This window comes from Vipera berus (genome assembly GCF_964194415.1).
Source record: "Vipera berus genome assembly, chromosome: 1".
In the NCBI taxonomy this organism is placed as follows: Eukaryota; Metazoa; Chordata; class Lepidosauria; order Squamata; family Viperidae; genus Vipera; species Vipera berus.
The window spans coordinates 185,675,720-185,747,808 of NC_138202.1; positions in this window are offsets into that span (position 1 = coordinate 185,675,720).

The window sequence follows — 72,089 nt, forward strand, 5'->3', positions numbered from 1 at the left end:
GAAGTTTCCTTGCGGAGATAGCCCATGCTATATCTTGCATTTGTTAGGAAAAACTGCTTATAGCATGAAAAGTGCCCATTACAGATAGAGCTCAAATTCACAAAACAAACACATATTCCTGTTCCCCTGCCTCCCCGAAGACGAAAAAACCATGACTTTTGCAGATCTGAAGTTTCCTTGCGGAGATAGCCCATGCTATATCTTGCATTTGTTTGGAAAAACTGCTTATAGTATGAAAAGTGCCCATTGCAGAAAGAGCTCAAATTCGAAAAACAAACACATATTCCTCTTCCCCTGCCTCCCCGAAGACCAAAAAACCATGACTTTTGCAGATGTGAAGTTTCCTTGCGGAGATAGCCCATGCTATATCTTGCATTTGTTAGGAAAAACTGCTTAGAGCATGAAAAGTGCCCATTGCAGAAAGAGCTCAAATTCAAAAAACAAACACATATTCCTGTTCCCCTGCCTCCCCGAAGATCAAAAAACCATGACTTTTGCAGATGTGAAGTTTCCTTGCGGAGATAGCCCATGCTATATCTTGCATTTGTTAGGAAAAACTGCTTATAGCATGAAAAGTGCCCATTACAGATAGAGCTCAAATTCACAAAACAAACACATATTCCTGTTCCCCTGCCTCCCCGAAGACCAAAAAACCATGACTTTTGCAGATCTGAAGTTTCCTTGCGGAGATAGCCCATGCTATATCTTGCATTTGTTTGGAAAAACTGCTTATAGTATGAAAAGTGCCCATTGCAGAAAGAGCTCAAATTCAAAAAACAAACACATATTCCTGTTCCCCTGCCTCCCCGAAGATCAAAAAACCATGACTTTTGCAGATGTGAAGTTTCCTTGCGGAGATAGCCCATGCTATATCTTGCATTTGTTAGGAAAAACTGCTTAGAGCATGAAAAGTGCCCATTGCAGAAAGAGCTCAAATTCGAAAAACAAACACGTATTCATGTTCCCCCGGCTCACTGAACACCAAAAAACCATGAGTTTTGCAGATCTGAAGTTTCCTTGCGGAGATAGCCCATGCTATATCTTGCATTTGTTAGGAAAAACTGCTTAGAGCATGAAAAGTGCCCATTGCAGAAAGAGCTCAAATTCGCAAAACAAACACATATTCATGTTCCCCCGGCTCACTGAACACCAAAAAACCATGAATTTTGCAGATCTGAAGTTTCCTTGCGGAGATAGCCCATGCTATATCTTGCATTTGTTAGGAAAAACTTCTTATAGTATGAAAAGTGCCCATTGCAGAAAGAGCTCAAATTCGAAAAACAAACACATATTCCTGTTCCCCTGCCTCCCCGAAGACCAAAAAACCATGACTTTTGCAGATGTGAAGTTTCCTTGCGGAGATAGCCCATGCTATATCTTGCATTTGTTAGGAAAAACTTAGAGCATGAAAAGTGCCCATTGCAGAAAGAGCTCAAATTCGCAAAACAAACACATATTCCTCTTCCCCTGCCTCCCCGAAGATCAAAAAACCATGACTTTTGCAGATGTGAAGTTTCCTTGCGGAGATAGCCCATGCTATATCTTGCATTTGTTAGGAAAAACTGCTTAGAGCATGAAAAGTGCCCATTGCAGAAAGAGCTCAAATTTGAAAAACAAACACGTATTCATGTTCCCCCGGCTCACTGAACACCAAAAAACCATGAGCTTTGCAGATCTGAAGTTTCCTTGCGGAGATAGCCCATGCTATATCTTGCATTTGTTAGGAAAAACTGCTAATAGCATGAAAAGTGCCCATTACAGATAGAGCTCAAATTCGCAAAACAAACACATATTCCTGTTCCCCTGCCTCCCCGAAGACGAAAAAACCATGACTTTTGCAGATCTGAAGTTTCCTTGCGGAGATAGCCCATGCTATTTCTTGCATTTGTTAGGAAAAACTGCTTATAGTATGAAAAGTGCCCATTACAGATAGAGCTCAAATTTGCAAAACAAACACATATTCCTGTTCCCCTGCCTCCCCGAAGACGAAAAAACCATGACTTTTGCAGATCTGAAGTTTCCTTGCGGAGATAGCCCATGCTATATCTTGCATTTGTTAGGAAAAACTGCTTATAGTATGAAAAGTGCCCATTGCAGAAAGAGCTCAAATTCGAAAAACAAACACATATTCCTGTTCCCCTGCCTCCCCGAAGACCAAAAAACCATGACTTTTGCAGATGTGAAGTTTCCTTGCGGAGATAGCCCATGCTATATCTTGCATTTGTTAGGAAAAACTGCTTAGAGCTTGAAAAGTGCCCATTGCAGAAAGAGCTCAAATTTGAAAAACAAACACGTATTCATGTTCCCCCGGCTCACTGAACACCAAAAAACCATGAGCTTTGCAGATCTGAAGTTTCCTTGCGGAGATAGCCCATGCTATATCTTGCATTTGTTAGGAAAAACTGCTAATAGCATGAAAAGTGCCCATTACAGATAGAGCTCAAATTCGCAAAACAAACACATATTCCTGTTCCCCTGCCTCCCCGAAGACGAAAAAACCATGACTTTTGCAGATCTGAAGTTTCCTTGCGGAGATAGCCCATGCTATTTCTTGCATTTGTTAGGAAAAACTGCTTATAGTATGAAAAGTGCCCATTGCAGATAGAGCTCAAATTCGCAAAACAAACACATATTCCTCTTCCCCTGCCTCCCCGAAGACCAAAAAACCATGACTTTTGCAGATCTGAAGTTTCCTTGCGGAGATAGCCCATGTTATATCAGGCATTTTTTAGGAAATACTGCTGAGCATGAAAAGTGCCCATTGCAGAAAGAGCTCAAATTCGAAAAACAAACACGTATTCATGTTCCCCCGGCTCACTGAACACGAAAAAACCATGGGTTTTGCAGATCTGAAGTTTCCTTGCGGAGATAGCCCATGCTATATCTTGCATTTGTCAGGAAAAACTTCTTATAGTATGAAAAGTGCCCATTGCAGAAAGAGCTCAAATTCAAAAAACAAACACATATTCCTGTTCCCCTGCCTCCCCGAAGATCAAAAAACCATGACTTTTGCAGATGTGAAGTTTCCTTGCGGAGATAGCCCATGCTATATCTTGCATTTGTTAGGAAAAACTGCTTAGAGCATGAAAAGTGCCCATTGCAGAAAGAGCTCAAATTTGAAAAACAAACACGTATTCATGTTCCCCCGGCTCACTGAACACCAAAAAACCATGAGTTTTGCAGATCTGAAGTTTCCTTGCGGAGATAGCCCATTTTATATCTTGCATTTGTTAGGAAAAACTGCTTATAGCATGAAAAGTGCCCATTACAGATAGAGCTCAAATTCGCAAAACAAACACATATTCATGTTCCCCTGCCTCCCCGAAGACCAAAAAACCATGACTTTTGCAGATCTGAAGTTTCCTTGCGGAGATAGCCCATGCTATATCTTGCATTTGTTAGGAAAAACTGCTTATAGTATGAAAAGTGCCCATTGCAGAAAGAGCTCAAATTCAAAAAACAAACACATATTCCTGTTCCCCTGCCTCCCCGAAGACGAAAAAACCATGACTTTTGCAGATCTGAAGTTTCCTTGCGGAGATAGCCCATGCTATTTCTTGCATTTGTTAGGAAAAACTGCTTATAGTATGAAAAGTGCCCATTACAGATAGAGCTCAAATTTGCAAAACAAACACATATTCCTGTTCCCCTGCCTCCCCGAAGACGAAAAAACCATGACTTTTGCAGATCTGAAGTTTCCTTGCGGAGATAGCCCATGCTATATCTTGCATTTGTTAGGAAAAACTGCTTATAGTATGAAAAGTGCCCATTGCAGAAAGAGCTCAAATTCGAAAAACAAACACATATTCCTGTTCCCCTGCCTCCCCGAAGACCAAAAAACCATGACTTTTGCAGATGTGAAGTTTCCTTGCGGAGATAGCCCATGCTATATCTTGCATTTGTTAGGAAAAACTTAGAGCATGAAAAGTGCCCATTGCAGAAAGAGCTCAAATTCGCAAAACAAACACATATTCCTCTTCCCCTGCCTCCCCGAAGATCAAAAAACCATGACTTTTGCAGATGTGAAGTTTCCTTGCGGAGATAGCCCATGTTATATCAGGCATTTTTTAGGAAAAACTGCTTAGAGCTTGAAAAGTGCCCATTGCAGAAAGAGCTCAAATTTGAAAAACAAACACGTATTCATGTTCCCCCGGCTCACTGAACACCAAAAAACCATGAGCTTTGCAGATCTGAAGTTTCCTTGCGGAGATAGCCCATGCTATATCTTGCATTTGTTAGGAAAAACTGCTAATAGCATGAAAAGTGCCCATTACAGATAGAGCTCAAATTCGCAAAACAAACACATATTCCTGTTCCCCTGCCTCCCCGAAGACGAAAAAACCATGACTTTTGCAGATCTGAAGTTTCCTTGCGGAGATAGCCCATGCTATTTCTTGCATTTGTTAGGAAAAACTGCTTATAGTATGAAAAGTGCCCATTGCAGATAGAGCTCAAATTCGCAAAACAAACACATATTCCTCTTCCCCTGCCTCCCCGAAGACCAAAAAACCATGACTTTTGCAGATCTGAAGTTTCCTTGCGGAGATAGCCCATGTTATATCAGGCATTTTTTAGGAAATACTGCTGAGCATGAAAAGTGCCCATTGCAGAAAGAGCTCAAATTCGAAAAACAAACACGTATTCATGTTCCCCCGGCTCACTGAACACGAAAAAACCATGGGTTTTGCAGATCTGAAGTTTCCTTCCGGAGATAGCCCATGCTATATCTTGCATTTGTTAGGAAAAACTGCTTATAGCATGAAAAGTGCCCATTACAGATAGAGCTCAAATTCGCAAAACAAACACATATTCATGTTCCCCTGCCTCCCCGAAGACCAAAAAACCATGACTTTTGCAGATCTGAAGTTTCCTTGCGGAGATAGCCCATGCTATATCTTGCATTTGTTAGGAAAAACTGCTTATAGTATGAAAAGTGCCCATTGCAGAAAGAGCTCAAATTCAAAAAACAAACACATATTCCTGTTCCCCTGCCTCCCCGAAGACGAAAAAACCATGACTTTTGCAGATCTGAAGTTTCCTTGCGGAGATAGCCCACGCTATATCTTGCATTTGTTAGGAAAAACTGCTTATAGCATGAAAAGTGCCCATTGCAGATAGAGCTCAAATTCGAAAAACAAACACATATTCATGTTCCCCTGCCTCCCCGAAGACCAAAAAACCATGACTTTTGCAGATGTGAAGTTTCCTTGCGGAGATAGCCCATGCTATATCTTGCATTTGTTAGGAAAAACTGCTTAGAGCATGAAAAGTGCCCATTGCAGAAAGAGCTCAAATTCGAAAAACAAACACGTATTCATGTTCCCCCGGCTCACTGAACACTAAAAAACCATGAGTTTTGCAGATCTGAAGTTTCCTTGCGGAGATAGCCCATGCTATATCTTGCATTTGTTAGGAAAAACTGCTTAGAGCATGAAAAGTGCCCATTGCAGAAAGAGCTCAAATTCGCAAAACAAACACATATTCATGTTCCCCTGCCTCCCCGAAGACGAAAAAACCATGACTTTTGCAGATCTGAAGTTTCCTTGCGGAGATAGCCCATGCTATTTCTTGCATTTGTTAGGAAAAACTGCTTATAGTATGAAAAGTGCCCATTACAGATAGAGCTCAAATTTGCAAAACAAACACATATTCCTGTTCCCCTGCCTCCCCGAAGACGAAAAAACCATGACTTTTGCAGATCTGAAGTTTCCTTGCGGAGATAGCCCATGCTATATCTTGCATTTGTTAGGAAAAACTTCTTATAGTATGAAAAGTGCCCATTGCAGAAAGAGCTCAAATTCGAAAAACAAACACATATTCCTGTTCCCCTGCCTCCCCGAAGACCAAAAAACCATGACTTTTGCAGATGTGAAGTTTCCTTGCGGAGATAGCCCATGCAATATCTTGCATTTGTTAGGAAAAACTTAGAGCATGAAAAGTGCCCATTGCAGAAAGAGCTCAAATTCGCAAAACAAACACATATTCCTCTTCCCCTGCCTCCCCGAAGATCAAAAAACCATGACTTTTGCAGATGTGAAGTTTCCTTGCGGAGATAGCCCATGCTATATCTTGCATTTGTTAGGAAAAACTGCTTAGAGCATGAAAAGTGCCCATTGCAGAAAGAGCTCAAATTTGAAAAACAAACACGTATTCATGTTCCCCCGGCTCACTGAACACCAAAAAACCATGAGCTTTGCAGATCTGAAGTTTCCTTGCGGAGATAGCCCATGCTATATCTTGCATTTGTTAGGAAAAACTGCTAATAGCATGAAAAGTGCCCATTACAGATAGAGCTCAAATTCGCAAAACAAACACATATTCCTGTTCCCCTGCCTCCCCGAAGACGAAAAAACCATGACTTTTGCAGATCTGAAGTTTCCTTGCGGAGATAGCCCATGCTATTTCTTGCATTTGTTAGGAAAAACTGCTTATAGTATGAAAAGTGCCCATTACAGATAGAGCTCAAATTTGCAAAACAAACACATATTCCTGTTCCCCTGCCTCCCCGAAGACGAAAAAACCATGACTTTTGCAGATCTGAAGTTTCCTTGCGGAGATAGCCCATGCTATATCTTGCATTTGTTAGGAAAAACTTCTTATAGTATGAAAAGTGCCCATTGCAGAAAGAGCTCAAATTCGAAAAACAAACACATATTCCTGTTCCCCTGCCTCCCCGAAGACCAAAAAACCATGACTTTTGCAGATGTGAAGTTTCCTTGCGGAGATAGCCCATGCAATATCTTGCATTTGTTAGGAAAAACTTAGAGCATGAAAAGTGCCCATTGCAGAAAGAGCTCAAATTCGCAAAACAAACACATATTCCTCTTCCCCTGCCTCCCCGAAGATCAAAAAACCATGACTTTTGCAGATGTGAAGTTTCCTTGCGGAGATAGCCCATGTTATATCAGGCATTTTTTAGGAAAAACTGCTTAGAGCTTGAAAAGTGCCCATTGCAGAAAGAGCTCAAATTTGAAAAACAAACACGTATTCATGTTCCCCCGGCTCACTGAACACCAAAAAACCATGAGCTTTGCAGATCTGAAGTTTCCTTGCGGAGATAGCCCATGCTATATCTTGCATTTGTTAGGAAAAACTGCTAATAGCATGAAAAGTGCCCATTACAGATAGAGCTCAAATTCGCAAAACAAACACATATTCCTGTTCCCCTGCCTCCCCGAAGACGAAAAAACCATGACTTTTGCAGATCTGAAGTTTCCTTGCGGAGATAGCCCATGCTATTTCTTGCATTTGTTAGGAAAAACTGCTTATAGTATGAAAAGTGCCCATTGCAGATAGAGCTCAAATTCGCAAAACAAACACATATTCCTCTTCCCCTGCCTCCCCGAAGACCAAAAAACCATGACTTTTGCAGATCTGAAGTTTCCTTGCGGAGATAGCCCATGTTATATCAGGCATTTTTTAGGAAATACTGCTGAGCATGAAAAGTGCCCATTGCAGAAAGAGCTCAAATTCGAAAAACAAACACGTATTCATGTTCCCCCGGCTCACTGAACACGAAAAAACCATGGGTTTTGCAGATCTGAAGTTTCCTTGCGGAGATAGCCCATGCTATATCTTGCATTTGTTAGGAAAAACTTCTTATAGTATGAAAAGTGCCCATTGCAGAAAGAGCTCATATTCAAAAAACAAACACATATTCCTGTTCCCCTGCCTCCCCGAAGATCAAAAAACCATGACTTTTGCAGATGTGAAGTTTCCTTGCGGAGATAGCCCATGCTATATCTTGCATTTGTTAGGAAAAACTGCTTAGAGCATGAAAAGTGCCCATTGCAGAAAGAGCTCAAATTTGAAAAACAAACACGTATTCATGTTCCCCCGGCTCACTGAACACCAAAAAACCATGAGTTTTGCAGATCTGAAGTTTCCTTGCGGAGATAGCCCATTTTATATCTTGCATTTGTTAGGAAAAACTGCTTATAGTATGAAAAGTGCCCATTGCAGAAAGAGCTCAAATTCAAAAAACAAACACATATTCCTCTTCCCCTGCCTCCCCGAAGATCAAAAAACCATGACTTTTGCAGATGTGAAGTTTCCTTGCGGAGATAGCCCATGTTATATCAGGCATTTTTTAGGAAAAACTGCTTAGAGCATGAAAAGTGCCCATTGCAGAAAGAGCTCAAATTTGAAAAACAAACACGTATTCATGTTCCCCCGGCTCACTGAACACCAAAAAACCATGAGCTTTGCAGATCTGAAGTTTCCTTGCGGAGATAGCCCATGCTATATCTTGCATTTGTTAGGAAAAACTGCTTATAGCATGAAAAGTGCCCATTACAGATAGAGCTCAAATTCGCAAAACAAACACATATTCCTGTTCCCCTGCCTCCCCGAAGACGAAAAAACCATGACTTTTGCAGATCTGAAGTTTCCTTGCGGAGATAGCCCATGCTATATCTTGCATTTGTTAGGAAAAACTGCTTATAGTATGAAAAGTGCCCATTGCAGAAAGAGCTCAAATTCGCAAAACAAACACATATTCATGTTCCCCCGGCTCACTGAACACCAAAAAACCATGAATTTTGCAGATCTGAAGTTTCCTTGCGGAGATAGCCCATGCTATATCTTGCATTTGTTAGGAAAAACTGCTTATAGTATGAAAAGTGCCCATTGCAGAAAGAGCTCAAATTCGAAAAACAAACACATATTCCTGTTCCCCTGCCTCCCCGAAGACCAAAAAACCATGACTTTTGCAGATGTGAAGTTTCCTTGCGGAGATAGCCCATGCTATATCTTGCATTTGTTAGGAAAAACTGCTAATAGCATGAAAAGTGCCCATTACAGATAGAGCTCAAATTCGCAAAACAAACACATATTCCTGTTCCCCTGCCTCCCCGAAGACGAAAAAACCATGACTTTTGCAGATCTGAAGTTTCCTTGCGGAGATAGCCCATGCTATTTCTTGCATTTGTTAGGAAAAACTGCTTATAGTATGAAAAGTGCCCATTGCAGATAGAGCTCAAATTCGCAAAACAAACACATATTCCTCTTCCCCTGCCTCCCCGAAGACCAAAAAACCATGACTTTTGCAGATCTGAAGTTTCCTTGCGGAGATAGCCCATGTTATATCAGGCATTTTTTAGGAAATACTGCTGAGCATGAAAAGTGCCCATTGCAGAAAGAGCTCAAATTCGAAAAACAAACACGTATTCATGTTCCCCCGGCTCACTGAACACGAAAAAACCATGGGTTTTGCAGATCTGAAGTTTCCTTGCGGAGATAGCCCATGCTATATCTTGCATTTGTTAGGAAAAACTTAGAGCATGAAAAGTGCCCATTGCAGAAAGAGCTCAAATTCGCAAAACAAACACATATTCCTCTTCCCCTGCCTCCCCGAAGATCAAAAAACCATGACTTTTGCAGATGTGAAGTTTCCTTGCGGAGATAGCCCATGTTATATCAGGCATTTTTTAGGAAAAACTGCTTAGAGCTTGAAAAGTGCCCATTGCAGAAAGAGCTCAAATTTGAAAAACAAACACGTATTCATGTTCCCCTGGCTCACTGAACACCAAAAAACCATGAGCTTTGCAGATCTGAAGTTTCCTTGCGGAGATAGCCCATGCTATATCTTGCATTTGTTAGGAAAAACTGCTAATAGCATGAAAAGTGCCCATTACAGATAGAGCTCAAATTCGCAAAACAAACACATATTCCTGTTCCCCTGCCTCCCCGAAGACGAAAAAACCATGACTTTTGCAGATCTGAAGTTTCCTTGCGGAGATAGCCCATGCTATTTCTTGCATTTGTTAGGAAAAACTGCTTATAGTATGAAAAGTGCCCATTGCAGATAGAGCTCAAATTCGCAAAACAAACACATATTCCTCTTCCCCTGCCTCCCCGAAGACCAAAAAACCATGACTTTTGCAGATCTGAAGTTTCCTTGCGGAGATAGCCCATGTTATATCAGGCATTTTTTAGGAAATACTGCTGAGCATGAAAAGTGCCCATTGCAGAAAGAGCTCAAATTCGAAAAACAAACACGTATTCTTGTTCCCCCGGCTCACTGAACATGAAAAAACCATGGGTTTTGCAGATCTGAAGTTTCCTTGCGGAGATAGCCCATGCTATATCTTGCATTTGTTAGGAAAAACTGCTTATAGTATGAAAAGTGCCCATTGCAGAAAGAGCTCAAATTCAAAAAACAAACACATATTCCTGTTCCCCTGCCTCCCCGAAGATCAAAAAACCATGACTTTTGCAGATGTGAAGTTTCCTTGCGGAGATAGCCCATGCTATATCTTGCATTTGTTAGGAAAAACTGCTTAGAGCATGAAAAGTGCCCATTGCAGAAAGAGCTCAAATTTGAAAAACAAACACGTATTCATGTTCCCCCGGCTCACTGAACACCAAAAAACCATGAGCTTTGCAGATCTGAAGTTTCCTTGCGGAGATAGCCCATGCTATATCTTGCATTTGTTAGGAAAAACTGCTTATAGCATGAAAAGTGCCCATTACAGATAGAGCTCAAATTCACAAAACAAACACATATTCCTGTTCCCCTGCCTCCCCGAAGACGAAAAAACCATGACTTTTGCAGATCTGAAGTTTCCTTGCGGAGATAGCCCATGCTATATCTTGCATTTGTTTGGAAAAACTGCTTATAGTATGAAAAGTGCCCATTGCAGAAAGAGCTCAAATTCGAAAAACAAACACATATTCCTCTTCCCCTGCCTCCCCGAAGACCAAAAAACCATGACTTTTGCAGATGTGAAGTTTCCTTGCGGAGATAGCCCATGCTATATCTTGCATTTGTTAGGAAAAACTGCTTAGAGCATGAAAAGTGCCCATTGCAGAAAGAGCTCAAATTCAAAAAACAAACACATATTCCTGTTCCCCTGCCTCCCCGAAGATCAAAAAACCATGACTTTTGCAGATGTGAAGTTTCCTTGCGGAGATAGCCCATGCTATATCTTGCATTTGTTAGGAAAAACTGCTTATAGCATGAAAAGTGCCCATTACAGATAGAGCTCAAATTCACAAAACAAACACATATTCCTGTTCCCCTGCCTCCCCGAAGACCAAAAAACCATGACTTTTGCAGATCTGAAGTTTCCTTGCGGAGATAGCCCATGCTATATCTTGCATTTGTTTGGAAAAACTGCTTATAGTATGAAAAGTGCCCATTGCAGAAAGAGCTCAAATTCAAAAAACAAACACATATTCCTGTTCCCCTGCCTCCCCGAAGATCAAAAAACCATGACTTTTGCAGATGTGAAGTTTCCTTGTGGAGATAGCCCATGCTATATCTTGCATTTGTTAGGAAAAACTGCTTAGAGCATGAAAAGTGCCCATTGCAGAAAGAGCTCAAATTCGAAAAACAAACACGTATTCATGTTCCCCCGGCTCACTGAACACCAAAAAACCATGAGTTTTGCAGATCTGAAGTTTCCTTGCGGAGATAGCCCATGCTATATCTTGCATTTGTTAGGAAAAACTGCTTAGAGCATGAAAAGTGCCCATTGCAGAAAGAGCTCAAATTCGCAAAACAAACACATATTCATGTTCCCCCGGCTCACTGAACACCAAAAAACCATGAATTTTGCAGATCTGAAGTTTCCTTGCGGAGATAGCCCATGCTATACCTTGCATTTGTTAGGAAAAACTTCTTATAGTATGAAAAGTGCCCATTGCAGAAAGAGCTCAAATTCGAAAAACAAACACATATTCCTGTTCCCCTGCCTCCCCGAAGACCAAAAAACCATGACTTTTGCAGATGTGAAGTTTCCTTGCGGAGATAGCCCATGCTATATCTTGCATTTGTTAGGAAAAACTTAGAGCATGAAAAGTGCCCATTGCAGAAAGAGCTCAAATTCGCAAAACAAACACATATTCCTCTTCCCCTGCCTCCCCGAAGATCAAAAAACCATGACTTTTGCAGATGTGAAGTTTCCTTGCGGAGATAGCCCATGCTATATCTTGCATTTGTTAGGAAAAACTGCTTAGAGCATGAAAAGTGCCCATTGCAGAAAGAGCTCAAATTTGAAAAACAAACACGTATTCATGTTCCCCCGGCTCACTGAACACCAAAAAACCATGAGCTTTGCAGATCTGAAGTTTCCTTGCGGAGATAGCCCATGCTATATCTTGCATTTGTTAGGAAAAACTGCTAATAGCATGAAAAGTGCCCATTACAGATAGAGCTCAAATTCGCAAAACAAACACATATTCCTGTTCCCCTGCCTCCCCGAAGACGAAAAAACCATGACTTTTGCAGATCTGAAGTTTCCTTGCGGAGATAGCCCATGCTATTTCTTGCATTTGTTAGGAAAAACTGCTTATAGTATGAAAAGTGCCCATTACAGATAGAGCTCAAATTTGCAAAACAAACACATATTCCTGTTCCCCTGCCTCCCCGAAGACGAAAAAACCATGACTTTTGCAGATCTGAAGTTTCCTTGCGGAGATAGCCCATGCTATATCTTGCATTTGTTAGGAAAAACTGCTTATAGTATGAAAAGTGCCCATTGCAGAAAGAGCTCAAATTCGAAAAACAAACACATATTCCTGTTCCCCTGCCTCCCCGAAGACCAAAAAACCATGACTTTTGCAGATGTGAAGTTTCCTTGCGGAGATAGCCCATGCTATATCTTGCATTTGTTAGGAAAAACTGCTTAGAGCTTGAAAAGTGCCCATTGCAGAAAGAGCTCAAATTTGAAAAACAAACACGTATTCATGTTCCCCCGGCTCACTGAACACCAAAAAACCATGAGCTTTGCAGATCTGAAGTTTCCTTGCGGAGATAGCCCATGCTATATCTTGCATTTGTTAGGAAAAACTGCTAATAGCATGAAAAGTGCCCATTACAGATAGAGCTCAAATTCGCAAAACAAACACATATTCCTGTTCCCCTGCCTCCCCGAAGACGAAAAAACCATGACTTTTGCAGATCTGAAGTTTCCTTGCGGAGATAGCCCATGCTATTTCTTGCATTTGTTAGGAAAAACTGCTTATAGTATGAAAAGTGCCCATTGCAGATAGAGCTCAAATTCGCAAAACAAACACATATTCCTCTTCCCCTGCCTCCCCGAAGACCAAAAAACCATGACTTTTGCAGATCTGAAGTTTCCTTGCGGAGATAGCCCATGTTATATCAGGCATTTTTTAGGAAATACTGCTGAGCATGAAAAGTGCCCATTGCAGAAAGAGCTCAAATTCGAAAAACAAACACGTATTCATGTTCCCCCGGCTCACTGAACACGAAAAAACCATGGGTTTTGCAGATCTGAAGTTTCCTTGCGGAGATAGCCCATGCTATATCTTGCATTTGTTAGGAAAAACTTCTTATAGTATGAAAAGTGCCCATTGCAGAAAGAGCTCAAATTCAAAAAACAAACACATATTCCTGTTCCCCTGCCTCCCCGAAGATCAAAAAACCATGACTTTTGCAGATGTGAAGTTTCCTTGCGGAGATAGCCCATGCTATATCTTGCATTTGTTAGGAAAAACTGCTTAGAGCATGAAAAGTGCCCATTGCAGAAAGAGCTCAAATTTGAAAAACAAACACGTATTCATGTTCCCCCGGCTCACTGAACACCAAAAAACCATGAGTTTTGCAGATCTGAAGTTTCCTTGCGGAGATAGCCCATTTTATATCTTGCATTTGTTAGGAAAAACTGCTTATAGTATGAAAAGTGCCCATTGCAGAAAGAGCTCAAATTCAAAAAACAAACACATATTCCTGTTCCCCAGCCTCCCCGAAGACCAAAAAACCATGACTTTTGCAGATCTGATGTCTCCTTGCGGAGATAGCCCATGCTATATCTTGCATTTGTTAGGAAAAACTGCTTATAGCATGAAAAGTGCCCATTACAGATAGAGCTCAAATTCGCAAAACAAACACATATTCATGTTCCCCTGCCTCCCCGAAGACCAAAAAACCATGACTTTTGCAGATCTGAAGTTTCCTTGCGGAGATAGCCCATGCTATATCTTGCATTTGTTAGGAAAAACTGCTTATAGTATGAAAAGTGCCCATTGCAGAAAGAGCTCAAATTCAAAAAACAAACACATATTCCTGTTCCCCTGCCTCCCCGAAGACGAAAAAACCATGACTTTTGCAGATCTGAAGTTTCCTTGCGGAGATAGCCCATGCTATTTCTTGCATTTGTTAGGAAAAACTGCTTATAGTATGAAAAGTGCCCATTACAGATAGAGCTCAAATTTGCAAAACAAACACATATTCCTGTTCCCCTGCCTCCCCGAAGACGAAAAAACCATGACTTTTGCAGATCTGAAGTTTCCTTGCGGAGATAGCCCATGCTATATCTTGCATTTGTTAGGAAAAACTGCTTATAGTATGAAAAGTGCCCATTGCAGAAAGAGCTCAAATTCGAAAAACAAACACATATTCCTGTTCCCCTGCCTCCCCGAAGACCAAAAAACCATGACTTTTGCAGATGTGAAGTTTCCTTGCGGAGATAGCCCATGCTATATCTTGCATTTGTTAGGAAAAACTTAGAGCATGAAAAGTGCCCATTGCAGAAAGAGCTCAAATTCGCAAAACAAACACATATTCCTCTTCCCCTGCCTCCCCGAAGATCAAAAAACCATGACTTTTGCAGATGTGAAGTTTCCTTGCGGAGATAGCCCATGTTATATCAGGCATTTTTTAGGAAAAACTGCTTAGAGCTTGAAAAGTGCCCATTGCAGAAAGAGCTCAAATTTGAAAAACAAACACGTATTCATGTTCCCCCGGCTCACTGAACACCAAAAAACCATGAGCTTTGCAGATCTGAAGTTTCCTTGCGGAGATAGCCCATGCTATATCTTGCATTTGTTAGGAAAAACTGCTAATAGCATGAAAAGTGCCCATTACAGATAGAGCTCAAATTCGCAAAACAAACACATATTCCTGTTCCCCTGCCTCCCCGAAGACGAAAAAACCATGACTTTTGCAGATCTGAAGTTTCCTTGCGGAGATAGCCCATGCTATTTCTTGCATTTGTTAGGAAAAACTGCTTATAGTATGAAAAGTGCCCATTGCAGATAGAGCTCAAATTCGCAAAACAAACACATATTCCTCTTCCCCTGCCTCCCCGAAGACCAAAAAACCATGACTTTTGCAGATCTGAAGTTTCCTTGCGGAGATAGCCCATGTTATATCAGGCATTTTTTAGGAAATACTGCTGAGCATGAAAAGTGCCCATTGCAGAAAGAGCTCAAATTCGAAAAACAAACACGTATTCATGTTCCCCCGGCTCACTGAACACGAAAAAACCATGGGTTTTGCAGATCTGAAGTTTCCTTGCGGAGATAGCCCATGCTATATCTTGCATTTGTTAGGAAAAACTTCTTATAGTATGAAAAGTGCCCATTGCAGAAAGAGCTCATATTCAAAAAACAAACACATATTCCTGTTCCCCTGCCTCCCCGAAGATCAAAAAACCATGACTTTTGCAGATGTGAAGTTTCCTTGCGGAGATAGCCCATGCTATATCTTGCATTTGTTAGGAAAAACTGCTTAGAGCATGAAAAGTGCCCATTGCAGAAAGAGCTCAAATTTGAAAAACAAACACGTATTCATGTTCCCCCGGCTCACTGAACACCAAAAAACCATGAGTTTTGCAGATCTGAAGTTTCCTTGCGGAGATAGCCCATTTTATATCTTGCATTTGTTAGGAAAAACTGCTTATAGTATGAAAAGTGCCCATTGCAGAAAGAGCTCAAATTCAAAAAACAAACACATATTCCTGTTCCCCAGCCTCCCCGAAGACCAAAAAACCATGACTTTTGCAGATCTGATGTCTCCTTGCGGAGATAGCCCATGCTATATCTTGCATTTGTTAGGAAAAACTGCTTATAGCATGAAAAGTGCCCATTACAGATAGAGCTCAAATTCGCAAAACAAACACATATTCATGTTCCCCTGCCTCCCCGAAGACCAAAAAACCATGACTTTTGCAGATCTGAAGTTTCCTTGCGGAGATAGCCCATGCTATATCTTGCATTTGTTAGGAAAAACTGCTTATAGTATGAAAAGTGCCCATTGCAGAAAGAGCTCAAATTCAAAAAACAAACACATATTCCTGTTCCCCTGCCTCCCCGAAGACGAAAAAACCATGACTTTTGCAGATCTGAAGTTTCCTTGCGGAGATAGCCCACGCTATATCTTGCATTTGTTAGGAAAAACTGCTTATAGCATGAAAAGTGCCCATTGCAGATAGAGCTCAAATTCGAAAAACAAACACATATTCATGTTCCCCTGCCTCCCCGAAGACCAAAAAACCATGACTTTTGCAGATGTGAAGTTTCCTTGCGGAGATAGCCCATGCTATATCTTGCATTTGTTAGGAAAAACTGCTTAGAGCATGAAAAGTGCCCATTGCAGAAAGAGCTCAAATTCGAAAAACAAACACGTATTCATGTTCCCCCGGCTCACTGAACACTAAAAAACCATGAGTTTTGCAGATCTGAAGTTTCCTTGCGGAGATAGCCCATGCTATATCTTGCATTTGTTAGGAAAAACTGCTTAGAGCATGAAAAGTGCCCATTGCAGAAAGAGCTCAAATTCGCAAAACAAACACATATTCATGTTCCCCTGCCTCCCCGAAGACGAAAAAACCATGACTTTTGCAGATCTGAAGTTTCCTTGCGGAGATAGCCCATGCTATTTCTTGCATTTGTTAGGAAAAACTGCTTATAGTATGAAAAATGCCCATTACAGATAGAGCTCAAATTTGCAAAACAAACACATATTCCTGTTCCCCTGCCTCCCCGAAGACGAAAAAACCATGACTTTTGCAGATCTGAAGTTTCCTTGCGGAGATAGCCCATGCTATATCTTGCATTTGTTAGGAAAAACTTCTTATAGTATGAAAAGTGCCCATTGCAGAAAGAGCTCAAATTCGAAAAACAAACACATATTCCTGTTCCCCTGCCTCCCCGAAGACCAAAAAACCATGACTTTTGCAGATGTGAAGTTTCCTTGCGGAGATAGCCCATGCAATATCTTGCATTTGTTAGGAAAAACTTAGAGCATGAAAAGTGCCCATTGCAGAAAGAGCTCAAATTCGCAAAACAAACACATATTCCTCTTCCCCTGCCTCCCCGAAGATCAAAAAACCATGACTTTTGCAGATGTGAAGTTTCCTTGCGGAGATAGCCCATGCTATATCTTGCATTTGTTAGGAAAAACTGCTTAGAGCATGAAAAGTGCCCATTGCAGAAAGAGCTCAAATTTGAAAAACAAACACGTATTCATGTTCCCCCGGCTCACTGAACACGAAAAAACCATGGGTTTTGCAGATCTGAAGTTTCCTTGCGGAGATAGCCCATGCTATATCTTGCATTTGTTAGGAAAAACTTAGAGCATGAAAAGTGCCCATTGCAGAAAGAGCTCAAATTCGCAAAACAAACACATATTCCTCTTCCCCTGCCTCCCCGAAGATCAAAAAACCATGACTTTTGCAGATGTGAAGTTTCCTTGCGGAGATAGCCCATGCTATATCTTGCATTTGTTAGGAAAAACTGCTAATAGCATGAAAAGTGCCCATTACAGATAGAGCTCAAATTCGCAAAACAAACACATATTCCTGTTCCCCTGCCTCCCCGAAGACGAAAAAACCATGACTTTTGCAGATCTGAAGTTTCCTTGCGGAGATAGCCCATGCTATTTCTTGCATTTGTTAGGAAAAACTGCTTATAGTATGAAAAGTGCCCATTGCAGATAGAGCTCAAATTCGCAAAACAAACACATATTCCTCTTCCCCTGCCTCCCCGAAGACCAAAAAACCATGACTTTTGCAGATCTGAAGTTTCCTTGCGGAGATAGCCCATGTTATATCAGGCATTTTTTAGGAAATACTGCTGAGCATGAAAAGTGCCCATTGCAGAAAGAGCTCAAATTCGAAAAACAAACACGTATTCTTGTTCCCCCGGCTCACTGAACATGAAAAAACCATGGGTTTTGCAGATCTGAAGTTTCCTTGCGGAGATAGCCCATGCTATATCTTGCATTTGTTAGGAAAAACTGCTTATAGTATGAAAAGTGCCCATTGCAGAAAGAGCTCAAATTCAAAAAACAAACACATATTCCTGTTCCCCTGCCTCCCCGAAGATCAAAAAACCATGACTTTTGCAGATGTGAAGTTTCCTTGCGGAGATAGCCCATGCTATATCTTGCATTTGTTAGGAAAAACTGCTTAGAGCATGAAAAGTGCCCATTGCAGAAAGAGCTCAAATTTGAAAAACAAACACGTATTCATGTTCCCCCGGCTCACTGAACACCAAAAAACCATGAGCTTTGCAGATCTGAAGTTTCCTTGCGGAGATAGCCCATGCTATATCTTGCATTTGTTAGGAAAAACTGCTTATAGCATGAAAAGTGCCCATTACAGATAGAGCTCAAATTCACAAAACAAACACATATTCCTGTTCCCCTGCCTCCCCGAAGACGAAAAAACCATGACTTTTGCAGATCTGAAGTTTCCTTGCGGAGATAGCCCATGCTATATCTTGCATTTGTTTGGAAAAACTGCTTATAGTATGAAAAGTGCCCATTGCAGAAAGAGCTCAAATTCGAAAAACAAACACATATTCCTCTTCCCCTGCCTCCCCGAAGACCAAAAAACCATGACTTTTGCAGATGTGAAGTTTCCTTGCGGAGATAGCCCATGCTATATCTTGCATTTGTTAGGAAAAACTGCTTAGAGCATGAAAAGTGCCCATTGCAGAAAGAGCTCAAATTCAAAAAACAAACACATATTCCTGTTCCCCTGCCTCCCCGAAGATCAAAAAACCATGACTTTTGCAGATGTGAAGTTTCCTTGCGGAGATAGCCCATGCTATATCTTGCATTTGTTAGGAAAAACTGCTTATAGCATGAAAAGTGCCCATTACAGATAGAGCTCAAATTCACAAAACAAACACATATTCCTGTTCCCCTGCCTCCCCGAAGACCAAAAAACCATGACTTTTGCAGATCTGAAGTTTCCTTGCGGAGATAGCCCATGCTATATCTTGCATTTGTTTGGAAAAACTGCTTATAGTATGAAAAGTGCCCATTGCAGAAAGAGCTCAAATTCAAAAAACAAACACATATTCCTGTTCCCCTGCCTCCCCGAAGATCAAAAAACCATGACTTTTGCAGATGTGAAGTTTCCTTGTGGAGATAGCCCATGCTATATCTTGCATTTGTTAGGAAAAACTGCTTAGAGCATGAAAAGTGCCCATTGCAGAAAGAGCTCAAATTCGAAAAACAAACACGTATTCATGTTCCCCCGGCTCACTGAACACCAAAAAACCATGAGTTTTGCAGATCTGAAGTTTCCTTGCGGAGATAGCCCATGCTATATCTTGCATTTGTTAGGAAAAACTGCTTAGAGCATGAAAAGTGCCCATTGCAGAAAGAGCTCAAATTCGCAAAACAAACACATATTCATGTTCCCCCGGCTCACTGAACACCAAAAAACCATGAATTTTGCAGATCTGAAGTTTCCTTGCGGAGATAGCCCATGCTATACCTTGCATTTGTTAGGAAAAACTTCTTATAGTATGAAAAGTGCCCATTGCAGAAAGAGCTCAAATTCGAAAAACAAACACATATTCCTGTTCCCCTGCCTCCCCGAAGACCAAAAAACCATGACTTTTGCAGATGTGAAGTTTCCTTGCGGAGATAGCCCATGCTATATCTTGCATTTGTTAGGAAAAACTTAGAGCATGAAAAGTGCCCATTGCAGAAAGAGCTCAAATTCGCAAAACAAACACATATTCCTCTTCCCCTGCCTCCCCGAAGATCAAAAAACCATGACTTTTGCAGATGTGAAGTTTCCTTGCGGAGATAGCCCATGCTATATCTTGCATTTGTTAGGAAAAACTGCTTAGAGCATGAAAAGTGCCCATTGCAGAAAGAGCTCAAATTTGAAAAACAAACACGTATTCATGTTCCCCCGGCTCACTGAACACCAAAAAACCATGAGCTTTGCAGATCTGAAGTTTCCTTGCGGAGATAGCCCATGCTATATCTTGCATTTGTTAGGAAAAACTGCTAATAGCATGAAAAGTGCCCATTACAGATAGAGCTCAAATTCGCAAAACAAACACATATTCCTGTTCCCCTGCCTCCCCGAAGACGAAAAAACCATGACTTTTGCAGATCTGAAGTTTCCTTGCGGAGATAGCCCATGCTATTTCTTGCATTTGTTAGGAAAAACTGCTTATAGTATGAAAAGTGCCCATTACAGATAGAGCTCAAATTTGCAAAACAAACACATATTCCTGTTCCCCTGCCTCCCCGAAGACGAAAAAACCATGACTTTTGCAGATCTGAAGTTTCCTTGCGGAGATAGCCCATGCTATATCTTGCATTTGTTAGGAAAAACTGCTTATAGTATGAAAAGTGCCCATTGCAGAAAGAGCTCAAATTCGAAAAACAAACACATATTCCTGTTCCCCTGCCTCCCCGAAGACCAAAAAACCATGACTTTTGCAGATGTGAAGTTTCCTTGCGGAGATAGCCCATGCTATATCTTGCATTTGTTAGGAAAAACTGCTTAGAGCTTGAAAAGTGCCCATTGCAGAAAGAGCTCAAATTTGAAAAACAAACACGTATTCATGTTCCCCCGGCTCACTGAACACCAAAAAACCATGAGCTTTGCAGATCTGAAGTTTCCTTGCGGAGATAGCCCATGCTATATCTTGCATTTGTTAGGAAAAACTGCTAATAGCATGAAAAGTGCCCATTACAGATAGAGCTCAAATTCGCAAAACAAACACATATTCCTGTTCCCCTGCCTCCCCGAAGACGAAAAAACCATGACTTTTGCAGATCTGAAGTTTCCTTGCGGAGATAGCCCATGCTATTTCTTGCATTTGTTAGGAAAAACTGCTTATAGTATGAAAAGTGCCCATTGCAGATAGAGCTCAAATTCGCAAAACAAACACATATTCCTCTTCCCCTGCCTCCCCGAAGACCAAAAAACCATGACTTTTGCAGATCTGAAGTTTCCTTGCGGAGATAGCCCATGTTATATCAGGCATTTTTTAGGAAATACTGCTGAGCATGAAAAGTGCCCATTGCAGAAAGAGCTCAAATTCGAAAAACAAACACGTATTCATGTTCCCCCGGCTCACTGAACACGAAAAAACCATGGGTTTTGCAGATCTGAAGTTTCCTTGCGGAGATAGCCCATGCTATATCTTGCATTTGTTAGGAAAAACTTCTTATAGTATGAAAAGTGCCCATTGCAGAAAGAGCTCAAATTCAAAAAACAAACACATATTCCTGTTCCCCTGCCTCCCCGAAGATCAAAAAACCATGACTTTTGCAGATGTGAAGTTTCCTTGCGGAGATAGCCCATGCTATATCTTGCATTTGTTAGGAAAAACTGCTTAGAGCATGAAAAGTGCCCATTGCAGAAAGAGCTCAAATTTGAAAAACAAACACGTATTCATGTTCCCCCGGCTCACTGAACACCAAAAAACCATGAGTTTTGCAGATCTGAAGTTTCCTTGCGGAGATAGCCCATTTTATATCTTGCATTTGTTAGGAAAAACTGCTTATAGTATGAAAAGTGCCCATTGCAGAAAGAGCTCAAATTCAAAAAACAAACACATATTCCTGTTCCCCAGCCTCCCCGAAGACCAAAAAACCATGACTTTTGCAGATCTGATGTCTCCTTGCGGAGATAGCCCATGCTATATCTTGCATTTGTTAGGAAAAACTGCTTATAGCATGAAAAGTGCCCATTACAGATAGAGCTCAAATTCGCAAAACAAACACATATTCATGTTCCCCTGCCTCCCCGAAGACCAAAAAACCATGACTTTTGCAGATCTGAAGTTTCCTTGCGGAGATAGCCCATGCTATATCTTGCATTTGTTAGGAAAAACTGCTTATAGTATGAAAAGTGCCCATTGCAGAAAGAGCTCAAATTCAAAAAACAAACACATATTCCTGTTCCCCTGCCTCCCCGAAGACGAAAAAACCATGACTTTTGCAGATCTGAAGTTTCCTTGCGGAGATAGCCCATGCTATTTCTTGCATTTGTTAGGAAAAACTGCTTATAGTATGAAAAGTGCCCATTACAGATAGAGCTCAAATTTGCAAAACAAACACATATTCCTGTTCCCCTGCCTCCCCGAAGACGAAAAAACCATGACTTTTGCAGATCTGAAGTTTCCTTGCGGAGATAGCCCATGCTATATCTTGCATTTGTTAGGAAAAACTGCTTATAGTATGAAAAGTGCCCATTGCAGAAAGAGCTCAAATTCGAAAAACAAACACATATTCCTGTTCCCCTGCCTCCCCGAAGACCAAAAAACCATGACTTTTGCAGATGTGAAGTTTCCTTGCGGAGATAGCCCATGCTATATCTTGCATTTGTTAGGAAAAACTTAGAGCATGAAAAGTGCCCATTGCAGAAAGAGCTCAAATTCGCAAAACAAACACATATTCCTCTTCCCCTGCCTCCCCGAAGATCAAAAAACCATGACTTTTGCAGATGTGAAGTTTCCTTGCGGAGATAGCCCATGTTATATCAGGCATTTTTTAGGAAAAACTGCTTAGAGCTTGAAAAGTGCCCATTGCAGAAAGAGCTCAAATTTGAAAAACAAACACGTATTCATGTTCCCCCGGCTCACTGAACACCAAAAAACCATGAGCTTTGCAGATCTGAAGTTTCCTTGCGGAGATAGCCCATGCTATATCTTGCATTTGTTAGGAAAAACTGCTAATAGCATGAAAAGTGCCCATTACAGATAGAGCTCAAATTCGCAAAACAAACACATATTCCTGTTCCCCTGCCTCCCCGAAGACGAAAAAACCATGACTTTTGCAGATCTGAAGTTTCCTTGCGGAGATAGCCCATGCTATTTCTTGCATTTGTTAGGAAAAACTGCTTATAGTATGAAAAGTGCCCATTGCAGATAGAGCTCAAATTCGCAAAACAAACACATATTCCTCTTCCCCTGCCTCCCCGAAGACCAAAAAACCATGACTTTTGCAGATCTGAAGTTTCCTTGCGGAGATAGCCCATGTTATATCAGGCATTTTTTAGGAAATACTGCTGAGCATGAAAAGTGCCCATTGCAGAAAGAGCTCAAATTCGAAAAACAAACACGTATTCATGTTCCCCCGGCTCACTGAACACGAAAAAACCATGGGTTTTGCAGATCTGAAGTTTCCTTGCGGAGATAGCCCATGCTATATCTTGCATTTGTTAGGAAAAACTTCTTATAGTATGAAAAGTGCCCATTGCAGAAAGAGCTCATATTCAAAAAACAAACACATATTCCTGTTCCCCTGCCTCCCCGAAGATCAAAAAACCATGACTTTTGCAGATGTGAAGTTTCCTTGCGGAGATAGCCCATGCTATATCTTGCATTTGTTAGGAAAAACTGCTTAGAGCATGAAAAGTGCCCATTGCAGAAAGAGCTCAAATTTGAAAAACAAACACGTATTCATGTTCCCCCGGCTCACTGAACACCAAAAAACCATGAGTTTTGCAGATCTGAAGTTTCCTTGCGGAGATAGCCCATTTTATATCTTGCATTTGTTAGGAAAAACTGCTTATAGTATGAAAAGTGCCCATTGCAGAAAGAGCTCAAATTCAAAAAACAAACACATATTCCTGTTCCCCAGCCTCCCCGAAGACCAAAAAACCATGACTTTTGCAGATCTGATGTCTCCTTGCGGAGATAGCCCATGCTATATCTTGCATTTGTTAGGAAAAACTGCTTATAGCATGAAAAGTGCCCATTACAGATAGAGCTCAAATTCGCAAAACAAACACATATTCATGTTCCCCTGCCTCCCCGAAGACCAAAAAACCATGACTTTTGCAGATCTGAAGTTTCCTTGCGGAGATAGCCCATGCTATATCTTGCATTTGTTAGGAAAAACTGCTTATAGTATGAAAAGTGCCCATTGCAGAAAGAGCTCAAATTCAAAAAACAAACACATATTCCTGTTCCCCTGCCTCCCCGAAGACGAAAAAAGCATGACTTTTGCAGATCTGAAGTTTCCTTGCGGAGATAGCCCACGCTATATCTTGCATTTGTTAGGAAAAACTGCTTATAGCATGAAAAGTGCCCATTGCAGATAGAGCTCAAATTCGAAAAACAAACACATATTCATGTTCCCCTGCCTCCCCGAAGACCAAAAAACCATGACTTTTGCAGATGTGAAGTTTCCTTGCGGAGATAGCCCATGCTATATCTTGCATTTGTTAGGAAAAACTGCTTAGAGCATGAAAAGTGCCCATTGCAGAAAGAGCTCAAATTTGAAAAACAAACACGTATTCATGTTCCCCCGGCTCACTGAACACTAAAAAACCATGAGTTTTGCAGATCTGAAGTTTCCTTGCGGAGATAGCCCATGCTATATCTTGCATTTGTTAGGAAAAACTGCTTAGAGCATGAAAAGTGCCCATTGCAGAAAGAGCTCAAATTCGCAAAACAAACACATATTCATGTTCCCCTGCCTCCCCGAAGACGAAAAAACCATGACTTTTGCAGATCTGAAGTTTCCTTGCGGAGATAGCCCATGCTATTTCTTGCATTTGTTAGGAAAAACTGCTTATAGTATGAAAAATGCCCATTACAGATAGAGCTCAAATTTGCAAAACAAACACATATTCCTGTTCCCCTGCCTCCCCGAAGACGAAAAAACCATGACTTTTGCAGATCTGAAGTTTCCTTGCGGAGATAGCCCATGCTATATCTTGCATTTGTTAGGAAAAACTTCTTATAGTATGAAAAGTGCCCATTGCAGAAAGAGCTCAAATTCGAAAAACAAACACATATTCCTGTTCCCCTGCCTCCCCGAAGACCAAAAAACCATGACTTTTGCAGATGTGAAGTTTCCTTGCGGAGATAGCCCATGCAATATCTTGCATTTGTTAGGAAAAACTTAGAGCATGAAAAGTGCCCATTGCAGAAAGAGCTCAAATTCGCAAAACAAACACATATTCCTCTTCCCCTGCCTCCCCGAAGATCAAAAAACCATGACTTTTGCAGATGTGAAGTTTCCTTGCGGAGATAGCCCATGCTATATCTTGCATTTGTTAGGAAAAACTGCTTAGAGCATGAAAAGTGCCCATTGCAGAAAGAGCTCAAATTTGAAAAACAAACACGTATTCATGTTCCCCCGGCTCACTGAACACGAAAAAACCATGGGTTTTGCAGATCTGAAGTTTCCTTGCGGAGATAGCCCATGCTATATCTTGCATTTGTTAGGAAAAACTTAGAGCATGAAAAGTGCCCATTGCAGAAAGAGCTCAAATTCGCAAAACAAACACATATTCCTCTTCCCCTGCCTCCCCGAAGATCAAAAAACCATGACTTTTGCAGATGTGAAGTTTCCTTGCGGAGATAGCCCATGTTATATCAGGCATTTTTTAGGAAAAACTGCTTAGAGCTTGAAAAGTGCCCATTGCAGAAAGAGCTCAAATTTGAAAAACAAACACGTATTCATGTTCCCCTGGCTCACTGAACACCAAAAAACCATGAGCTTTGCAGATCTGAAGTTTCCTTGCGGAGATAGCCCATGCTATATCTTGCATTTGTTAGGAAAAACTGCTAATAGCATGAAAAGTGCCCATTACAGATAGAGCTCAAATTCGCAAAACAAACACATATTCCTGTTCCCCTGCCTCCCCGAAGACGAAAAAACCATGACTTTTGCAGATCTGAAGTTTCCTTGCGGAGATAGCCCATGCTATTTCTTGCATTTGTTAGGAAAAACTGCTTATAGTATGAAAAGTGCCCATTGCAGATAGAGCTCAAATTCGCAAAACAAACACATATTCCTCTTCCCCTGCCTCCCCGAAGACCAAAAAACCATGACTTTTGCAGATCTGAAGTTTCCTTGCGGAGATAGCCCATGTTATATCAGGCATTTTTTAGGAAATACTGCTGAGCATGAAAAGTGCCCATTGCAGAAAGAGCTCAAATTCGAAAAACAAACACGTATTCTTGTTCCCCCGGCTCACTGAACATGAAAAAACCATGGGTTTTGCAGATCTGAAGTTTCCTTGCGGAGATAGCCCATGCTATATCTTGCATTTGTTAGGAAAAACTGCTTATAGTATGAAAAGTGCCCATTGCAGAAAGAGCTCAAATTCAAAAAACAAACACATATTCCTGTTCCCCTGCCTCCCCGAAGATCAAAAAACCATGACTTTTGCAGATGTGAAGTTTCCTTGCGGAGATAGCCCATGCTATATCTTGCATTTGTTAGGAAAAACTGCTTAGAGCATGAAAAGTGCCCATTGCAGAAAGAGCTCAAATTTGAAAAACAAACACGTATTCATGTTCCCCCGGCTCACTGAACACCAAAAAACCATGAGTTTTGCAGATCTGAAGTTTCCTTGCGGAGATAGCCCATTTTATATCTTGCATTTGTTAGGAAAAACTGCTTATAGTATGAAAAGTGCCCATTGCAGAAAGAGCTCAAATTCAAAAAACAAACACATATTCCTGTTCCCCAGCCTCCCCGAAGACCAAAAAACCATGACTTTTGCAGATCTGATGTCTCCTTGCGGAGATAGCCCATGCTATATCTTGCATTTGTTAGGAAAAACTGCTTATAGCATGAAAAGTGCCCATTACAGATAGAGCTCAAATTCGCAAAACAAACACATATTCATGTTCCCCTGCCTCCCCGAAGACCAAAAAACCATGACTTTTGCAGATCTGAAGTTTCCTTGCGGAGATAGCCCATGCTATATCTTGCATTTGTTAGGAAAAACTGCTTATAGTATGAAAAGTGCCCATTGCAGAAAGAGCTCAAATTCAAAAAACAAACACATATTCCTGTTCCCCTGCCTCCCCGAAGACGAAAAAACCATGACTTTTGCAGATCTGAAGTTTCCTTGCGGAGATAGCCCACGCTATATCTTGCATTTGTTAGGAAAAACTGCTTATAGCATGAAAAGTGCCCATTGCAGATAGAGCTCAAATTCGAAAAACAAACACATATTCATGTTCCCCTGCCTCCCCGAAGACCAAAAAACCATGACTTTTGCAGATGTGAAGTTTCCTTGCGGAGATAGCCCATGCTATATCTTGCATTTGTTAGGAAAAACTGCTTAGAGCATGAAAAGTGCCCATTGCAGAAAGAGCTCAAATTCGAAAAACAAACACGTATTCATGTTCCCCCGGCTCACTGAACACTAAAAAACCATGAGTTTTGCAGATCTGAAGTTTCCTTGCGGAGATAGCCCATGCTATATCTTGCATTTGTTAGGAAAAACTGCTTAGAGCATGAAAAGTGCCCATTGCAGAAAGAGCTCAAATTCGCAAAACAAACACATATTCATGTTCCCCTGCCTCCCCGAAGACGAAAAAACCATGACTTTTGCAGATCTGAAGTTTCCTTGCGGAGATAGCCCATGCTATTTCTTGCATTTGTTAGGAAAAACTGCTTATAGTATGAAAAGTGCCCATTACAGATAGAGCTCAAATTTGCAAAACAAACACATATTCCTGTTCCCCTGCCTCCCCGAAGACGAAAAAACCATGACTTTTGCAGATCTGAAGTTTCCTTGCGGAGATAGCCCATGCTATATCTTGCATTTGTTAGGAAAAACTTCTTATAGTATGAAAAGTGCCCATTGCAGAAAGAGCTCAAATTCGAAAAACAAACACATATTCCTGTTCCCCTGCCTCCCCGAAGACCAAAAAACCATGACTTTTGCAGATGTGAAGTTTCCTTGCGGAGATAGCCCATGCAATATCTTGCATTTGTTAGGAAAAACTTAGAGCATGAAAAGTGCCCATTGCAGAAAGAGCTCAAATTCGCAAAACAAACACATATTCCTCTTCCCCTGCCTCCCCGAAGATCAAAAAACCATGACTTTTGCAGATGTGAAGTTTCCTTGCGGAGATAGCCCATGCTATATCTTGCATTTGTTAGGAAAAACTGCTTAGAGCATGAAAAGTGCCCATTGCAGAAAGAGCTCAAATTTGAAAAACAAACACGTATTCATGTTCCCCCGGCTCACTGAACACGAAAAAACCATGGGTTTTGCAGATCTGAAGTTTCCTTGCGGAGATAGCCCATGCTATATCTTGCATTTGTTAGGAAAAACTTAGAGCATGAAAAGTGCCCATTGCAGAAAGAGCTCAAATTCGCAAAACAAACACATATTCCTCTTCCCCTGCCTCCCCGAAGATCAAAAAACCATGACTTTTGCAGATGTGAAGTTTCCTTGCGGAGATAGCCCATGTTATATCAGGCATTTTTTAGGAAAAACTGCTTAGAGCTTGAAAAGTGCCCATTGCAGAAAGAGCTCAAATTCGCAAAACAAACACATATTCCTGTTCCCCTGCCTCCCCGAAGACGAAAAAACCATGACTTTTGCAGATCTGAAGTTTCCTTGCGGAGATAGCCCATGCTATTTCTTGCATTTGTTAGGAAAAACTGCTTATAGTATGAAAAGTGCCCATTGCAGATAGAGCTCAAATTCGCAAAACAAACACATATTCCTCTTCCCCTGCCTCCCCGAAGACCAAAAAACCATGACTTTTGCAGATCTGAAGTTTCCTTGCGGAGATAGCCCATGTTATATCAGGCATTTTTTAGGAAATACTGCTGAGCATGAAAAGTGCCCATTGCAGAAAGAGCTCAAATTCGAAAAACAAACACGTATTCTTGTTCCCCCGGCTCACTGAACATGAAAAAACCATGGGTTTTGCAGATCTGAAGTTTCCTTGCGGAGATAGCCCATGCTATATCTTGCATTTGTTAGGAAAAACTGCTTATAGTATGAAAAGTGCCCATTGCAGAAAGAGCTCAAATTCAAAAAACAAACACATATTCCTGTTCCCCTGCCTCCCCGAAGATCAAAAAACCATGACTTTTGCAGATGTGAAGTTTCCTTGCGGAGATAGCCCATGCTATATCTTGCATTTGTTAGGAAAAACTGCTTAGAGCATGAAAAGTGCCCATTGCAGAAAGAGCTCAAATTTGAAAAACAAACACGTATTCATGTTCCCCCGGCTCACTGAACACCAAAAAACCATGAGCTTTGCAGATCTGAAGTTTCCTTGCGGAGATAGCCCATGCTATATCTTGCATTTGTTAGGAAAAACTGCTTATAGCATGAAAAGTGCCCATTACAGATAGAGCTCAAATTCACAAAACAAACACATATTCCTGTTCCCCTGCCTCCCCGAAGACGAAAAAACCATGACTTTTGCAGATCTGAAGTTTCCTTGCGGAGATAGCCCATGCTATATCTTGCATTTGTTTGGAAAAACTGCTTATAGTATGAAAAGTGCCCATTGCAGAAAGAGCTCAAATTCGAAAAACAAACACATATTCCTCTTCCCCTGCCTCCCCGAAGACCAAAAAACCATGACTTTTGCAGATGTGAAGTTTCCTTGCGGAGATAGCCCATGCTATATCTTGCATTTGTTAGGAAAAACTGCTTAGAGCATGAAAAGTGCCCATTGCAGAAAGAGCTCAAATTCAAAAAACAAACACATATTCCTGTTCCCCTGCCTCCCCGAAGATCAAAAAACCATGACTTTTGCAGATGTGAAGTTTCCTTGCGGAGATAGCCCATGCTATATCTTGCATTTGTTAGGAAAAACTGCTTATAGCATGAAAAGTGCCCATTACAGATAGAGCTCAAATTCACAAAACAAACACATATTCCTGTTCCCCTGCCTCCCCGAAGACGAAAAAACCATGACTTTTGCAGATCTGAAGTTTCCTTGCGGAGATAGCCCATGCTATTTCTTGCATTTGTTAGGAAAAACTGCTTATAGTATGAAAAGTGCCCATTGCAGATAGAGCTCAAATTCGCAAAACAAACACATATTCCTCTTCCCCTGCCTCCCCGAAGACCAAAAAACCATGACTTTTGCAGATCTGAAGTTTCCTTGCGGAGATAGCCCATGTTATATCAGGCATTTTTTAGGAAATACTGCTGAGCATGAAAAGTGCCCATTGCAGAAAGAGCTCAAATTCGAAAAACAAACACGTATTCTTGTTCCCCCGGCTCACTGAACATGAAAAAACCATGGGTTTTGCAGATCTGAAGTTTCCTTGCGGAGATAGCCCATGCTATATCTTGCATTTGTTAGGAAAAACTGCTTATAGTATGAAAAGTGCCCATTGCAGAAAGAGCTCAAATTCAAAAAACAAACACATATTCCTGTTCCCCTGCCTCCCCGAAGATCAAAAAACCATGACTTTTGCAGATGTGAAGTTTCCTTGCGGAGATAGCCCATGCTATATCTTGCATTTGTTAGGAAAAACTGCTTAGAGCATGAAAAGTGCCCATTGCAGAAAGAGCTCAAATTTGAAAAACAAACACGTATTCATGTTCCCCCGGCTCACTGAACACCAAAAAACCATGAGTTTTGCAGATCTGAAGTTTCCTTGCGGAGATAGCCCATTTTATATCTTGCATTTGTTAGGAAAAACTGCTTATAGTATGAAAAGTGCCCATTGCAGAAAGAGCTCAAATTCAAAAAACAAACACATATTCCTGTTCCCCAGCCTCCCCGAAGACCAAAAAACCATGACTTTTGCAGATCTGATGTCTCCTTGCGGAGATAGCCCATGCTATATCTTGCATTTGTTAGGAAAAACTGCTTATAGCATGAAAAGTGCCCATTACAGATAGAGCTCAAATTCGCAAAACAAACACATATTCATGTTCCCCTGCCTCCCCGAAGACCAAAAAACCATGACTTTTGCAGATCTGAAGTTTCCTTGCGGAGATAGCCCATGCTATATCTTGCATTTGTTAGGAAAAACTGCTTATAGTATGAAAAGTGCCCATTGCAGAAAGAGCTCAAATTCAAAAAACAAACACATATTCCTGTTCCCCTGCCTCCCCGAAGACGAAAAAACCATGACTTTTGCAGATCTGAAGTTTCCTTGCGGAGATAGCCCACGCTATATCTTGCATTTGTTAGGAAAAACTGCTTATAGCATGAAAAGTGCCCATTGCAGATAGAGCTCAAATTCGAAAAACAAACACATATTCATGTTCCCCTGCCTCCCCGAAGACCAAAAAACCATGACTTTTGCAGATGTGAAGTTTCCTTGCGGAGATAGCCCATGCTATATCTTGCATTTGTTAGGAAAAACTGCTTAGAGCATGAAAAGTGCCCATTGCAGAAAGAGCTCAAATTCGAAAAACAAACACGTATTCATGTTCCCCCGGCTCACTGAACACTAAAAAACCATGAGTTTTGCAGATCTGAAGTTTCCTTGCGGAGATAGCCCATGCTATATCTTGCATTTGTTAGGAAAAACTGCTTAGAGCATGAAAAGTGCCCATTGCAGAAAGAGCTCAAATTCGCAAAACAAACACATATTCATGTTCCCCTGCCTCCCCGAAGACGAAAAAACCATGACTTTTGCAGATCTGAAGTTTCCTTGCGGAGATAGCCCATGCTATTTCTTGCATTTGTTAGGAAAAACTGCTTATAGTATGAAAAGTGCCCATTACAGATAGAGCTCAAATTTGCAAAACAAACACATATTCCTGTTCCCCTGCCTCCCCGAAGACGAAAAAACCATGACTTTTGCAGATCTGAAGTTTCCTTGCGGAGATAGCCCATGCTATATCTTGCATTTGTTAGGAAAAACTTCTTATAGTATGAAAAGTGCCCATTGCAGAAAGAGCTCAAATTCGAAAAACAAACACATATTCCTGTTCCCCTGCCTCCCCGAAGACCAAAAAACCATGACTTTTGCAGATGTGAAGTTTCCTTGCGGAGATAGCCCATGCAATATCTTGCATTTGTTAGGAAAAACTTAGAGCATGAAAAGTGCCCATTGCAGAAAGAGCTCAAATTCGCAAAACAAACACATATTCCTCTTCCCCTGCCTCCCCGAAGATCAAAAAACCATGACTTTTGCAGATGTGAAGTTTCCTTGCGGAGATAGCCCATGCTATATCTTGCATTTGTTAGGAAAAACTGCTTAGAGCATGAAAAGTGCCCATTGCAGAAAGAGCTCAAATTTGAAAAACAAACACGTATTCATGTTCCCCCGGCTCACTGAACACGAAAAAACCATGGGTTTTGCAGATCTGAAGTTTCCTTGCGGAGATAGCCCATGCTATATCTTGCATTTGTTAGGAAAAACTTAGAGCATGAAAAGTGCCCATTGCAGAAAGAGCTCAAATTCGCAAAACAAACACATATTCCTCTTCCCCTGCCTCCCCGAAGATCAAAAAACCATGACTTTTGCAGATGTGAAGTTTCCTTGCGGAGATAGCCCATGTTATATCAGGCATTTTTTAGGAAAAACTGCTTAGAGCTTGAAAAGTGCCCATTGCAGAAAGAGCTCAAATTTGAAAAACAAACACGTATTCATGTTCCCCTGGCTCACTGAACACCAAAAAACCATGAGCTTTGCAGATCTGAAGTTTCCTTGCGGAGATAGCCCATGCTATATCTTGCATTTGTTAGGAAAAACTGCTAATAGCATGAAAAGTGCCCATTACAGATAGAGCTCAAATTCGCAAAACAAACACATATTCCTGTTCCCCTGCCTCCCCGAAGACGAAAAAACCATGACTTTTGCAGATCTGAAGTTTCCTTGCGGAGATAGCCCATGCTATTTCTTGCATTTGTTAGGAAAAACTGCTTATAGTATGAAAAGTGCCCATTGCAGATAGAGCTCAAATTCGCAAAACAAACACATATTCCTCTTCCCCTGCCTCCCCGAAGACCAAAAAACCATGACTTTTGCAGATCTGAAGTTTCCTTGCGGAGATAGCCCATGTTATATCAGGCATTTTTTAGGAAATACTGCTGAGCATGAAAAGTGCCCATTGCAGAAAGAGCTCAAATTCGAAAAACAAACACGTATTCTTGTTCCCCCGGCTCACTGAACATGAAAAAACCATGGGTTTTGCAGATCTGAAGTTTCCTTGCGGAGATAGCCCATGCTATATCTTGCATTTGTTAGGAAAAACTGCTTATAGTATGAAAAGTGCCCATTGCAGAAAGAGCTCAAATTCAAAAAACAAACACATATTCCTGTTCCCCTGCCTCCCCGAAGATCAAAAAACCATGACTTTTGCAGATGTGAAGTTTCCTTGCGGAGATAGCCCATGCTATATCTTGCATTTGTTAGGAAAAACTGCTTAGAGCATGAAAAGTGCCCATTGCAGAAAGAGCTCAAATTTGAAAAACAAACACGTATTCATGTTCCCCCGGCTCACTGAACACCAAAAAACCATGAGCTTTGCAGATCTGAAGTTTCCTTGCGGAGATAGCCCATGCTATATCTTGCATTTGTTAGGAAAAACTGCTTATAGCATGAAAAGTGCCCATTACAGATAGAGCTCAAATTCACAAAACAAACACATATTCCTGTTCCCCTGCCTCCCCGAAGACGAAAAAACCATGACTTTTGCAGATCTGAAGTTTCCTTGCGGAGATAGCCCATGCTATATCTTGCATTTGTTTGGAAAAACTGCTTATAGTATGAAAAGTGCCCATTGCAGAAAGAGCTCAAATTCGAAAAACAAACACATATTCCTCTTCCCCTGCCTCCCCGAAGACCAAAAAACCATGACTTTTGCAGATGTGAAGTTTCCTTGCGGAGATAGCCCATGCTATATCTTGCATTTGTTAGGAAAAACTGCTTAGAGCATGAAAAGTGCCCATTGCAGAAAGAGCTCAAATTCAAAAAACAAACACATATTCCTGTTCCCCTGCCTCCCCGAAGATCAAAAAACCATGACTTTTGCAGATGTGAAGTTTCCTTGCGGAGATAGCCCATGCTATATCTTGCATTTGTTAGGAAAAACTGCTTATAGCATGAAAAGTGCCCATTACAGATAGAGCTCAAATTCACAAAACAAACACATATTCCTGTTCCCCTGCCTCCCCGAAGACCAAAAAACCATGACTTTTGCAGATCTGAAGTTTCCTTGCGGAGATAGCCCATGCTATATCTTGCATTTGTTTGGAAAAACTGCTTATAGTATGAAAAGTGCCCATTGCAGAAAGAGCTCAAATTCAAAAAACAAACACATATTCCTGTTCCCCTGCCTCCCCGAAGATCAAAAAACCATGACTTTTGCAGATGTGAAGTTTCCTTGCGGAGATAGCCCATGCTATATCTTGCATTTGTTAGGAAAAACTGCTTAGAGCATGAAAAGTGCCCATTGCAGAAAGAGCTCAAATTCGAAAAACAAACACGTATTCATGTTCCCCCGGCTCACTGAACACCAAAAAACCATGAGTTTTGCAGATCTGAAGTTTCCTTGCGGAGATAGCCCATGCTATATCTTGCATTTGTTAGGAAAAACTGCTTAGAGCATGAAAAGTGCCCATTGCAGAAAGAGCTCAAATTCGCAAAACAAACACATATTCATGTTCCCCCGGCTCACTGAACACCAAAAAACCATGAATTTTGCAGATCTGAAGTTTCCTTGCGGAGATAGCCCATGCTATACCTTGCATTTGTTAGGAAAAACTTCTTATAGTATGAAAAGTGCCCATTGCAGAAAGAGCTCAAATTCGAAAAACAAACACATATTCCTGTTCCCCTGCCTCCCCGAAGACCAAAAAACCATGACTTTTGCAGATGTGAAGTTTCCTTGCGGAGATAGCCCATGCTATATCTTGCATTTGTTAGGAAAAACTTAGAGCATGAAAAGTGCCCATTGCAGAAAGAGCTCAAATTCGCAAAACAAACACATATTCCTCTTCCCCTGCCTCCCCGAAGATCAAAAAACCATGACTTTTGCAGATGTGAAGTTTCCTTGCGGAGATAGCCCATGCTATATCTTGCATTTGTTAGGAAAAACTGCTTAGAGCATGAAAAGTGCCCATTGCAGAAAGAGCTCAAATTTGAAAAACAAACACGTATTCATGTTCCCCCGGCTCACTGAACACCAAAAAACCATGAGCTTTGCAGATCTGAAGTTTCCTTGCGGAGATAGCCCATGCTATATCTTGCATTTGTTAGGAAAAACTGCTAATAGCATGAAAAGTGCCCATTACAGATAGAGCTCAAATTCGCAAAACAAACACATATTCCTGTTCCCCTGCCTCCCCGAAGACGAAAAAACCATGACTTTTGCAGATCTGAAGTTTCCTTGCGGAGATAGCCCATGCTATTTCTTGCATTTGTTAGGAAAAACTGCTTATAGTATGAAAAGTGCCCATTACAGATAGAGCTCAAATTTGCAAAACAAACACATATTCCTGTTCCCCTGCCTCCCCGAAGACGAAAAAACCATGACTTTTGCAGATCTGAAGTTTCCTTGCGGAGATAGCCCATGCTATATCTTGCATTTGTTAGGAAAAACTGCTTATAGTATGAAAAGTGCCCATTGCAGAAAGAGCTCAAATTCGAAAAACAAACACATATTCCTGTTCCCCTGCCTCCCCGAAGACCAAAAAACCATGACTTTTGCAGATGTGAAGTTTCCTTGCGGAGATAGCCCATGCTATATCTTGCATTTGTTAGGAAAAACTGCTTAGAGCTTGAAAAGTGCCCATTGCAGAAAGAGCTCAAATTTGAAAAACAAACACGTATTCATGTTCCCCCGGCTCACTGAACACCAAAAAACCATGAGCTTTGCAGATCTGAAGTTTCCTTGCGGAGATAGCCCATGCTATATCTTGCATTTGTTAGGAAAAACTGCTAATAGCATGAAAAGTGCCCATTACAGATAGAGCTCAAATTCGCAAAACAAACACATATTCCTGTTCCCCTGCCTCCCCGAAGACGAAAAAACCATGACTTTTGCAGATCTGAAGTTTCCTTGCGGAGATAGCCCATGCTATTTCTTGCATTTGTTAGGAAAAACTGCTTATAGTATGAAAAGTGCCCATTGCAGATAGAGCTCAAATTCGCAAAACAAACACATATTCCTCTTCCCCTGCCTCCCCGAAGACCAAAAAACCATGACTTTTGCAGATCTGAAGTTTCCTTGCGGAGATAGCCCATGTTATATCAGGCATTTTTTAGGAAATACTGCTGAGCATGAAAAGTGCCCATTGCAGAAAGAGCTCAAATTCGAAAAACAAACACGTATTCATGTTCCCCCGGCTCACTGAACACGAAAAAACCATGGGTTTTGCAGATCTGAAGTTTCCTTGCGGAGATAGCCCATGCTATATCTTGCATTTGTTAGGAAAAACTTCTTATAGTATGAAAAGTGCCCATTGCAGAAAGAGCTCAAATTCAAAAAACAAACACATATTCCTGTTCCCCTGCCTCCCCGAAGATCAAAAAACCATGACTTTTGCAGATGTGAAGTTTCCTTGCGGAGATAGCCCATGCTATATCTTGCATTTGTTAGGAAAAACTGCTTAGAGCATGAAAAGTGCCCATTGCAGAAAGAGCTCAAATTTGAAAAACAAACACGTATTCATGTTCCCCCGGCTCACTGAACACCAAAAAACCATGAGTTTTGCAGATCTGAAGTTTCCTTGCGGAGATAGCCCATTTTATATCTTGCATTTGTTAGGAAAAACTGCTTATAGTATGAAAAGTGCCCATTGCAGAAAGAGCTCAAATTCAAAAAACAAACACATATTCCTGTTCCCCAGCCTCCCCGAAGACCAAAAAACCATGACTTTTGCAGATCTGATGTCTCCTTGCGGAGATAGCCCATGCTATATCTTGCATTTGTTAGGAAAAACTGCTTATAGCATGAAAAGTGCCCATTACAGATAGAGCTCAAATTCGCAAAACAAACACATATTCATGTTCCCCTGCCTCCCCGAAGACCAAAAAACCATGACTTTTGCAGATCTGAAGTTTCCTTGCGGAGATAGCCCATGCTATATCTTGCATTTGTTAGGAAAAACTGCTTATAGTATGAAAAGTGCCCATTGCAGAAAGAGCTCAAATTCAAAAAACAAACACATATTCCTGTTCCCCTGCCTCCCCGAAGACGAAAAAACCATGACTTTTGCAGATCTGAAGTTTCCTTGCGGAGATAGCCCATGCTATTTCTTGCATTTGTTAGGAAAAACTGCTTATAGTATGAAAAGTGCCCATTACAGATAGAGCTCAAATTTGCAAAACAAACACATATTCCTGTTCCCCTGCCTCCCCGAAGACGAAAAAACCATGACTTTTGCAGATCTGAAGTTTCCTTGCGGAGATAGCCCATGCTATATCTTGCATTTGTTAGGAAAAACTGCTTATAGTATGAAAAGTGCCCATTGCAGAAAGAGCTCAAATTCGAAAAACAAACACATATTCCTGTTCCCCTGCCTCCCCGAAGACCAAAAAACCATGACTTTTGCAGATGTGAAGTTTCCTTGCGGAGATAGCCCATGCTATATCTTGCATTTGTTAGGAAAAACTTAGAGCATGAAAAGTGCCCATTGCAGAAAGAGCTCAAATTCGCAAAACAAACACATATTCCTCTTCCCCTGCCTCCCCGAAGATCAAAAAACCATGACTTTTGCAGATGTGAAGTTTCCTTGCGGAGATAGCCCATGTTATATCAGGCATTTTTTAGGAAAAACTGCTTAGAGCTTGAAAAGTGCCCATTGCAGAAAGAGCTCAAATTTGAAAAACAAACACGTATTCATGTTCCCCCGGCTCACTGAACACCAAAAAACCATGAGCTTTGCAGATCTGAAGTTTCCTTGCGGAGATAGCCCATGCTATATCTTGCATTTGTTAGGAAAAACTGCTAATAGCATGAAAAGTGCCCATTACAGATAGAGCTCAAATTCGCAAAACAAACACATATTCCTGTTCCCCTGCCTCCCCGAAGACGAAAAAACCATGACTTTTGCAGATCTGAAGTTTCCTTGCGGAGATAGCCCATGCTATTTCTTGCATTTGTTAGGAAAAACTGCTTATAGTATGAAAAGTGCCCATTGCAGATAGAGCTCAAATTCGCAAAACAAACACATATTCCTCTTCCCCTGCCTCCCCGAAGACCAAAAAACCATGACTTTTGCAGATCTGAAGTTTCCTTGCGGAGATAGCCCATGTTATATCAGGCATTTTTTAGGAAATACTGCTGAGCATGAAAAGTGCCCATTGCAGAAAGAGCTCAAATTCGAAAAACAAACACGTATTCATGTTCCCCCGGCTCACTGAACACGAAAAAACCATGGGTTTTGCAGATCTGAAGTTTCCTTGCGGAGATAGCCCATGCTATATCTTGCATTTGTTAGGAAAAACTTCTTATAGTATGAAAAGTGCCCATTGCAGAAAGAGCTCATATTCAAAAAACAAACACATATTCCTGTTCCCCTGCCTCCCCGAAGATCAAAAAACCATGACTTTTGCAGATGTGAAGTTTCCTTGCGGAGATAGCCCATGCTATATCTTGCATTTGTTAGGAAAAACTGCTTAGAGCATGAAAAGTGCCCATTGCAGAAAGAGCTCAAATTTGAAAAACAAACACGTATTCATGTTCCCCCGGCTCACTGAACACCAAAAAACCATGAGTTTTGCAGATCTGAAGTTTCCTTGCGGAGATAGCCCATTTTATATCTTGCATTTGTTAGGAAAAACTGCTTATAGTATGAAAAGTGCCCATTGCAGAAAGAGCTCAAATTCAAAAAACAAACACATATTCCTGTTCCCCAGCCTCCCCGAAGACCAAAAAACCATGACTTTTGCAGATCTGATGTCTCCTTGCGGAGATAGCCCATGCTATATCTTGCATTTGTTAGGAAAAACTGCTTATAGCATGAAAAGTGCCCATTACAGATAGAGCTCAAATTCGCAAAACAAACACATATTCATGTTCCCCTGCCTCACCGAAGACCAAAAAACCATGACTTTTGCAGATCTGAAGTTTCCTTGCGGAGATAGCCCATGCTATATCTTGCATTTGTTAGGAAAAACTGCTTATAGTATGAAAAGTGCCCATTGCAGAAAGAGCTCAAATTCAAAAAACAAACACATATTCCTGTTCCCCTGCCTCCCCGAAGACGAAAAAACCATGACTTTTGCAGATCTGAAGTTTCCTTGCGGAGATAGCCCACGCTATATCTTGCATTTGTTAGGAAAAACTGCTTATAGCATGAAAAGTGCCCATTGCAGATAGAGCTCAAATTCGAAAAACAAACACATATTCATGTTCCCCTGCCTCCCCGAAGACCAAAAAACCATGACTTTTGCAGATGTGAAGTTTCCTTGCGGAGATAGCCCATGCTATATCTTGCATTTGTTAGGAAAAACTGCTTAGAGCATGAAAAGTGCCCATTGCAGAAAGAGCTCAAATTCGAAAAACAAACACGTATTCATGTTCCCCCGGCTCACTGAACACTAAAAAACCATGAGTTTTGCAGATCTGAAGTTTCCTTGCGGAGATAGCCCATGCTATATCTTGCATTTGTTAGGAAAAACTGCTTAGAGCATGAAAAGTGCCCATTGCAGAAAGAGCTCAAATTCGCAAAACAAACACATATTCATGTTCCCCTGCCTCCCCGAAGACGAAAAAACCATGACTTTTGCAGATCTGAAGTTTCCTTGCGGAGATAGCCCATGCTATTTCTTGCATTTGTTAGGAAAAACTGCTTATAGTATGAAAAGTGCCCATTACAGATAGAGCTCAAATTTGCAAAACAAACACATATTCCTGTTCCCCTGCCTCCCCGAAGACGAAAAAACCATGACTTTTGCAGATCTGAAGTTTCCTTGCGGAGATAGCCCATGCTATATCTTGCATTTGTTAGGAAAAACTTCTTATAGTATGAAAAGTGCCCATTGCAGAAAGAGCTCAAATTCGAAAAACAAACACATATTCCTGTTCCCCTGCCTCCCCGAAGACCAAAAAACCATGACTTTTGCAGATGTGAAGTTTCCTTGCGGAGATAGCCCATGCAATATCTTGCATTTGTTAGGAAAAACTTAGAGCATGAAAAGTGCCCATTGCAGAAAGAGCTCAAATTCGCAAAACAAACACATATTCCTCTTCCCCTGCCTCCCCGAAGATCAAAAAACCATGACTTTTGCAGATGTGAAGTTTCCTTGCGGAGATAGCCCATGCTATATCTTGCATTTGTTAGGAAAAACTGCTTAGAGCATGAAAAGTGCCCATTGCAGAAAGAGCTCAAATTTGAAAAACAAACACGTATTCATGTTCCCCCGGCTCACTGAACACCAAAAAACCATGAGCTTTGCAGATCTGAAGTTTCCTTGCGGAGATAGCCCATGCTATATCTTGCATTTGTTAGGAAAAACTGCTAATAGCATGAAAAGTGCCCATTACAGATAGAGCTCAAATTCGCAAAACAAACACATATTCCTGTTCCCCTGCCTCCCCGAAGACGAAAAAACCATGACTTTTGCAGATCTGAAGTTTCCTTGCGGAGATAGCCCATGCTATTTCTTGCATTTGTTAGGAAAAACTGCTTATAGTATGAAAAGTGCCCATTACAGATAGAGCTCAAATTTGCAAAACAAACACATATTCCTGTTCCCCTGCCTCCCCGAAGACGAAAAAACCATGACTTTTGCAAATCTGAAGTTTCCTTGCGGAGATAGCCCATGCTATATCTTGCATTTGTTAGGAAAAACTTCTTATAGTATGAAAAGTGCCCATTGCAGAAAGAGCTCAAATTCGAAAAACAAACACATATTCCTGTTCCCCTGCCTCCCCGAAGACCAAAAAACCATGACTTTTGCAGATGTGAAGTTTCCTTGCGGAGATAGCCCATGCAATATCTTGCATTTGTTAGGAAAAACTTAGAGCATGAAAAGTGCCCATTGCAGAAAGAGCTCAAATTCGCAAAACAAACACATATTCCTCTTCCCCTGCCTCCCCGAAGATCAAAAAACCATGACTTTTGCAGATGTGAAGTTTCCTTGCGGAGATAGCCCATGTTATATCAGGCATTTTTTAGGAAAAACTGCTTAGAGCTTGAAAAGTGCCCATTGCAGAAAGAGCTCAAATTTGAAAAACAAACACGTATTCATGTTCCCCCGGCTCACTGAACACCAAAAAACCATGAGCTTTGCAGATCTGAAGTTTCCTTGCGGAGATAGCCCATGCTATATCTTGCATTTGTTAGGAAAAACTGCTAATAGCATGAAAAGTGCCCATTACAGATAGAGCTCAAATTCGCAAAACAAACACATATTCCTGTTCCCCTGCCTCCCCGAAGACGAAAAAACCATGACTTTTGCAGATCTGAAGTTTCCTTGCGGAGATAGCCCATGCTATTTCTTGCATTTGTTAGGAAAAACTGCTTATAGTATGAAAAGTGCCCATTGCAGATAGAGCTCAAATTCGCAAAACAAACACATATTCCTCTTCCCCTGCCTCCCCGAAGACCAAAAAACCATGACTTTTGCAGATCTGAAGTTTCCTTGCGGAGATAGCCCATGTTATATCAGGCATTTTTTAGGAAATACTGCTGAGCATGAAAAGTGCCCATTGCAGAAAGAGCTCAAATTCGAAAAACAAACACGTATTCATGTTCCCCCGGCTCACTGAACACGAAAAAACCATGGGTTTTGCAGATCTGAAGTTTCCTTGCGGAGATAGCCCATGCTATATCTTGCATTTGTTAGGAAAAACTTCTTATAGTATGAAAAGTGCCCATTGCAGAAAGAGCTCATATTCAAAAAACAAACACATATTCCTGTTCCCCTGCCTCCCCGAAGATCAAAAAACCATGACTTTTGCAGATGTGAAGTTTCCTTGCGGAGATAGCCCATGCTATATCTTGCATTTGTTAGGAAAAACTGCTTAGAGCATGAAAAGTGCCCATTGCAGAAAGAGCTCAAATTTGAAAAACAAACACGTATTCATGTTCCCCCGGCTCACTGAACACCAAAAAACCATGAGTTTTGCAGATCTGAAGTTTCCTTGCGGAGATAGCCCATTTTATATCTTGCATTTGTTAGGAAAAACTGCTTATAGTATGAAAAGTGCCCATTGCAGAAAGAGCTCAAATTCAAAAAACAAACACATATTCCTCTTCCCCTGCCTCCCCGAAGATCAAAAAACCATGACTTTTGCAGATGTGAAGTTTCCTTGCGGAGATAGCCCATGTTATATCAGGCATTTTTTAGGAAAAACTGCTTAGAGCATGAAAAGTGCCCATTGCAGAAAGAGCTCAAATTTGAAAAACAAACACGTATTCATGTTCCCCCGGCTCACTGAACACCAAAAAACCATGAGCTTTGCAGATCTGAAGTTTCCTTGCGGAGATAGCCCATGCTATATCTTGCATTTGTTAGGAAAAACTGCTTATAGCATGAAAAGTGCCCATTACAGATAGAGCTCAAATTCGCAAAACAAACACATATTCCTGTTCCCCTGCCTCCCCGAAGACGAAAAAACCATGACTTTTGCAGATCTGAAGTTTCCTTGCGGAGATAGCCCATGCTATATCTTGCATTTGTTAGGAAAAACTGCTTATAGTATGAAAAGTGCCCATTGCAGAAAGAGCTCAAATTCGCAAAACAAACACATATTCATGTTCCCCCGGCTCACTGAACACCAAAAAACCATGAATTTTGCAGATCTGAAGTTTCCTTGCGGAGATAGCCCATGCTATATCTTGCATTTGTTAGGAAAAACTGCTTATAGTATGAAAAGTGCCCATTGCAGAAAGAGCTCAAATTCGAAAAACAAACACATATTCCTGTTCCCCTGCCTCCCCGAAGACCAAAAAACCATGACTTTTGCAGATGTGAAGTTTCCTTGCGGAGATAGCCCATGCTATATCTTGCATTTGTTAGGAAAAACTTAGAGCATGAAAAGTGCCCATTGCAGAAAGAGCTCAAATTCGCAAAACAAACACATATTCCTCTTCCCCTGCCTCCCCGAAGATCAAAAAACCATGACTTTTGCAGATGTGAAGTTTCCTTGCGGAGATAGCCCATGTTATATCAGGCATTTTTTAGGAAAAACTGCTTAGAGCATGAAAAGTGCCCATTGCAGAAAGAGCTCAAATTTGAAAAACAAACACGTATTCATGTTCCCCCGGCTCACTGAACACTAAAAAACCATGAGCTTTGCAGATCTGAAGTTTCCTTGCGGAGATAGCCCATGCTATATCTTGCATTTGTTAGGAAAAACTGCTAATAGCATGAAAAGTGCCCATTACAGATAGAGCTCAAATTCGCAAAACAAACACATATTCCTGTTCCCCTGCCTCCCCGAAGACGAAAAAACCATGACTTTTGCAGATCTGAAGTTTCCTTGCGGAGATAGCCCATGCTATATCTTGCATTTGTTAGGAAAAACTGCTTATAGTATGAAAAGTGCCCATTGCAGAAAGAGCTCAAATTCGAAAAACAAACACATATTCCTGATCCCCTGCCTCCCCGAAGACCAAAAAACCATGACTTTTGCAGATGTGAAGTTTCCTTGCGGAGATAGCCCATGCTATATCTTGCATTTGTTAGGAAAAACTTAGAGCATGAAAAGTGCCCATTGCAGAAAGAGCTCAAATTCGCAAAACAAACACATATTCCTCTTCCCCTGCCTCCCCGAAGATCAAAAAACCATGACTTTTGCAGATGTGAAGTTTCCTTGCGGAGATAGCCCATGTTATATCAGGCATTTTTTAGGAAAAACTGCTTAGAGCATGAAAAGTGCCCATTGCAGAAAGAGCTCAAATTTGAAAAACAAACACGTATTCATGTTCCCCCGGCTCACTGAACACCAAAAAACCATGAGCTTTGCAGATCTGAAGTTTCCTTGCGGAGATAGCCCATGCTATATCTTACATTTGTTAGGAAAAACTGCTAATAGCATGAAAAGTGCCCATTACAGATAGAGCTCAAATTCGCAAAACAAACACATATTCCTGTTCCCCTGCCTCCCCGAAGACGAAAAAACCATGACTTTTGCAGATCTGAAGTTTCCTTGCGGAGATAGCCCATGCTATTTCTTGCATTTGTTAGGAAAAACTGCTTATAGTATGAAAAGTGCCCATTGCAGATAGAGCTCAAATTCGCAAAACAAACACATATTCCTCTTCCCCTGCCTCCCCGAAGACCAAAAAACCATGACTTTTGCAGATCTGAAGTTTCCTTGCGGAGATAGCCCATGTTATATCAGGCATTTTTTAGGAAATACTGCTGAGCATGAAAAGTGCCCATTGCAGAAAGAGCTCAAATTCGAAAAACAAACACGTATTCATGTTCCCCCGGCTCACTGAACACGAAAAAACCATGGGTTTTGCAGATCTGAAGTTTCCTTGCGGAGATAGCCCATGCTATATCTTGCATTTGTTAGGAAAAACTTAGAGCATGAAAAGTGCCCATTGCAGAAAGAGCTCAAATTCGCAAAACAAACACATATTCCTCTTCCCCTGCCTCCCCGAAGATCAAAAAACCATGACTTTTGCAGATGTGAAGTTTCCTTGCGGAGATAGCCCATGTTATATCAGGCATTTTTTAGGAAAAACTGCTTAGAGCATGAAAAGTGCCCATTGCAGAAAGAGCTCAAATTTGAAAAACAAACACGTATTCATGTTCCCCCGGCTCACTGAACACCAAAAAACCATGAGCTTTGCAGATCTGAAGTTTCCTTGCGGAGATAGCCCATGCTATATCTTGCATTTGTTAGGAAAAACTGCTAATAGCATGAAAAGTGCCCATTACAGATAGAGCTCAAATTCGCAAAACAAACACATATTCCTGTTCCCCTGCCTCCCCAAAGACGAAAAAACCATGACTTTTGCAGATCTGAAGTTTCCTTGCGGAGATAGCCCATGCTATTTCTTGCATTTGTTAGGAAAAACTGCTTATAGTATGAAAAGTGCCCATTGCAGATAGAGCTCAAATTCGCAAAACAAACACATATTCCTCTTCCCCTGCCTCCCCGAAGACCAAAAAACCATGACTTTTGCAGATCTGAAGTTTCCTTGCGGAGATAGCCCATGTTATATCAGGCATTTTTTAGGAAATACTGCTGAGCATGAAAAGTGCCCATTGCAGAAAGAGCTCAAATTCGAAAAACAAACACGTATTCATGTTCCCCCGGCTCACTGAACACGAAAAAACCATGGGTTTTGCAGATCTGAAGTTTCCTTGCGGAGATAGCCCATGCTATATCTTGCATTTGTTAGGAAAAACTTCTTATAGTATGAAAAGTGCCCATTGCAGAAAGAGCTCAAATTCAAAAAACAAACACATATTCCTGTTCCCCTGCCTCCCCGAAGATCAAAAAACCATGACTTTTGCAGATGTGAAGTTTCCTTGCGGAGATAGCCCATGCTATACCTTGCATTTGATAGGAAAAACTGCTTAGAGCATGAAAAGTGCCCATTGCAGAAAGAGCTCAAATTTGAAAAACAAACACGTATTCATGTTCCCCCGGCTCAGTGAACACCAAAAAACCATGACTTTTGCAGATGTGAAGTTTCCTTGCGGAGATAGCCCATGCTATATCTTGCATTTGTTAGGAAAAACTGCTTATAGTATGAAAAGTGCCCATTGCAGAAAGAGCTCAAATTCGAAAAACAAACACATATTCCTGTTCCCCTGCCTCCCCGAAGACCAAAAAACCATGACTTTTGCAGATGTGAAGTTTCCTTGCGGAGATAGCCCATGCTATATCTTGCATTAGTTAGGAAAAACTGCTTAGAGCATGAAAAGTGCCCATTGCAGAAAGAGCTCAAATTCGAAAAACAAACACGTATTCATGTTCCCCTGCCTCCCCGAAGACCAAAAAACCATGACTTTTGCAGATGTGAAGTTTCCTTGCGGAGATAGCCCATGCTATATCTTGCATTTGTTAGGAAAAACTGCTTATAGTATGAAAAGTGCCCATTGCAGAAAGAGCTCAAATTCAAAAAACAAACACATATTCCTGTTCCCCAGCCTCCCCGAAGACCAAAAAACCATGACTTTTGCAGATCTGAAGTTTCCTTGCGGAGATAGCCCATGTTATATCTTGCATTTGTTAGGAAAATCTGCTTATAGCATGAAAAGTGCCCATTGCAGATAGAGCTCAAATTCGCAAAACAAGCACATATTCCTGTTCCCCTGCCTCCCCGAAGACGAAAAAACCATGACTTTTGCAGATCTGAAGTTTCCTTGCGGAGATAGCCCACGCTATATCTTGCATTTGTTAGGAAAAACTGCTTATAGCATGAAAAGTGCCCATTGCAGATAGAGCTCAAATTCGAATAACAAACACGTATTCATGTTCCCCCGGTTCACTGAACACCAAAAAACCATGAGTTTTCCAGATCTGAAGTTTCCTTGCGGAGATAGCCCATGCTATATCTTGCATTTGTTAGGAAAAACTGCTTATATTATGAAAAGTGCCCATTGCAGAAAGAGCTCAAATTCAAAAAACAAACACATATTCCTGTTCCCCAGCCTCCCCGAATACCAAAAAACCATGACTTTTGCAGATCTGAAGTTTCCCTGCGGAGATAGCCCATGCTATATCTTGCATTTGTTAGGAAAAACTGCTTAGAGCATGAAAAGTGCCCATTGCAGATAGAGCTCAAATTCGCAAAACAAACACATATTCCTCTTCCCCTGCCTCCCCGAAGACCCAAAAACCATGACTTTTGCAGATCTGAAGTTTCCTTGCGGAGATAGCCCATGCTATATCTTGCATTTGTTAGGAAAAACTGCTTAGAGCATGAAAAGTGCCCATTGCAGAAAGAGCTCAAATTCGAAAAACAAACACGTATTCATGTTCCCCCGGCTCACTGAACACGAAAAAACCATGGGTTTTGCAGATCTGAAGTTTCCTTGCGGAGATAGCCCATGCTATATCTTGCATTTGTTAGGAAAAACTGCTTATAGCATGAAAAGTGCCCATTACAGATAGAGCTCAAATTCGCAAAACAAACACATATTCCTGTTCCCCTGCCTCCCCGAAGACGAAAAAACCATGACTTTTGCAGATCTGAAGTTTCCTTGCGGAGATAGCCCATGCTATATCTTGCATTTGTTAGGAAAAACTGCTTATAGTATGAAAAGTGCCCATTGCAGAAAGAGCTCAAATTCGCAAAACAAACACATATTCATGTTCCCCCGGCTCACTGAACACCAAAAAACCATGAATTTTGCAGATCTGAAGTTTCCTTGCGGAGATAGCCCATGCTATATCTTGCATTTGTTAGGAAAAACTGCTTATAGTATGAAAAGTGCCCATTGCAGAAAGAGCTCAAATTCGAAAAACAAACACATATTCCTGTTCCCCTGCCTCCCCGAAGACCAAAAAACCATGACTTTTGCAGATGTGAAGTTTCCTTGCGGAGATAGCCCATGCTATATCTTGCATTTGTTAGGAAAAACTTAGAGCATGAAAAGTGCCCATTGCAGAAAGAGCTCAAATTCGCAAAACAAACACATATTCCTCTTCCCCTGCCTCCCCGAAGATCAAAAAACCATGACTTTTGCAGATGTGAAGTTTCCTTGCGGAGATAGCCCATGTTATATCAGGCATTTTTTAGGAAAAACTGCTTAGAGCATGAAAAGTGCCCATTGCAGAAAGAGCTCAAATTTGAAAAACAAACACGTATTCATGTTCCCCCGGCTCACTGAACACTAAAAAACCATGAGCTTTGCAGATCTGAAGTTTCCTTGCGGAGATAGCCCATGCTATATCTTGCATTTGTTAGGAAAAACTGCTAATAGCATGAAAAGTGCCCATTACAGATAGAGCTCAAATTCGCAAAACAAACACATATTCCTGTTCCCCTGCCTCCCCGAAGACGAAAAAACCATGACTTTTGCAGATCTGAAGTTTCCTTGCGGAGATAGCCCATGCTATATCTTGCATTTGTTAGGAAAAACTGCTTATAGTATGAAAAGTGCCCATTGCAGAAAGAGCTCAAATTCGAAAAACAAACACATATTCATGTTCCCCCGGCTCACTGAACACGAAAAAACCATGGGTTTTGCAGATCTGAAGTTTCCTTGCGGAGATAGCCCATGCTATATCTTGCATTTGTTAGGAAAAACTTAGAGCATGAAAAGTGCCCATTGCAGAAAGAGCTCAAATTCGCAAAACAAACACATATTCCTCTTCCCCTGCCTCCCCGAAGATCAAAAAACCATGACTTTTGCAGATGTGAAGTTTCCTTGCGGAGATAGCCCATGTTATATCAGGCATTTTTTAGGAAAAACTGCTTAGAGCATGAAAAGTGCCCATTGCAGAAAGAGCTCAAATTTGAAAAACAAACACGTATTCATGTTCCCCCGGCTCACTGAACACCAAAAAACCATGAGCTTTGCAGATCTGAAGTTTCCTTGCGGAGATAGCCCATGCTATATCTTGCATTTGTTAGGAAAAACTGCTAATAGCATGAAAAGTGCCCATTACAGATAGAGCTCAAATTCGCAAAACAAACACATATTCCTGTTCCCCTGCCTCCCCGAAGACGAAAAAACCATGACTTTTGCAGATCTGAAGTTTCCTTGCGGAGATAGCCCATGCTATTTCTTGCATTTGTTAGGAAAAACTGCTTATAGTATGAAAAGTGCCCATTGCAGATAGAGCTCAAATTCGCAAAACAAACACATATTCCTCTTCCCCTGCCTCCCCGAAGACCAAAAAACCATGACTTTTGCAGATCTGAAGTTTCCTTGCGGAGATAGCCCATGTTATATCAGGCATTTTTTAGGAAATACTGCTGAGCATGAAAAGTGCCCATTGCAGAAAGAGCTCAAATTCGAAAAACAAACACGTATTCATGTTCCCCCGGCTCACTGAACACGAAAAAACCATGGGTTTTGCAGATCTGAAGTTTCCTTGCGGAGATAGCCCATGCTATATCTTGCATTTGTTAGGAAAAACTTCTTATAGTATGAAAAGTGCCCATTGCAGAAAGAGCTCAAATTCAAAAAACAAACACATATTCCTGTTCCCCTGCCTCCCCGAAGATCAAAAAACCATGACTTTTGCAGATGTGAAGTTTCCTTGCGGAGATAGCCCATGCTATATCTTGCATTTGATAGGAAAAACTGCTTAGAGCATGAAAAGTGCCCATTGCAGAAAGAGCTCAAATTTGAAAAACAAACACGTATTCATGTTCCCCCGGCTCAGTGAACACCAAAAAACCATGAGTTTTGCAGATCTGAAGTTTCCTTGCGGAGATAGCCCATGCTATATCTTGCATTTGTTAGGAAAAACTGCTTATAGTATGAAAAGTGCCCATTGCAGAAAGAGCTCAAATTCGAAAAACAAACACATATTCCTGTTCCCCTGCCTCCCCGAAGACCAAAAAACCATGACTTTTGCAGATGTGAAGTTTCCTTGCGGAGATAGCCCATGCTATATCTTGCATTAGTTAGGAAAAACTGCTTAGAGCATGAAAAGTGCCCATTGCAGAAAGAGCTCAAATTCGAAAAACAAACACGTATTCATGTTCCCCTGCCTCCCCGAAGACCAAAAAACCATGACTTTTGCAGATGTGAAGTTTCCTTGCGGAGATAGCCCATGCTATATCTTGCATTTGTTAGGAAAAACTGCTTATAGTATGAAAAGTGCCCATTGCAGAAAGAGCTCAAATTCAAAAAACAAACACATATTCCTGTTCCCCAGCCTCCCCGAAGACCAAAAAACCATGACTTTTGCAGATCTGAAGTTTCCTTGCGGAGATAGCCCATGTTATATCTTGCATTTGTTAGGAAAAACTGCTTATAGCATGAAAAGTGCCCATTGCAGATAGAGCTCAAATTCGCAAAACAAGCACATATTCCTGTTCCCCTGCCTCCCCGAAGACGAAAAAACCATGACTTTTGCAGATCTGAAGTTTCCTTGCGGAGATAGCCCACGCTATATCTTGCATTTGTTAGGAAAAACTGCTTATAGCATGAAAAGTGCCCATTGCAGATAGAGCTCAAATTCGAATAACAAACACGTATTCATGTTCCCCCGGTTCACTGAACACCAAAAAACCATGAGTTTTCCAGATCTGAAGTTTCCTTGCGGAGATAGCCCATGCTATATCTTGCATTTGTTAGGAAAAACTGCTTATATTATGAAAAGTGCCCATTGCAGAAAGAGCTCAAATTCAAAAAACAAACACATATTCCTGTTCCCCAGCCTCCCCGAATACCAAAAAACCATGACTTTTGCAGATCTGAAGTTTCCCTGCGGAGATAGCCCATGCTATATCTTGCATTTGTTAGGAAAAACTGCTTAGAGCATGAAAAGTGCCCATTGCAGATAGAGCTCAAATTCGCAAAACAAACACATATTCCTCTTCCCCTGCCTCCCCGAAGACCCAAAAACCATGACTTTTGCAGATCTGAAGTTTCCTTGCGGAGATAGCCCATGCTATATCAGGCATTTTTTAGGAAAAACTGCTTAGAGCATGAAAAGTGCCCATTGCAGAAAGAGCTCAAATTCGAAAAACAAACACGTATTCATGTTCCCCTGCCTCCCCGAAGAACAAAAAACCATGACTTTTGCAGATCTGAAGTTTCCTTGCGGAGATAGCCCATGCTATATCTTGCATTTGTTAGGAAAAACTGCTTAGAGCATGAAAAGTGCCCATTGCAGAAAGAGCTCAAATTCGAAAAACAAACACGTATTCATGTTCCCCCGGCTCACTGAACACCAAAAAACCATGAGTTTTGCAGATCTGAAGTTTCCTTGCGGAGATAGCCCATGCTATATCTTGCATTTGTTAGGAAAAACTGCTTATAGCATGAAAAGTGCCCATTACAGATAGAGCTCAAATTCGCAAAACAAACACATATTCCTGTTCCCCTGCCTCCCCGAAGACGAAAAAACCATGACTTTTGCAGATCTGAAGTTTCTTTGCAGAGATAGCCCATGCTATATCTTGCATTTGTTAGGAAAAACTGCTTAGAGCATGAAAAGTGCCCATTGCAGATAGAGCTCAAATTCGCAAAACAAACACATATTCCTCTTCCCCTGCCTCCCCGAAGACCAAAAAACCATGACTTTTGCAGATGTGAAGTTTCCTTGCGGAGATAGCCCATGCTATATCAGGCATTTTTTAGGAAAAACTGCTTAGAGCATGAAAAGTGCCCATTGCAGAAAGAGCTCAAATTCGAAAAACAAACACGTATTCATGTTCCCCCGGCTCACTGAACACGAAAAAACCATGACTTTTGCAGATCTGAAGTTTCCTTGCGGAGATAGCCCATGCTATATCTTGCATTTGTAAGGAAAAACTGCTTAGAGCATGAAAAGTGCCCATTGCAGAAAGAGCTCAAATTCGAAAAACAAACACATATTCCTGTTCCCCTGCCTCCCCGAAGACGAAAAAACCATGACTTTTGCAGATCTGAAGTTTCCTTGCGGAGATAGCCCACGCTATATCTTGCATTTGTTAGGAAAAACTGCTTATAGCATGAAAAGTGCCCATTGCAGATAGAGCTCAAATTCGAATAACAAACACGTATTCATGTTCCCCCGGTTCACTGAACACCAAAAAACCATGAGTTTTCCAGATCTGAAGTTTCCTTGCGGAGATAGCCCATGCTATATCTTGCATTTGTTAGGAAAAACTGCTTATATTATGAAAAGTGCCCATTGCAGAAAGAGCTCAAATTCAAAAAACAAACACATATTCCTGTTCCCCAGCCTCCCCGAATACCAAAAAACCATGACTTTTGCAGATCTGAAGTTTCCCTGCGGAGATAGCCCATGCTATATCTTGCATTTGTTAGGAAAAACTGCTTAGAGCATGAAAAGTGCCCATTGCAGATAGAGCTCAAATTCGCAAAACAAACACATATTCCTCTTCCCCTGCCTCCCCGAAGACCCAAAAACCATGACTTTTGCAGATCTGAAGTTTCCTTGCGGAGATAGCCCATGCTATATCAGGCATTTTTTAGGAAAAACTGCTTAGAGCATGAAAAGTGCCCATTGCAGAAAGAGCTCAAATTCGAAAAACAAACACGTATTCATGTTCCCCTGCCTCCCCGAAGAACAAAAAACCATGACTTTTGCAGATCTGAAGTTTCCTTGCGGAGATAGCCCATGCTATATCTTGCATTAGTTAGGAAAAACTGCTTAGAGCATGAAAAGTGCCCATTGCAGAAAGAGCTCAAATTCGAAAAACAAACACGTATTCATGTTCCCCCGGCTCACTGAACACCAAAAAACCATGAGTTTTGCAGATCTGAAGTTTCCTTGCGGAGATAGCCCATGCTATATCTTGCATTTGTTAGGAAAAACTGCTTATAGCATGAAAAGTGCCCATTACAGATAGAGCTCAAATTCGCAAAACAAACACATATTCCTGTTCCCCTGCCTCCCCGAAGACGAAAAAACCATGACTTTTGCAGATCTGAAGTTTCTTTGCAGAGATAGCCCATGCTATATCTTGCATTTGTTAGGAAAAACTGCTTAGAGCATGAAAAGTGCCCATTGCAGATAGAGCTCAAATTCGCAAAACAAACACATATTCCTCTTCCCCTGCCTCCCCGAAGACCAAAAAACCATGACTTTTGCAGATCTGAAGTTTCCTTGCGGAGATAGCCCATGCTATATCAGGCATTTTTTAGGAAAAACTGCTTAGAGCATGAAAAGTGCCCATTGCAGAAAGAGCTCAAATTCGAAAAACAAACACGTATTCATGTTCCCCCGGCTCACTGAACACGAAAAAACCATGACTTTTGCAGATCTGAAGTTTCCTTGCGGAGATAGCCCATGCTATATCTTGCATTTGTAAGGAAAAACTGCTTAGAGCATGAAAAGTGCCCATTGCAGAAAGAGCTCAAATTCGAAAAACAAACACATATTCCTGTTCCCCTGCCTCCCCGAAGACGAAAAAACCATGACTTTTGCAGATCTGAAGTTTCCTTGCGGAGATAGCCCATGCTATATCTTGCATTTGTAAGGAAAAACTGCTTAGAGCATGAAAAGTGCCCATTGCAGATAGAGCTCAAATTCGCAAAACAAACACATATTCCTCTTCCCCTGCCTCCCCGAAGACCAAAAAACCATGACTTTTGCAGATCTGAAGTTTCCTTGCGGAGATAGCCCATGCTATATCAGGCATTTTTTAGGAAAAACTGCTTAGAGCATGAAAAGTGCCCATTGCAGAAAGAGCTCAAATTCAAAAAACAAACACGTATTCATGTTCCCCCGGCTCATTGAAGACGAAAAAACCATGGGTTTTGCAGATCTGAAGTTTCCTTGCGGAGATAGCCCATGCTATATCTTGCATTTGTTAGGAAAAACTGCTTATATTATGAAAAGTGCCCATTGCAGAAAGAGCTCAAATTCAAAAAACAAACACATATTCCTGTTCCCCAGCCTCCCCGAATACCAAAAAACCATGACTTTTGCAGATCTGAAGTTTCCCTGCGGAGATAGCCCATGCTATATCTTGCATTTGTTAGGAAAAACTGCTTAGAGCATGAAAAGTGCCCATTGCAGATAGAGCTCAAATTCGCAAAACAAACACATATTCCTCTTCCCCTGCCTCCCCGAAGACGAAAAAACCATGACTTTTGCAGATCTGAAGTTTCCTTGCGGAGATAGCCCATGCTATATCTTGCATTTGTTAGGAAAAACTGCTTATAGTATGAAAAGTGCCCATTGCAGAAAGAGCTCAAATTCGAAAAACAAACACATATTCCTGTTCCCCTGCCTCCCCGAAGACCAAAAAACCATGACTTTTGCAGATGTGAAGTTTCCTTGCGGAGATAGCCCATGCTATATCTTGCATTTGTTAGGAAAAACTTAGAGCATGAAAAGTGCCCATTGCAGAAAGAGCTCAAATTCGCAAAACAAACACATATTCCTCTTCCCCTGCCTCCCCGAAGATCAAAAAACCATGACTTTTGCAGATGTGAAGTTTCCTTGCGGAGATAGCCCATGTTATATCAGGCATTTTTTAGGAAAAACTGCTTAGAGCTTGAAAAGTGCCCATTGCAGAAAGAGCTCAAATTTGAAAAACAAACACGTATTCATGTTCCCCCGGCTCACTGAACACCAAAAAACCATGAGCTTTGCAGATCTGAAGTTTCCTTGCGGAGATAGCCCATGCTATATCTTGCATTTGTTAGGAAAAACTGCTAATAGCATGAAAAGTGCCCATTACAGATAGAGCTCAAATTCGCAAAACAAACACATATTCCTGTTCCCCTGCCTCCCCGAAGACGAAAAAACCATGACTTTTGCAGATCTGAAGTTTCCTTGCGGAGATAGCCCATGCTATTTCTTGCATTTGTTAGGAAAAACTGCTTATAGTATGAAAAGTGCCCATTGCAGATAGAGCTCAAATTCGCAAAACAAACACATATTCCTCTTCCCCTGCCTCCCCGAAGACCAAAAAACCATGACTTTTGCAGATCTGAAGTTTCCTTGCGGAGATAGCCCATGTTATATCAGGCATTTTTTAGGAAATACTGCTGAGCATGAAAAGTGCCCATTGCAGAAAGAGCTCAAATTCGAAAAACAAACACGTATTCATGTTCCCCCGGCTCACTGAACACGAAAAAACCATGGGTTTTGCAGATCTGAAGTTTCCTTGCGGAGATAGCCCATGCTATATCTTGCATTTGTTAGGAAAAACTTCTTATAGTATGAAAAGTGCCCATTGCAGAAAGAGCTCAAATTCAAAAAACAAACACATATTCCTGTTCCCCTGCCTCCCCGAAGATCAAAAAACCATGACTTTTGCAGATGTGAAGTTTCCTTGCGGAGATAGCCCATGCTATATCTTGCATTTGTTAGGAAAAACTGCTTAGAGCATGAAAAGTGCCCATTGCAGAAAGAGCTCAAATTTGAAAAACAAACACGTATTCATGTTCCCCCGGCTCACTGAACACCAAAAAACCATGAGTTTTGCAGATCTGAAGTTTCCTTGCGGAGATAGCCCATTTTATATCTTGCATTTGTTAGGAAAAACTGCTTATAGTATGAAAAGTGCCCATTGCAGAAAGAGCTCAAATTCAAAAAACAAACACATATTCCTGTTCCCCAGCCTCCCCGAAGACCAAAAAACCATGACTTTTGCAGATCTGATGTCTCCTTGCGGAGATAGCCCATGCTATATCTTGCATTTGTTAGGAAAAACTGCTTATAGCATGAAAAGTGCCCATTACAGATAGAGCTCAAATTCGCAAAACAAACACATATTCATGTTCCCCTGCCTCCCCGAAGACCAAAAAACCATGACTTTTGCAGATCTGAAGTTTCCTTGCGGAGATAGCCCATGCTATATCTTGCATTTGTTAGGAAAAACTGCTTATAGTATGAAAAGTGCCCATTGCAGAAAGAGCTCAAATTCAAAAAACAAACACATATTCCTGTTCCCCTGCCTCCCCGAAGACGAAAAAACCATGACTTTTGCAGATCTGAAGTTTCCTTGCGGAGATAGCCCACGCTATATCTTGCATTTGTTAGGAAAAACTGCTTATAGCATGAAAAGTGCCCATTGCAGATAGAGCTCAAATTCGAAAAACAAACACATATTCATGTTCCCCTGCCTCCCCGAAGACCAAAAAACCATGACTTTTGCAGATGTGAAGTTTCCTTGCGGAGATAGCCCATGCTATATCTTGCATTTGTTAGGAAAAACTGCTTAGAGCATGAAAAGTGCCCATTGCAGAAAGAGCTCAAATTCGAAAAACAAACACGTATTCATGTTCCCCCGGCTCACTGAACACTAAAAAACCATGAGTTTTGCAGATCTGAAGTTTCCTTGCGGAGATAGCCCATGCTATATCTTGCATTTGTTAGGAAAAACTGCTTAGAGCATGAAAAGTGCCCATTGCAGAAAGAGCTCAAATTCGCAAAACAAACACATATTCATGTTCCCCCGGCTCACTGAACACCAAAAAACCATGAATTTTGCAGATCTGAAGTTTCCTTGCGGAGATAGCCCATGCTATATCTTGCATTTGTTAGGAAAAACTGCTTATAGTATGAAAAGTGCCCATTGCAGAAAGAGCTCAAATTCGAAAAACAAACACATATTCCTGTTCCCCTGCCTCCCCGAAGACCAAAAAACCATGACTTTTGCAGATGTGAAGTTTCCTTGCGGAGATAGCCCATGCTATATCTTGCATTTGTTAGGAAAAACTTAGAGCATGAAAAGTGCCCATTGCAGAAAGAGCTCAAATTCGCAAAACAAACACATATTCCTCTTCCCCTGCCTCCCCGAAGATCAAAAAACCATGACTTTTGCAGATGTGAAGTTTCCTTGCGGAGATAGCCCATGCTATATCTTGCATTTGTTAGGAAAAACTGCTTAGAGCATGAAAAGTGCCCATTGCAGAAAGAGCTCAAATTTGAAAAACAAACACGTATTCATGTTCCCCCGGCTCACTGAACACCAAAAAACCATGAGCTTTGCAGATCTGAAGTTTCCTTGCGGAGATAGCCCATGCTATATCTTGCATTTGTTAGGAAAAACTGCTAATAGCATGAAAAGTGCCCATTACAGATAGAGCTCAAATTCGCAAAACAAACACATATTCCTGTTCCCCTGCCTCCCCGAAGACGAAAAAACCATGACTTTTGCAGATCTGAAGTTTCCTTGCGGAGATAGCCCATGCTATTTCTTGCATTTGTTAGGAAAAACTGCTTATAGTATGAAAAGTGCCCATTGCAGATAGAGCTCAAATTCGCAAAACAAACACATATTCCTCTTCCCCTGCCTCCCCGAAGACCAAAAAACCATGACTTTTGCAGATCTGAAGTTTCCTTGCGGAGATAGCCCATGTTATATCAGGCATTTTTTAGGAAATACTGCTGAGCATGAAAAGTGCCCATTGCAGAAAGAGCTCAAATTCGAAAAACAAACACGTATTCATGTTCCCCCGGCTCACTGAACACGAAAAAACCATGGGTTTTGCAGATCTGAAGTTTCCTTGCGGAGATAGCCCATGCTATATCTTGCATTTGTTAGGAAAAACTTCTTATAGTATGAAAAGTGCCCATTGCAGAAAGAGCTCAAATTCAAAAAACAAACACATATTCCTGTTCCCCTGCCTCCCCGAAGATCAAAAAACCATGACTTTTGCAGATGTGAAGTTTCCTTGCGGAGATAGCCCATGCTATATCTTGCATTTGTTAGGAAAAACTGCTTAGAGCATGAAAAGTGCCCATTGCAGAAAGAGCTCAAATTTGAAAAACAAACACGTATTCATGTTCCCCCGGCTCACTGAACACCAAAAAACCATGAGTTTTGCAGATCTGAAGTTTCCTTGCGGAGATAGCCCATTTTATATCTTGCATTTGTTAGGAAAAACTGCTTATAGTATGAAAAGTGCCCATTGCAGAAAGAGCTCAAATTCAAAAAACAAACACATATTCCTGTTCCCCAGCCTCCCCGAAGACCAAAAAACCATGACTTTTGCAGATCTGATGTCTCCTTGCGGAGATAGCCCATGCTATATCTTGCATTTGTTAGGAAAAACTGCTTATAGCATGAAAAGTGCCCATTACAGATAGAGCTCAAATTCGCAAAACAAACACATATTCATGTTCCCCTGCCTCCCCGAAGACCAAAAAACCATGACTTTTGCAGATCTGAAGTTTCCTTGCGGAGATAGCCCATGCTATATCTTGCATTTGTTAGGAAAAACTGCTTATAGTATGAAAAGTGCCCATTGCAGAAAGAGCTCAAATTCAAAAAACAAACACATATTCCTGTTCCCCTGCCTCCCCGAAGACGAAAAAACCATGACTTTTGCAGATCTGAAGTTTCCTTGCGGAGATAGCCCACGCTATATCTTGCATTTGTTAGGAAAAACTGCTTATAGCATGAAAAGTGCCCATTGCAGATAGAGCTCAAATTCGAAAAACAAACACATATTCATGTTCCCCTGCCTCCCCGAAGACCAAAAAACCATGACTTTTGCAGATGTGAAGTTTCCTTGCGGAGATAGCCCATGCTATATCTTGCATTTGTTAGGAAAAACTGCTTAGAGCATGAAAAGTGCCCATTGCAGAAAGAGCTCAAATTCGAAAAACAAACACGTATTCATGTTCCCCCGGCTCACTGAACACTAAAAAACCATGAGTTTTGCAGATCTGAAGTTTCCTTGCGGAGATAGCCCATGCTATATCTTGCATTTGTTAGGAAAAACTGCTTAGAGCATGAAAAGTGCCCATTGCAGAAAGAGCTCAAATTCGCAAAACAAACACATATTCATGTTCCCCCGGCTCACTGAACACCAAAAAACCATGAATTTTGCAGATCTGAAGTTTCCTTGCGGAGATAGCCCATGCTATATCTTGCATTTGTTAGGAAAAACTGCTTATAGTATGAAAAGTGCCCATTGCAGAAAGAGCTCAAATTCGAAAAACAAACACATATTCCTGTTCCCCTGCCTCCCCGAAGACCAAAAAACCATGACTTTTGCAGATGTGAAGTTTCCTTGCGGAGATAGCCCATGCTATATCTTGCATTTGTTAGGAAAAACTTAGAGCATGAAAAGTGCCCATTGCAGAAAGAGCTCAAATTCGCAAAACAAACACATATTCCTCTTCCCCTGCCTCCCCGAAGATCAAAAAACCATGACTTTTGCAGATGTGAAGTTTCCTTGCGGAGATAGCCCATGCTATATCTTGCATTTGTTAGGAAAAACTGCTTAGAGCATGAAAAGTGCCCATTGCAGAAAGAGCTCAAATTTGAAAAACAAACACGTATTCATGTTCCCCCGGCTCACTGAACACCAAAAAACCATGAGCTTTGCAGATCTGAAGTTTCCTTGCGGAGATAGCCCATGCTATATCTTGCATTTGTTAGGAAAAACTGCTAATAGCATGAAAAGTGCCCATTACAGATAGAGCTCAAATTCGCAAAACAAACACATATTCCTGTTCCCCTGCCTCCCCGAAGACGAAAAAACCATGACTTTTGCAGATCTGAAGTTTCCTTGCGGAGATAGCCCATGCTATTTCTTGCATTTGTTAGGAAAAACTGCTTATAGTATGAAAAGTGCCCATTGCAGATAGAGCTCAAATTCGCAAAACAAACACATATTCCTCTTCCCCTGCCTCCCCGAAGACCAAAAAACCATGACTTTTGCAGATCTGAAGTTTCCTTGCGGAGATAGCCCATGTTATATCAGGCATTTTTTAGGAAATACTGCTGAGCATGAAAAGTGCCCATTGCAGAAAGAGCTCAAATTCGAAAAACAAACACGTATTCATGTTCCCCCGGCTCACTGAACACGAAAAAACCATGGGTTTTGCAGATCTGAAGTTTCCTTGCGGAGATAGCCCATGCTATATCTTGCATTTGTTAGGAAAAACTTCTTATAGTATGAAAAGTGCCCATTGCAGAAAGAGCTCAAATTCAAAAAACAAACACATATTCCTGTTCCCCTGCCTCCCCGAAGATCAAAAAACCATGACTTTTGCAGATGTGAAGTTTCCTTGCGGAGATAGCCCATGCTATATCTTGCATTTGTTAGGAAAAACTGCTTAGAGCATGAAAAGTGCCCATTGCAGAAAGAGCTCAAATTTGAAAAACAAACACGTATTCATGTTCCCCCGGCTCACTGAACACCAAAAAACCATGAGTTTTGCAGATCTGAAGTTTCCTTGCGGAGATAGCCCATTTTATATCTTGCATTTGTTAGGAAAAACTGCTTATAGTATGAAAAGTGCCCATTGCAGAAAGAGCTCAAATTCAAAAAACAAACACATATTCCTGTTCCCCAGCCTCCCCGAAGACCAAAAAACCATGACTTTTGCAGATCTGATGTCTCCTTGCGGAGATAGCCCATGCTATATCTTGCATTTGTTAGGAAAAACTGCTTATAGCATGAAAAGTGCCCATTACAGATAGAGCTCAAATTCGCAAAACAAACACATATTCATGTTCCCCTGCCTCCCCGAAGACCAAAAAACCATGACTTTTGCAGATCTGAAGTTTCCTTGCGGAGATAGCCCATGCTATATCTTGCATTTGTTAGGAAAAACTGCTTATAGTATGAAAAGTGCCCATTGCAGAAAGAGCTCAAATTCAAAAAACAAACACATATTCCTGTTCCCCTGCCTCCCCGAAGACGAAAAAACCATGACTTTTGCAGATCTGAAGTTTCCTTGCGGAGATAGCCCACGCTATATCTTGCATTTGTTAGGAAAAACTGCTTATAGCATGAAAAGTGCCCATTGCAGATAGAGCTCAAATTCGAAAAACAAACACATATTCATGTTCCCCTGCCTCCCCGAAGACCAAAAAACCATGACTTTTGCAGATGTGAAGTTTCCTTGCGGAGATAGCCCATGCTATATCTTGCATTTGTTAGGAAAAACTGCTTAGAGCATGAAAAGTGCCCATTGCAGAAAGAGCTCAAATTCGAAAAACAAACACGTATTCATGTTCCCCCGGCTCACTGAACACTAAAAAACCATGAGTTTTGCAGATCTGAAGTTTCCTTGCGGAGATAGCCCATGCTATATCTTGCATTTGTTAGGAAAAACTGCTTAGAGCATGAAAAGTGCCCATTGCAGAAAGAGCTCAAATTCGCAAAACAAACACATATTCATGTTCCCCCGGCTCACTGAACACCAAAAAACCATGAATTTTGCAGATCTGAAGTTTCCTTGCGGAGATAGCCCATGCTATATCTTGCATTTGTTAGGAAAAACTGCTTATAGTATGAAAAGTGCCCATTGCAGAAAGAGCTCAAATTCGAAAAACAAACACATATTCCTGTTCCCCTGCCTCCCCGAAGACCAAAAAACCATGACTTTTGCAGATGTGAAGTTTCCTTGCGGAGATAGCCCATGCTATATCTTGCATTTGTTAGGAAAAACTTAGAGCATGAAAAGTGCCCATTGCAGAAAGAGCTCAAATTCGCAAAACAAACACATATTCCTCTTCCCCTGCCTCCCCGAAGATCAAAAAACCATGACTTTTGCAGATGTGAAGTTTCCTTGCGGAGATAGCCCATGCTATATCTTGCATTTGTTAGGAAAAACTGCTTAGAGCATGAAAAGTGCCCATTGCAGAAAGAGCTCAAATTTGAAAAACAAACACGTATTCATGTTCCCCCGGCTCACTGAACACCAAAAAACCATGAGCTTTGCAGATCTGAAGTTTCCTTGCGGAGATAGCCCATGCTATATCTTGCATTTGTTAGGAAAAACTGCTAATAGCATGAAAAGTGCCCATTACAGATAGAGCTCAAATTCGCAAAACAAACACATATTCCTGTTCCCCTGCCTCCCCGAAGACGAAAAAACCATGACTTTTGCAGATCTGAAGTTTCCTTGCGGAGATAGCCCATGCTATTTCTTGCATTTGTTAGGAAAAACTGCTTATAGTATGAAAAGTGCCCATTGCAGATAGAGCTCAAATTCGCAAAACAAACACATATTCCTCTTCCCCTGCCTCCCCGAAGACCAAAAAACCATGACTTTTGCAGATCTGAAGTTTCCTTGCGGAGATAGCCCATGTTATATCAGGCATTTTTTAGGAAATACTGCTGAGCATGAAAAGTGCCCATTGCAGAAAGAGCTCAAATTCGAAAAACAAACACGTATTCATGTTCCCCCGGCTCACTGAACACGAAAAAACCATGGGTTTTGCAGATCTGAAGTTTCCTTGCGGAGATAGCCCATGCTATATCTTGCATTTGTTAGGAAAAACTTCTTATAGTATGAAAAGTGCCCATTGCAGAAAGAGCTCAAATTCAAAAAACAAACACATATTCCTGTTCCCCTGCCTCCCCGAAGATCAAAAAACCATGACTTTTGCAGATGTGAAGTTTCCTTGCGGAGATAGCCCATGCTATATCTTGCATTTGTTAGGAAAAACTGCTTAGAGCATGAAAAGTGCCCATTGCAGAAAGAGCTCAAATTTGAAAAACAAACACGTATTCATGTTCCCCCGGCTCACTGAACACCAAAAAACCATGAGTTTTGCAGATCTGAAGTTTCCTTGCGGAGATAGCCCATTTTATATCTTGCATTTGTTAGGAAAAACTGCTTATAGTATGAAAAGTGCCCATTGCAGAAAGAGCTCAAATTCAAAAAACAAACACATATTCCTGTTCCCCAGCCTCCCCGAAGACCAAAAAACCATGACTTTTGCAGATCTGATGTCTCCTTGCGGAGATAGCCCATGCTATATCTTGCATTTGTTAGGAAAAACTGCTTATAGCATGAAAAGTGCCCATTACAGATAGAGCTCAAATTCGCAAAACAAACACATATTCATGTTCCCCTGCCTCCCCGAAGACCAAAAAACCATGACTTTTGCAGATCTGAAGTTTCCTTGCGGAGATAGCCCATGCTATATCTTGCATTTGTTAGGAAAAACTGCTTATAGTATGAAAAGTGCCCATTGCAGAAAGAGCTCAAATTCAAAAAACAAACACATATTCCTGTTCCCCTGCCTCCCCGAAGACGAAAAAACCATGACTTTTGCAGATCTGAAGTTTCCTTGCGGAGATAGCCCACGCTATATCTTGCATTTGTTAGGAAAAACTGCTTATAGCATGAAAAGTGCCCATTGCAGATAGAGCTCAAATTCGAAAAACAAACACATATTCATGTTCCCCTGCCTCCCCGAAGACCAAAAAACCATGACTTTTGCAGATGTGAAGTTTCCTTGCGGAGATAGCCCATGCTATATCTTGCATTTGTTAGGAAAAACTGCTTAGAGCATGAAAAGTGCCCATTGCAGAAAGAGCTCAAATTTGAAAAACAAACACGTATTCATGTTCCCCCGGCTCACTGAACACCAAAAAACCATGAGCTTTGCAGATCTGAAGTTTCCTTGCGGAGATAGCCCATGCTATATCTTGCATTTGTTAGGAAAAACTGCTAATAGCATGAAAAGTGCCCATTACAGATAGAGCTCAAATTCGCAAAACAAACACATATTCCTGTTCCCCTGCCTCCCCGAAGACGAAAAAACCATGACTTTTGCAGATCTGAAGTTTCCTTGCGGAGATAGCCCATGCTATTTCTTGCATTTGTTAGGAAAAACTGCTTATAGTATGAAAAGTGCCCATTGCAGATAGAGCTCAAATTCGCAAAACAAACACATATTCCTCTTCCCCTGCCTCCCCGAAGACCAAAAAACCATGACTTTTGCAGATCTGAAGTTTCCTTGCGGAGATAGCCCATGTTATATCAGGCATTTTTTAGGAAATACTGCTGAGCATGAAAAGTGCCCATTGCAGAAAGAGCTCAAATTCGAAAAACAAACACGTATTCATGTTCCCCCGGCTCACTGAACACGAAAAAACCATGGGTTTTGCAGATCTGAAGTTTCCTTGCGGAGATAGCCCATGCTATATCTTGCATTTGTTAGGAAAAACTTCTTATAGTATGAAAAGTGCCCATTGCAGAAAGAGCTCAAATTCAAAAAACAAACACATATTCCTGTTCCCCTGCCTCCCCGAAGATCAAAAAACCATGACTTTTGCAGATGTGAAGTTTCCTTGCGGAGATAGCCCATGCTATATCTTGCATTTGTTAGGAAAAACTGCTTAGAGCATGAAAAGTGCCCATTGCAGAAAGAGCTCAAATTTGAAAAACAAACACGTATTCATGTTCCCCCGGCTCACTGAACACCAAAAAACCATGAGTTTTGCAGATCTGAAGTTTCCTTGCGGAGATAGCCCATTTTATATCTTGCATTTGTTAGGAAAAACTGCTTATAGTATGAAAAGTGCCCATTGCAGAAAGAGCTCAAATTCAAAAAACAAACACATATTCCTGTTCCCCAGCCTCCCCGAAGACCAAAAAACCATGACTTTTGCAGATCTGATGTCTCCTTGCGGAGATAGCCCATGCTATATCTTGCATTTGTTAGGAAAAACTGCTTATAGCATGAAAAGTGCCCATTACAGATAGAGCTCAAATTCGCAAAACAAACACATATTCATGTTCCCCTGCCTCCCCGAAGACCAAAAAACCATGACTTTTGCAGATCTGAAGTTTCCTTGCGGAGATAGCCCATGCTATATCTTGCATTTGTTAGGAAAAACTGCTTATAGTATGAAAAGTGCCCATTGCAGAAAGAGCTCAAATTCAAAAAACAAACACATATTCCTGTTCCCCTGCCTCCCCGAAGACGAAAAAACCATGACTTTTGCAGATCTGAAGTTTCCTTGCGGAGATAGCCCACGCTATATCTTGCATTTGTTAGGAAAAACTGCTTATAGCATGAAAAGTGCCCATTGCAGATAGAGCTCAAATTCGAAAAACAAACACATATTCATGTTCCCCTGCCTCCCCGAAGACCAAAAAACCATGACTTTTGCAGATGTGAAGTTTCCTTGCGGAGATAGCCCATGCTATATCTTGCATTTGTTAGGAAAAACTGCTTAGAGCATGAAAAGTGCCCATTGCAGAAAGAGCTCAAATTCGAAAAACAAACACGTATTCATGTTCCCCCGGCTCACTGAACACTAAAAAACCATGAGTTTTGCAGATCTGAAGTTTCCTTGCGGAGATAGCCCATGCTATATCTTGCATTTGTTAGGAAAAACTGCTTAGAGCATGAAAAGTGCCCATTGCAGAAAGAGCTCAAATTCGCAAAACAAACACATATTCATGTTCCCCCGGCTCACTGAACACCAAAAAACCATGAATTTTGCAGATCTGAAGTTTCCTTGCGGAGATAGCCCATGCTATATCTTGCATTTGTTAGGAAAAACTGCTTATAGTATGAAAAGTGCCCATTGCAGAAAGAGCTCAAATTCGAAAAACAAACACATATTCCTGTTCCCCTGCCTCCCCGAAGACCAAAAAACCATGACTTTTGCAGATGTGAAGTTTCCTTGCGGAGATAGCCCATGCTATATCTTGCATTTGTTAGGAAAAACTTAGAGCATGAAAAGTGCCCATTGCAGAAAGAGCTCAAATTCGCAAAACAAACACATATTCCTCTTCCCCTGCCTCCCCGAAGATCAAAAAACCATGACTTTTGCAGATGTGAAGTTTCCTTGCGGAGATAGCCCATGCTATATCTTGCATTTGTTAGGAAAAACTGCTTAGAGCATGAAAAGTGCCCATTGCAGAAAGAGCTCAAATTTGAAAAACAAACACGTATTCATGTTCCCCCGGCTCACTGAACACCAAAAAACCATGAGCTTTGCAGATCTGAAGTTTCCTTGCGGAGATAGCCCATGCTATATCTTGCATTTGTTAGGAAAAACTGCTAATAGCATGAAAAGTGCCCATTACAGATAGAGCTCAAATTCGCAAAACAAACACATATTCCTGTTCCCCTGCCTCCCCGAAGACGAAAAAACCATGACTTTTGCAGATCTGAAGTTTCCTTGCGGAGATAGCCCATGCTATTTCTTGCATTTGTTAGGAAAAACTGCTTATAGTATGAAAAGTGCCCATTACAGATAGAGCTCAAATTTGCAAAACAAACACATATTCCTGTTCCCCTGCCTCCCCGAAGACGAAAAAACCATGACTTTTGCAGATCTGAAGTTTCCTTGCGGAGATAGCCCATGCTATATCTTGCATTTGTTAGGAAAAACTTCTTATAGTATGAAAAGTGCCCATTGCAGAAAGAGCTCAAATTCGAAAAACAAACAAATATTCCTGTTCCCCTGCCTCCCCGAAGACCAAAAAACCATGACTTTTGCAGATCTGAAGTTTCCTTGCGGAGATAGCCCATGCTATATCTTGCATTTGTTAGGAAAAACTGCTTATAGTATGAAAAGTGCCCATTGCAGAAAGAGCTCAAATTCAAAAAACAAACACATATTCCTGTTCCCCTGCCTCCCCGAAGACGAAAAAACCATGACTTTTGCAGATCTGAAGTTTCCTTGCGGAGATAGCCCACGCTATATCTTGCATTTGTTAGGAAAAACTGCTTATAGCATGAAAAGTGCCCATTGCAGATAGAGCTCAAATTCGAAAAACAAACACATATTCATGTTCCCCTGCCTCCCCGAAGACCAAAAAACCATGACTTTTGCAGATGTGAAGTTTCCTTGCGGAGATAGCCCATGCTATATCTTGCATTTGTTAGGAAAAACTGCTTAGAGCATGAAAAGTGCCCATTGCAGAAAGAGCTCAAATTCGAAAAACAAACACGTATTCATTTTCCCCCGGCTCACTGAACACTAAAAAACCATGAGTTTTGCAGATCTGAAGTTTCCTTGCGGAGATAGCCCATGCTATATCTTGCATTTGTTAGGAAAAACTGCTTAGAGCATGAAAAGTGCCCATTGCAGAAAGAGCTCAAATTCGCAAAACAAACACATATTCATGTTCCCCCGGCTCACTGAACACCAAAAAACCATGAATTTTGCAGATCTGAAGTTTCCTTGCGGAGATAGCCCATGCTATATCTTGCATTTGTTAGGAAAAACTGCTTATAGTATGAAAAGTGCCCATTGCAGAAAGAGCTCAAATTCGAAAAACAAACACATATTCCTGTTCCCCTGCCTCCCCGAAGACCAAAAAACCATGACTTTTGCAGATGTGAAGTTTCCTTGCGGAGATAGCCCATGCTATATCTTGCATTTGTTAGGAAAAACTTAGAGCATGAAAAGTGCCCATTGCAGAAAGAGCTCAAATTCGCAAAACAAACACATATTCCTCTTCCCCTGCCTCCCCGAAGATCAAAAAACCATGACTTTTGCAGATGTGAAGTTTCCTTGCGGAGATAGCCCATGCTATATCTTGCATTTGTTAGGAAAAACTGCTTAGAGCATGAAAAGTGCCCATTGCAGAAAGAGCTCAAATTTGAAAAACAAACACGTATTCATGTTCCCCCGGCTCACTGAACACCAAAAAACCATGAGCTTTGCAGATCTGAAGTTTCCTTGCGGAGATAGCCCATGCTATATCTTGCATTTGTTAGGAAAAACTGCTAATAGCATGAAAAGTGCCCATTACAGATAGAGCTCAAATTCGCAAAACAAACACATATTCCTGTTCCCCTGCCTCCCCGAAGACGAAAAAACCATGACTTTTGCAGATCTGAAGTTTCCTTGCGGAGATAGCCCATGCTATTTCTTGCATTTGTTAGGAAAAACTGCTTATAGTATGAAAAGTGCCCATTACAGATAGAGCTCAAATTTGCAAAACAAACACATATTCCTGTTCCCCTGCCTCCCCGAAGACGAAAAAACCATGACTTTTGCAGATCTGAAGTTTCCTTGCGGAGATAGCCCATGCTATATCTTGCATTTGTTAGGAAAAACTTCTTATAGTATGAAAAGTGCCCATTGCAGAAAGAGCTCAAATTCGAAAAACAAACACATATTCCTGTTCCCCTGCCTCCCCGAAGACCAAAAAACCATGACTTTTGCAGATGTGAAGTTTCCTTGCGGAGATAGCCCATGCAATATCTTGCATTTGTTAGGAAAAACTTAGAGCATGAAAAGTGCCCATTGCAGAAAGAGCTCAAATTCGCAAAACAAACACATATTCCTCTTCCCCTGCCTCCCCGAAGATCAAAAAACCATGACTTTTGCAGATGTGAAGTTTCCTTGCGGAGATAGCCCATGTTATATCAGGCATTTTTTAGGAAAAACTGCTTAGAGCTTGAAAAGTGCCCATTGCAGAAAGAGCTCAAATTTGAAAAACAAACACGTATTCATGTTCCCCCGGCTCACTGAACACCAAAAAACCATGAGCTTTGCAGATCTGAAGTTTCCTTGCGGAGATAGCCCATGCTATATCTTGCATTTGTTAGGAAAAACTGCTAATAGCATGAAAAGTGCCCATTACAGATAGAGCTCAAATTCGCAAAACAAACACATATTCCTGTTCCCCTGCCTCCCCGAAGACGAAAAAACCATGACTTTTGCAGATCTGAAGTTTCCTTGCGGAGATAGCCCATGCTATTTCTTGCATTTGTTAGGAAAAACTGCTTATAGTATGAAAAGTGCCCATTGCAGATAGAGCTCAAATTCGCAAAACAAACACATATTCCTCTTCCCCTGCCTCCCCGAAGACCAAAAAACCATGACTTTTGCAGATCTGAAGTTTCCTTGCGGAGATAGCCCATGTTATATCAGGCATTTTTTAGGAAATACTGCTGAGCATGAAAAGTGCCCATTGCAGAAAGAGCTCAAATTCGAAAAACAAACACGTATTCATGTTCCCCTGGCTCACTGAACACGAAAAAACCATGGGTTTTGCAGATCTGAAGTTTCCTTGCGGAGATAGCCCATGCTATATCTTGCATTTGTTAGGAAAAACTTCTTATAGTATGAAAAGTGCCCATTGCAGAAAGAGCTCAAATTCAAAAAACAAACACATATTCCTGTTCCCCAGCCTCCCCGAAGACCAAAAAACCATGACTTTTGCAGATCTGATGTCTCCTTGCGGAGATAGCCCATGCTATATCTTGCATTTGTTAGGAAAAACTGCTTATAGCATGAAAAGTGCCCATTACAGATAGAGCTCAAATTCGCAAAACAAACACATATTCATGTTCCCCTGCCTCCCCGAAGACCAAAAAACCATGACTTTTGCAGATCTGAAGTTTCCTTGCGGAGATAGCCCATGCTATATCTTGCATTTGTTAGGAAAAACTGCTTATAGTATGAAAAGTGCCCATTGCAGAAAGAGCTCAAATTCAAAAAACAAACACATATTCCTGTTCCCCTGCCTCCCCGAAGACGAAAAAACCATGACTTTTGCAGATCTGAAGTTTCCTTGCGGAGATAGCCCACGCTATATCTTGCATTTGTTAGGAAAAACTGCTTATAGCATGAAAAGTGCCCATTGCAGATAGAGCTCAAATTCGAATAACAAACACGTATTCATGTTCCCCCGGTTCACTGAACACCAAAAAACCATGAGTTTTCCAGATCTGAAGTTTCCTTGCGGAGATAGCCCATGCTATATCTTGCATTTGTTAGGAAAAACTGCTTATATTATGAAAAGTGCCCATTGCAGAAAGAGCTCAAATTCAAAAAACAAACACATATTCCTCTTCCCCTGCCTCCCCGAAGACCAAAAAACCATGACTTTTGCAGATCTGAAGTTTCCTTGCGGAGATAGCCCATGCTATATCAGGCATTTTTTAGGAAAAACTGCTTAGAGCATGAAAAGTGCCCATTGCAGAAAGAGCTCAAATTCGAAAAACAAACACGTATTCATGTTCCCCTGCCTCCCCGAAGAACAAAAAACCATGACTTTTGCAGATCTGAAGTTTCCTTGCGGAGATAGCCCATGCTATATCTTGCATTTGTTAGGAAAAACTGCTTAGATCATGAAAAGTGCCCATTGCAGAAAGAGCTCAAATTCGCAAAACAAACACATATTCCTCTTCCCCTGCCTCCCCGAAGATCAAAAAACCATGACTTTTGCAGATGTGAAGTTTCCTTGCGGAGATAGCCCATGTTATATCAGGCATTTTTTAGGAAAAACTGCTTAGAGCATGAAAAGTGCCCATTGCAGAAAGAGCTCAAATTTGAAAAACAAACACGTATTCATGTTCCCCCGGCTCACTGAACACCAAAAAACCATGAGCTTTGCAGATCTGAAGTTTCCTTGCGGAGATAGCCCATGCTATATCTTGCATTTGTTAGGAAAAACTGCTTATAGCATGAAAAGTGCCCATTACAGATAGAGCTCAAATTCGCAAAACAAACACATATTCCTGTTCCCCTGCCTCCCCGAAGACGAAAAAACCATGACTTTTGCAGATCTGAAGTTTCCTTGCGGAGATAGCCCATGCTATATCTTGCATTTGTTAGGAAAAACTGCTTATAGTATGAAAAGTGCCCATTGCAGAAAGAGCTCAAATTCGAAAAACAAACACATATTCCTGATCCCCTGCCTCCCCGAAGACCAAAAAACCATGACTTTTGCAGATGTGAAGTTTCCTTGCGGAGATAGCCCATGCTATATCTTGCATTTGTTAGGAAAAACTTAGAGCATGAAAAGTGCCCATTGCAGAAAGAGCTCAAATTCGCAAAACAAACACATATTCCTCTTCCCCTGCCTCCCCGAAGATCAAAAAACCATGACTTTTGCAGATGTGAAGTTTCCTTGCGGAGATAGCCCATGTTATATCAGGCATTTTTTAGGAAAAACTGCTTAGAGCATGAAAAGTGCCCATTGCAGAAAGAGCTCAAATTTGAAAAACAAACACGTATTCATGTTCCCCCGGCTCACTGAACACCAAAAAACCATGAGCTTTGCAGATCTGAAGTTTCCTTGCGGAGATAGCCCATGCTATATCTTACATTTGTTAGGAAAAACTGCTAATAGCATGAAAAGTGCCCATTACAGATAGAGCTCAAATTCGCAAAACAAACACATATTCCTGTTCCCCTGCCTCCCCGAAGACGAAAAAACCATGACTTTTGCAGATCTGAAGTTTCCTTGCGGAGATAGCCCATGCTATTTCTTGCATTTGTTAGGAAAAACTGCTTATAGTATGAAAAGTGCCCATTGCAGATAGAGCTCAAATTCGCAAAACAAACACATATTCCTCTTCCCCTGCCTCCCCGAAGACCAAAAAACCATGACTTTTGCAGATCTGAAGTTTCCTTGCGGAGATAGCCCATGTTATATCAGGCATTTTTTAGGAAATACTGCTGAGCATGAAAAGTGCCCATTGCAGAAAGAGCTCAAATTCGAAAAACAAACACGTATTCATGTTCCCCCGGCTCACTGAACACGAAAAAACCATGGGTTTTGCAGATCTGAAGTTTCCTTGCGGAGATAGCCCATGCTATATCTTGCATTTGTTAGGAAAAACTTCTTATAGTATGAAAAGTGCCCATTGCAGAAAGAGCTCAAATTCAAAAAACAAACACGTATTCATGTTCCCCCGGCTCACTGAACACCAAAAAACCATGAGTTTTGCAGATCTGAAGTTTCCTTGCGGAGATAGCCCATGCTATATCTTGCATTTGTTAGGAAAAACTGCTTATAGTATGAAAAGTGCCCATTGCAGAAAGAGCTCAAATTCGAAAAACAAACACATATTCCTGTTCCCCTGCCTCCCCGAAGACCAAAAAACCATGACTTTTGCAGATGTGAAGTTTCCTTGCGGAGATAGCCCATGCTATATCTTGCATTAGTTAGGAAAAACTGCTTAGAGCATGAAAAGTGCCCATTGCAGAAAGAGCTCAAATTCGAAAAACAAACACGTATTCATGTTCCCCTGCCTCCCCGAAGACCAAAAAACCATGACTTTTGCAGATGTGAAGTTTCCTTGCGGAGATAGCCCATGCTATATCTTGCATTTGTTAGGAAAAACTGCTTATAGTATGAAAAGTGCCCATTGCAGAAAGAGCTCAAATTCAAAAAACAAACACATATTCCTGTTCCCCAGCCTCCCCGAAGACCAAAAAACCATGACTTTTGCAGATCTGAAGTTTCCTTGCGGAGATAGCCCATGTTATATCTTGCATTTGTTAGGAAAAACTGCTTATAGCATGAAAAGTGCCCATTGCAGATAGAGCTCAAATTCGCAAAACAAGCACATATTCCTGTTCCCCTGCCTCCCCGAAGACGAAAAAACCATGACTTTTGCAGATCTGAAGTTTCCTTGCGGAGATAGCCCACGCTATATCTTGCATTTGTTAGGAAAAACTGCTTATAGCATGAAAAGTGCCCATTGCAGATAGAGCTCAAATTCGAATAACAAACACGTATTCATGTTCCCCCGGTTCACTGAACACCAAAAAACCATGAGTTTTCCAGATCTGAAGTTTCCTTGCGGAGATAGCCCATGCTATATCTTGCATTTGTTAGGAAAAACTGCTTATATTATGAAAAGTGCCCATTGCAGAAAGAGCTCAAATTCAAAAAACAAACACATATTCCTGTTCCCCAGCCTCCCCGAATACCAAAAAACCATGACTTTTGCAGATCTGAAGTTTCCCTGCGGAGATAGCCCATGCTATATCTTGCATTTGTTAGGAAAAACTGCTTAGAGCATGAAAAGTGCCCATTGCAGATAGAGCTCAAATTCGCAAAACAAACACATATTCCTCTTCCCCTGCCTCCCCGAAGACCCAAAAACCATGACTTTTGCAGATCTGAAGTTTCCTTGCGGAGATAGCCCATGCTATATCAGGCATTTTTTAGGAAAAACTGCTTAGAGCATGAAAAGTGCCCATTGCAGAAAGAGCTCAAATTCGAAAAACAAACACGTATTCATGTTCCCCTGCCTCCCCGAAGAACAAAAAACCATGACTTTTGCAGATCTGAAGTTTCCTTGCGGAGATAGCCCATGCTATATCTTGCATTTGTTAGGAAAAACTGCTTAGAGCATGAAAAGTGCCCATTGCAGAAAGAGCTCAAATTCGAAAAACAAACACGTATTCATGTTCCCCCGGCTCACTGAACACCAAAAAACCATGAGTTTTGCAGATCTGAAGT